General features: G+C 45.7%; 3 protein-coding genes across 10 annotated transcripts in view; 1 reads left to right on the top strand and 2 right to left on the bottom strand.

Annotated features, from left to right (window-relative positions):
* Positions 1-15,314: 15,314 nt before the first annotated feature.
* On the top strand, positions 15,315-17,533 carry Cox6a2 (cytochrome c oxidase subunit 6A2). 3 transcript variants are annotated; one of them, XM_006230218.1, is made up of 4 exons: positions 15,315-15,346; positions 16,770-16,929; positions 17,118-17,254; positions 17,339-17,533. In XM_006230218.1, the coding sequence occupies exons 2-4, from the start codon at positions 16,857-16,859 to the stop codon at positions 17,420-17,422; spliced, it is 294 nt and encodes a 97-aa protein (XP_006230280.1). In that variant the 5' UTR covers positions 15,315-15,346; positions 16,770-16,856; the 3' UTR covers positions 17,423-17,533. The 3 variants fall into 3 exon arrangements, 2 of the variants coding, with proteins under 2 accessions (XP_006230280.1, NP_036944.2); NR_037674.1 differs by lacking the exon at positions 15,315-15,346 and having other exon boundaries at positions 16,787-16,929; positions 17,161-17,254; NM_012812.3 differs by lacking the exon at positions 15,315-15,346 and having other exon boundaries at positions 16,787-16,929.
* Positions 17,534-17,638: 105 nt separating this feature from the next.
* Itgad (integrin subunit alpha D) lies at positions 17,639-46,299 on the bottom strand. 3 transcript variants are annotated; one of them, NM_031691.2, is made up of 30 exons: positions 46,240-46,299; positions 44,467-44,572; positions 42,203-42,306; positions 42,004-42,074; positions 41,756-41,870; positions 38,606-38,736; positions 36,713-36,858; positions 34,058-34,211; positions 33,810-33,960; positions 33,585-33,658; positions 32,313-32,442; positions 32,084-32,226; positions 31,781-31,921; positions 31,486-31,695; positions 30,691-30,821; positions 30,448-30,605; positions 28,919-29,073; positions 28,567-28,695; positions 27,738-27,811; positions 27,428-27,569; positions 23,926-24,039; positions 23,745-23,824; positions 23,554-23,637; positions 20,045-20,123; positions 19,814-19,921; positions 19,651-19,728; positions 19,367-19,480; positions 19,121-19,222; positions 18,522-18,632; positions 17,639-18,085 (listed from the first exon to the last, which is right to left on the bottom strand). In NM_031691.2, exons 1-30 carry the CDS (start codon positions 46,274-46,276, stop codon positions 17,972-17,974), a joined length of 3,486 nt encoding a protein of 1,161 aa, NP_113879.2. In that variant the 5' UTR covers positions 46,277-46,299; the 3' UTR covers positions 17,639-17,971. The 3 variants fall into 3 exon arrangements, with proteins under 3 accessions (NP_113879.2, XP_038945483.1, XP_038945477.1); XM_039089555.2 differs by lacking the exons at positions 41,756-41,870; positions 42,004-42,074; positions 42,203-42,306; positions 44,467-44,572; positions 46,240-46,299 and adding an exon at positions 40,543-41,253; XM_039089549.2 differs by lacking the exons at positions 41,756-41,870; positions 42,004-42,074; positions 42,203-42,306; positions 44,467-44,572; positions 46,240-46,299 and adding an exon at positions 39,823-40,441.
* A 19,052-nt stretch (positions 46,300-65,351) lies between these two features.
* The window catches only part of Itgax (integrin subunit alpha X), a 31,063-nt gene continuing 26,422 nt past the window's right edge, over positions 65,352-69,992 (bottom strand). For all 4 annotated transcript variants that reach the window (XM_039101230.2, NM_001419757.1, XM_039101231.1 and 1 more), the window contains 7 exons: positions 68,702-68,780; positions 68,509-68,613; positions 68,326-68,409; positions 68,018-68,131; positions 67,773-67,874; positions 67,412-67,522; positions 65,352-66,431 (listed from right to left, as the gene is read on the bottom strand). In XM_039101230.2, the coding sequence (XP_038957158.1) occupies positions 66,294-66,431; positions 67,412-67,522; positions 67,773-67,874; positions 68,018-68,131; positions 68,326-68,409; positions 68,509-68,613; positions 68,702-68,780 (733 nt within the window). In that variant the 3' untranslated portion in view covers positions 65,352-66,293. The remainder of the gene's footprint in view (positions 66,432-67,411; positions 67,523-67,772; positions 67,875-68,017; positions 68,132-68,325; positions 68,410-68,508; positions 68,614-68,701; positions 68,781-69,992) is intronic.

Below are 69,992 nucleotides of genomic sequence, written 5' to 3'. Positions count from 1 at the left end.
GACAAAATTCACCACAATTAAAACATTGGGGGGTTGGGGATTTAGCTCAGCGGTAGAGCGCTTGCCTAGCAAGCGCAAGGCCCTGGGTTCGGTCCCCAGCTCCGAAAAAAAGAAAAAAGAAAAAAGAAAAAAAAAACATTGGGCATTTTGATTTCTGATATTTCTAGCTATGATTTATCCTATGATGTTGGCATTATGCTCCTGAGAACCAATATTAGTTGTCTTCCTTATCCATTTGTCTATTGGGGTTCCTCATGCTTTCAATATTCTGATTGCTCTCATACATTAGGTATTTGCATTTTCAAATGCCAATATTTTTATCAATGACTGCCTGGTTTCAGGGTCTAATATGGCTCTACTCACAGCTGAACACAACCTCTGTAAGAATTTTGTGAAGGCTTCTCCAGAACTCTGTATTGACTTAGTAAATGAGGTGGATTCCTGCCCACCTACCCCCAAGCTCCTTAATCATATCCCAAGCTCTTAAAGCTGCAACACAGCATTGTTCAATTACACCATCATCAGTTCTTGTAAGTCAACATACCGCCCTTCACTAACCAGCTGGTCTTTAGTAACACTTATCCCCCTTGCTACATTTTGTTGATCTATTTTTGTAGCTTCCTACCTCTACCCCAACAACCATTGTAATTGCTGTCCAGCTTCTAGTACAGCAGACACCAATCCCTTCCAATCTTGTGGGATAACTCTATGCTGTGTAGTCCAGTTGTTTAGCATTTAACAAAAGGAGAATGTAATCCATACAGTATAATAGCCTTTTTCTTTTCTTTTCTTTTCTTTTTTTTTTCGGAGCTGGGGACTGAACCCAGGGCCTTGCGCTTGCTAATAATAGCCTTTTTAAAATGCTTTATATCTAGCATAGCTATCAGATGCCAGGTCAATTCCTTATAGGCAGGAATACCATTATTAGCAGGCTTATGCTGCACAAAGACTGGGAAGGCTGAAGGTGCTTGTGTAGGCCCAAGCAAATCTGATGGTCCACTTAGCTGAACACTATCCTGATGTACTTGTCCCATTTCTTGCTTCTTCCAGTCCCAAGTTTCACAGAGGTGCTCTGGGTACCTGACAGTGAAAGCTTGTGGATCAGGGTAGGGTGGCAATTTACCTTCCAGCCTAGTTTGCTTCCTGCTGTCATCATGAGGTGAATTTCTGGTCTCAGACACCAAGCATGAAGCCTGTTGTTCTCCTCCCACTGGCCCTTTTTGTTTCCCAAGCACTTCTACCTCTATCTATAAACTCTCTAAGTGCATAGTCAACTCTTCAATCTTCTCTATAGAAGAAAATTGTTGGGTTCCCCATTAAACTTTTTCAAAATAGTATACACAAAAACTGTGAAGCAAAACCAAACCCCCCCAAAATAAAATAAACCCCTTTGAGGGCAAGGCAGGAGACTACCCAGTGGCAATAGCTGCCATTTTGCCAATCTCCTTAAGCAACATTGCTAACCCCCTCATAATCTGCTGTTTCCTCTATGTTAGAGGCAGTTACCCATTATTTCTAAGCCATGTTGGGCGTAACCTGTAGGCTTTTATTTTTCAGAACCTACTTTTAATAAGGGTTCTTAAATGCTTTAACCTTCCTTCTAGCCCACCACCCACCAGAGGTAGTGGGAAAGAAAGGTTATTAGGATACCAGGGAATTGTACCTGTTTAAAAATAGTTCTTTGGAGCAAATCCAATCTGTGTTGTCAGAATACTGGGGCCCATCCTAGTCCTAGTCCTACACAAGGTTTCTTCAGTTTATGGTAAGTTCAACTGCTACTAAAGATCACATAGACTTGACTGCAAGTCTGAGTGGCAAGGGTAACCAGTGATATGAATAGGACTTTGACAAACAAAAAGGATCGAATGCCCCGGGGATTCGGGCAAGCTCCTCAGAGAAGGTGAGCTTCACCAGAAACACTCGATATCCTCCCTCTGCCCTTTTCTATTTAATAAAAAAGTAAGTATCCTAAATAATTGCAATACTAATATTGCAACAATAATATTTAGTAAACAACAATAATGTCTAAGAAAGCAAATTTCTAAGCAACACACAGCTCCACATGGTCTGCCAGAAGCCTGGGTCTGGGTAGCATTATTTAAGGATAGCCTTGTTTAGCACCTTCTGTTCATCTACCTTCCCTTGGGTGGCAATGAGCAAGTTTGGAAGGGAGAGAAGGGCCAATATAATAGTGTGTGACACTCTTCCTAGGGAGACGTGCACAGATGTCTACTCGCCCTAGATAGGAAACCAACAACAGACCAAAGTAACTATAATGACATCTGATTTGAACCAGTGAGTTTATTGGAGTTGCAGGAGGAGTATGAATAAAGAATTATGTACAGGGTCACCAAAAGCTCATTCCAGCATTGGTGACAAATCATGAAAGGTGGAACCTTAGAGCTCTCTGCACAAGTGGCATGCAGCTCAAAGGCTGGTGGGGCTCATCAGAAGACTTCAATACTTACATAACCTTAGGGAGAGAAGAGCTTGTGCATCTGGTAAGTATCAGTTTGCTTCCTGAGTCTTAAGGAGCCTCCCTGCAGGGCAAAAGCTCTTAGTTCAGAGGAAATTGCTGTCCAACAAATTGGCAAGATAATCTTTTTGGTAAGGGGGTGCTGGGGAATTCTTTCATGAGCTCTAGAATGTGGAACTTAGAAAGGAGCTATTTTCATGCTGTTGACCAGGAAGTAGAAGAGACTGAGAATTTCCTGTAGTAGTTTACAGTTACCACACTCTAGTTGCCAAGTTTGTTAAGGGACAATATTAAGAGGTTTCCTGATCTCTGGATTGTAGCATCACTCTGCCAGCATGAGAGGCAGCCTCCACCCATACTGGACCATAGCATGTGTGCTGTACTCCAAGATTTCACTTCAAGGATGCAGCTTCCTTCTTAATCGCAACTCATTGTTCAGCCTCAGCTGATGAGTATTGATCATCCCAGTAAGACAAAGATTTCACTTTAGTAGTTCTTAATTGAAAATACTATAAAATTGCCCTTATAGAGGGTTGTGGGACTCTCAAGCTTCCCTCTGGAAGATTGCACATATACGTGCACACACATATATCAATCACTCTTTTATTCTCTCTCTCTCAACAGGGCTTCTCTGTGTCCTGGAAGGCTAGTGTGGAATTTACAGAAAGTGATCCTCCCAAGTGCTGGGATTAAAGGTGTGAGCCACCACTGCCCGGCCTTATTCTCACTCTTACTGAAGCTCCTCTCCAGACATTAAAGGGGAGTCTTCCTTTCCCTCTAAGGCCCCATCATATCCCAAGCACCATAATTGTATTGATTTGTCTAATGTTTTCATCCACCTTGAGGCTCTTTTACTGTAATAGATATCATTTCTGAAGGGAGTTACGTGTCTGCCTCTGTTATGAACTAATGGCTGCTGTTTTCTTCTTGTTATATCTAGCAATGGTCACTCATTCTGGCCCAAGAGAAAATTTTCTTATTATCTTTAAGATAAGACTTGAGTTTTGTACAGACAGTTCCTTATTAATTGATTTACCAGGTATCTCAGTTACTTTTCTGTTTTGATAAAGCACCATGACAAAAGCAATTTGAGGGAGAAAGGGCTTACTGTGGTCTGCAGCTCCACAGAGCAGTGCATCATAGGAGAGATGTCACAGTGGCAGCAGCCTGAGGGAAATGGTCACGTGACTACAGTCAGAGGTAGAAGAAGCACACATACATATTCAGTCTGCTCTCTCCATTTAATACAGCCCGGGTCTCCTTCCCAAGAAATGATCCCACCCATGATTAAGCTAAGTCTTCCCATATTACTATATCAAAACAATCTCCTAAGAGCCAGAGGGGTGGAGGACACCGAGGAAACATGCCTTCCAGACACAATATTTCTCCTTGTTCTTGGGAAGGATGGTAACTATCCAAAGTTACTTGAAGCTCTGGCAAAGCTCAAAATTTAATTGGAGTTATTTCTGGAGGTAGCAACAGAGCAGACAGAGTCCTAGAGTGAAGGGGACTTGGAAGAGTAAGAAAAGAGGCAGCAGTTTCCAGCTCAAAACTTAAGGGGATCCCAAGGCACTCTGCAGTCAAGGAAAGTAATATTTATCTATTGCGTTTTTGGAGTATTTGTTTACTATTTTATTGGGTTCTTATATCTACCACCCTTCCAACCCTTATCCCACCTCAATTCCCTCCTATCCCTGAAACACTGGGTGGAAAAGAAAAAAGTTAGAGGGGCAAGGGGTGTACACCTTTGCAGGCTACTTCCTGCTGATTAAGGGTGCTGGGCTCCTTGGGGCAAGTCCAGTCTTTGGTGTCAGGATATCTAATCTCTTCTTCTCATCCTTTTGCTCACGACCACTTAACAAACCACAACAACATGAACCAGAGGGGGGAGCAGCTGCCACAGGACTCCTGGGGCTCTCCCTTTATACCCTCTCCAGAGTTCCCAGAGCTAAACTATCTGTAGCTGGCAAAAATCACACCCCTGCTAGTGCACGAGGACAGTCATAATCACAGACAGCAGCCTCTTGTCCCACACCTGGGATTAAAACAAAGACATATTCACATAAAACAAGACATAGTCACATAACCTAACCTTTTTTTTTTTTAAGAATCCAAAACTCTCACTACGATTTATTTCTATTTTTAATTTCTTTAAATTTTTCCAAGATCCTGACAAGTGTAGCAAGCAAGCACAACTCTCTCACAGGAGCCCACACCCGGACTCTCAGGTATGTTTCTCTGACGCTTAAAATACATATCGGATTCTCCTTTAATGAACCACAACGCAGCTTCATACCATACCGGATCATCCCGAAATTCTTCTCTTTACTGAAGACAAGAGTTCCCTCAGGGCAGCTTCTGTGATGATGGCCTCTTCAGTGCCAACAGCCCCTCCCCAGTTAGGGCTGGGCCCCTCGTGGAGACTGGAAGGACTCCTCTGCTAGGATGCGCCTTTGGGAGCCTGACTTGTCACATGGTGCCACATGAAGGAAGGGATGTTTGTGGACATCTTACCCCAGAATGTTTAGTGAGACACTGCATTGTCTCCACATACACACTGGGAGGGGTAGAGCGAGCGACCGCACCACACCCCGTTTAGCTTTCCCTGGTCTATTTATTTCCTATCCTATTGGCTAGCTCCTCCCTTACAATCTCAACTCCTTCCTACAAGGATCTTAAGTCTTCCATCAGACCAAGGCCTTCGCCACCCCACAGCTGTCACCACACACACTGGCATAACCACCACCTCCAGGGCCAGCTCTTTGTCAGACCTTTCTACCACACCATCTTGACAGTGATCCTAGCGGAGGCACTCATGGAAGCTCTGATAATTTTAATGATGCATTTATCATCTGCCCACGTGCTGACAGCCATGAACACCTTAGTGTAGGGACTTGACCTTTGTTTGTTAGTTTAATCAACATTCTGGGACCCCTTTCTCAGAAAGGAGCTTCAGTAAAAGGAGCCTTGTGGGGCCAGAGAGCCACGTGACTGGGGGAGTTAGTCCAGAGCAAGAGTGAGGCCACCGTGTTCAAAACCCAAAAATCTTGTTCTGAGACCAGCAGGAGAAGAACTGTTTTCCTCCTTGCTCTGGGCCTGCATGTCCCAGCTTACTTGGGCCTTGGGACCCCCCACCTCTGCCACCTTGAGGTAATCATGTACCTGGTGGCCAGGTTACAGGTTAAACTTCCTCTCTCCCTACAAGGACATGCCCAGCAAGCCCCTGGAATTCCTCTTCATGAAAATGAAGCATTCCCAGCACCCTAGGCTCTGCCAATGAGGTACACTCACCCAAAACCCCTACCCACTCCTCAAAGTTTACACAGCCCTTATTTGCCTCCAATAAAAGAGAATTGTTTCACCAAAAACCATCTCGAGACGGCTGGGTCTCCCTGGCATTCACTGCTGACCGACATTCTGAAGAACCCACCTGGCCCAGATAAGCTTCATTCCTTTGAGTCTGCCCAGTGTGTAGCGGTGCTGGACACCACAAAGGCAGACTCGGACTCAGGCTGGTAGAACCTAGGAGATTTTTGAGGGCAAACTGAGTCCTTTACCTTGGCGTTTCCTTAACACTGGCTAATTACTGTTGCTACAGCCAAAACAAAACAATTCTGCAAACATCCTGGTAATTCTGTTATACAGCTAGGGTAGAGGACAACTACAGTGATCCCTAGAGCAGGCAGATGGGGCCCTGGTGGGCGGGGTAAAGCCGGGCTGGAGGATGAGCACCTTACTCTTTCTTTATCCCAGAGGCTGCTCAAGTTGTAGCATTTTTCTTGCTATCCAGAGCCACAGAACAGGAAGCTCTGTCCTACTATGACCAACATGCTTTGCAACCTGTGTGAAGTAATTGGAAGATGAAGAAAATAAACCCCATTCCATCCCATTCCTCCATATCTCCACCCCAACCCCAATAGAAGCCATGTAGAAACAGACTGTAATCTAGGGGTAAGAAAAAGAAAGCCTGGCTGGAAGAATGGCAGAGTTTATAGGAAGGGATGGCTAGGGCGGCACAGGAAGAATGGAATGTGTGGTAAAGCGTTACCATTAACCAAACATGACTAACAAGCTGACTAAGGAAATGCGAGGTTGCATCAGAGTAAGAAAACAGCAGGTCAGGTCTCTGATTGGGGACAACAGAGCTGAAACTGAGTGATGCTTTCTTAAACCTGCTGTGTGTTCCTTCTTTTTCTGGAGGAAAAAAAAAAAAGAGCACAGACAGCAAGTTCTGTTTGCTAAATATAAAACTGCCTTAACTAGAAACCTGCACTCTTCAGCTTCTGTAAAACTCGCTTAGCTCAAGGAAAAAAAAAATCTCCCTTGGGTGGAATAAAAGATTCCCTTAGGATGGCCGATGGCCACATGGACGGGATTATTATGGCAATGCCTAATTCTATATAAACTATGAAATTATTTCTGATTGGGCTGGGCCTAATTAAACAATAGGGAGAGGCCACAGCTGTGTGCTAATTCTGGAGCTGGGTTGCCTCTGAGCCCTGAGAATTCCTTACTAAGAAAGGGTGAGTATCCATCCTCCTTTAACAAACGAGGCACCGGTAAGATTTCCTCCTTGCCAGCCTTTGGGCTACTGCTCAACCCAGTCTTGGAAAATGAAATGAGAGCTCCCTGACAGCATTTTGGGGCCTTCCTCTGAATGGCTCTCTGACTCCCTGAACAGTGGGCTTCCACCAACGTTCTTTGGGAGATAAAGAAAACTCGCCAGGGGACCTGCAGGGTAAGGTAAGGTGCTACAGGCAGAGAGAGAACTAAGTTAGAGCCACTGGCTTTGAAACCTCAAAGCACACCTGCACTGGTGCAACTCCTCCAACTAAGCTCCGCCTCTTTCTTTTTCCCAAATACCTCCACCAACTGAGCCCAAGGATTCAAATATACGAGTCTATGGGGCCATTCTCATCAAACCACAACTCCCAAGTTGACCATGGTGAACCAGTGAGTTTCACAGGAATATGGGTGAAGGGTTAGTTATAGGAACAAAAATTATTCAAAGACAGCTGCATCGCCAAAGGCCACCTCAGCATGGGTAACAATTCACAAAAGCTGAAACTTTGTAGCACTGTGCATAGTAAGTTGCAGTGTTCTTTCCAAGTGGTTTAGTTAATCTGAACCTCCTCCAGGCAGCACAGTAGGGCTCTGCTGCCTCCAGGCAGCTCCAAAAGCCTCCGCTCCTTCCAGGTAGCTGGTCTTCTCTGAGAGTGACTCTTAGCAACCTTTACTGTTTACTGGGGGTGGGGCGGGGGGGGGGAATAGTGAAACAAATCTAATCTGTTTCAGGAACTTCCTGAAGCTATTTTGAATTCTTTTACTTCCTGTTTTAAAGAGCTTCCTTGCAACATCTCATCTCCCCTTAAAACATCCTGTAGTTTCACCTTCCAGAAAGCATCCTGTCTTAAGAATTCTTTTCCCTCACATATGAAAAGATTTAATTTCAGAAAAAAGTGATACTATAGTCAGGAACCTCCCAAGCCCAGTGCCTCTTCCCATCTGAGGGACCTCATAAATCCTGCCTGGAACAAGATGGTTCTGGTCCATATAGATGTTGATCCCACATGCACCACAATAGAATTCTATCTGATCTGTGGCACCATGCAGGGGTTCTATGGTTTGCAGAAGACTAGAGATGTAATCTATGCTGGGCTTGCAATGTATGCTCTTTCTACTGGATACTTATTCTCTTCTTGAAGCCCCTTTGCTCCATGCATGCTGCCTTTGTTTCTGCCCCACCAAGCCCAAATACTCTTGCTGTTTCTGTAACAATCTGATACCATCATTTTCTGAGTTCTTTTACATATTTGTTTTTTTATGTTTCTGTGTTTGATGTCCTCCAGTTACAGGTACTTAGGAGTTTTTTTTAAAAGAAGGCAACGGGGACATTCAAAGGAAAAATACTTGAGTTTTTCAGGTTGATTGCAGGCACTCACAATTGGTTATGGGTATAGGCTTTCAAGTAGTTCCAGCCAGAGAATGTCTAGACATCAATAAAAAAATAGGCTTAGATTCTTTTCGAAACTTACTTTATTTAGGGTTCTCTTCTAATGCAATGACCAGAGTTAGGAGCAAAAGGAGGCTAATAAGAAAAGGGTTTTGTGGACCTGTTTAGACATAGTTCCTTGGGGTGATTCCACTCTATGTTGTCAGGACTGCTGGTAAGCAGTTCAGTTCAATAGCAAACACCAAACATGAACCAGCAGGGGTAGCACGATCCAGAAGAAACAACAAGGCTCCAGTCAGTGGAAGCAGCCAGAGTCAGCTGGAATACCACAAGAAGCTCTTTGGCACCTTTTTTTCTCTACAAAGTGAAGACCCACAAACACCAGTGAAGACCAGCAAAGACCAGCAAAGTGTGGCAGAGTGTAGCAATGTAAGAGCGCCCTCACCTTGTCCGTGGGGTTTATATTCTAAGTATCACACACCCTCTCAGTTGTCTGCTTTCAGCAGAGCACCACATGCCTTCTCACAAGCCAGCTTCCAGAAAAACATCACGTGACACAACGGAGTTTACAGAGAAACCAGAAATTTCCACTTCAGATATTTCTGTCAGCTGATCCTGCTTGATCTTGAGTGCGAACTGCCATGCATCAGCGATATCTGTAAATTACCATTTAAATATCAAATGTTTTGTTTCTTACAATTTTCTCAAGAACGATGCTATCTGTCTCTTGTGAGTCCCCATCAGACCTGGAAGATAAGACATATTTGGATGACTCTCCACAGAATAAAAGCAGGGCAGATGTTTCGGGTCCACATAATTGTCACCGGACTCAGCAATGAGTTTGTTATCCAATATAAAGCACCAGGTTCGATTTTATTTTTGAAATGCCTTTGGGTGTAGATAACACTGGTAAATCCCATATGCTCTTTAAGATTGCTGGATGTGGAGATTAGATTCAACCCACCCACTCTAGACCCAAACAGTTTGGGCTCACTTTCTTCACAGGTGATATTAATTTATTAGATCGTCCTATGTGATTTAAATTCAGTTTTCTTTTATGAAGAGGATGTTATAAGTATCTCTAAGATAAACAACTGACTTCTTATATCTTCACTTCTTTCTGCATAAGATGATCTTGGCTGGGCTTGTTAAATCTTCATATTCCTTCACAGAAGGAAAAGATGGACAGGATCATTGAGTGTCCACCTGAGTGTCAGTCCTGCTGCTCAGACAGTTCTATGAATTGGGACCTAACTGCATACAAGCTCAAGGTGTTTAGGGACAAACTAGGGCATATAGGCAGAAAGACTAAGAAATGGGGGTTCCCATCTATGCAGCTACAGGGGAACATACATACATACATACATACATACATACATACATGCATAGATGGAGTCTCCAGTAGAAATACATATTTCATAAGCCACCCTCTTAGGAAATCTCACAACACATGGTAAGTTTATTTGTTAATTACATCTCATGGTATAAAAAACTTGTTTTTCAGAAAAGGACTTATATATCAAAGTTAAGGTGGCTGGATGTTTCCAGAACTCAGACAGAAAATAAGAGGTAACACTTTACCTGATGTTTAATGAGGAAAAGAAATAATATATATGACTTGTCGTCTAAAGATAGAATGACGAGGTTCACACGTGTGATGCTACTCTTGGTTGTCAACTTGACTACATCTGGAATGGACTAAAACCCACGCGGCTGGAACAGGGAGGGACTTTTCTTAATTAAATCTTAAATTAAATTTGGGAAACCCCACCTTAAATCCAGGTCTTCTGAGGTAGGAACATTCACCCTAAAGCTGAAGCAGATACAGTGAAAGGGTGTTTTGCTAAAGCAAGCACATGAAAGAACATGTGATGAAGGACTCTTTGACTGACAAACACATATTGTCCACCTTACATTGTGCTGTTGAGCTCCATTGGCTGTGACTGCACAGAGAGAAATGCACCAATGCCCTGGCGCCCTGGCGCTTCTTGCCGCTCCCACGGCCTTGGGCCAATTGGCAGAGTGATGTCAGCTGATACAGACTCACATGGAGTTTTGCTAAGACAGACTCACACGCTGAAGCGAGACCCATGGAGGGACTCATGATGTTTGAAGGGAGTATAAATAGGTCTCAGCAGACTGTGAGAGGGGCTTGCTTACTATAGCTATCTTTGCAAAGCTTCTTGGTCTCACTCCTTCCCTGATCTTTGCAAAGAGCTTCTCCTGGTGTCCCTGGTGGTCCTGGTCGCTCTGCTGACCTGTGACAATTCGGCTGAGGTCTGGCTGCTTCTACTAGATAGATCATGCCGTCACTGCTGGTTCATGTTTGCTAGCCCCACGCTACTGATCCTGAATGCTGGGCTATTCTTGAAGTATTTGCAAGTGGATCGAGCCGCCGCTGCTGATTACGTGAACTGAACTGTTGACAACACAGATGGGATTTGCTCCAAAGAACATTTTCTTAACAGGTCCGCTTCCCCCGTACCCTAACAACCTTTCTTTCCAATACCTCTGGTGGGTGGTGGACTACAAGAGAGGGTAAAGCATTTAAGAACCATTATTAAAAGTAGGCTTTGAAAAAAAACTAAGGGCTTTTCTGCATCTATCATGATGACTATATTTATCTTTCATTGTCTTGATTAGTCACATCACATTTAATGATTTGTGTATTAAGTGTATCTTGACCAATCCTTGTATCCCAGGCATGGATCCTACTTTATCAATTGGAATATATTTTTCAGTTTTTCTTGGGGGGTTGTTTGGTTTTTGTTGACACTTATCACATACACTGGACTATAAGCTTACCTTTGTTCTGTACCTATCACAGGTTAATGTCAAGGTTATGGAAGAATTGTTACTTATCTTAGCAAATAAGGAAAAAAAATAGAGAATTTTACTAGTGACTTCCCTTGAAATGTTAAATAGATTTCAATACTCAAAATATTCACCTTTTTGGCTTTCTTTGGTAGAAATTATTTTAATTTAGTCATGTATATCCAATTTCATATTATTTATTTTGTCCAAAATATGCATTTATGGATACTAATGCAGTGTTATAGGATAACTTTGTCAAAGGCTTTGACTACACTTGTAGATGTTGCTAAATATTTCCTCCTTAATAAATGGATTTATTTAAAAAAAAAGAAAAAAACTAAGAACAATATGATAATGGAAAAAACAATAAAAATGTAAAGTCGGGGTTGGAGATTTAGCTCAGTGGTAGAGTGCTTGCCTAGGAATTGCAAGGTCCTGGGTTCGGTCCCCAGCTCTGAAAAAAAGAACCAAAAAAAAAAAAATGTAAAGTCATGGCACAGAAGGTCTGAAAAGTAATATAAGGTTTATGAGGAATGGGACTCAGTGATATATTTATTGATAAGAGTTTATTAATGTTCCCAAGGCTATAACGATGTGGTCATGATAGGAAACACTTAAAGTGTGTGTCTAATCACTTATGTCTTTGCTAGTTTGTTAAACCTCGCCACTTGGGAAAGCTGAGTCCCAGCTATCGGGACAGTAATGACTCATTGTACACAGTTTTGTTCCTGCGAATGTTTACTGATGAAATCGGTCTGACCCGCTCTCCTGAATTATGTCCTTTATGAAGAAGATAATATCAGATGCTGACATTCCAGGAAGTCTCACTTTAGAAATGAGGATTCCAAAGAAAATATCCATTTGGGGGAAAAAATAAATGTTAAGAATGGATAAAGCCACCTTTCAGTTTGATAATATAATAAAAATTAAAATAACTTCCAACTTTAAGAGTTTCTGAAATGTCGGTCCCCAGCTCCGGAAAAAAAAAAAAAAAGAAAACGAAAAGAAAAGAAAAAAAAAGAGTTTCTGAAATGGTTTCTTACTGTGGAAACTGATGACATAAAATGTATATAACTGAAGGAAAACACATATTTAATGTATGATCTAGTAAACTGTTTATACAGGTACGCTATAAAAGAATTGTTAAAATGAGGTTCCAAGTTTCCCTGTAGCTTATATTTATGGTTTTTTGGTTTATTTAGGTACTAAAAAGAGATTCAATTCAAAATTTGTTACTTATGAAGGCTCAAAATCTCGACAAAGATAAATCACCCCAATTTATAAAATAGTAATCTTATGGGAGCATCTAGCTTATTATTAATTCTTAAAACAAAGATAATTAAAATATGAATTAAAGATCAATCACCTCACAAGTTGTTAAATGTTTTTAATAGACCTAGAGCTGTGTTTGATATAAATGTAATTTATTTACAGAGAAAAGATAGGCCGCAAAGCCAATTTATATCTCCCATGAAACAGTCATCTGCAAATGTCACAAAGCTGTCAAAGGAAAGCCTGAAGCTGGCAAGGCAGAGGAAGTTTGAAAGTAAACAGAAGTTTACCAATCTGAAACATATTTAAAATTGAATATTTTAAGCAATAAAAAGTATAAAAAAGGGGTTGGGGATTTAGCTCAGTGGTAGAGCACTTGCCTAGCAAGCGCAAGGCCCTGGGTTCGGTCTCCAGCTCCGAAAAAAAGAAAAAAGAAAAAGAAGAAAAAAAAAGTATAAAAAAATAAGACCTGGTTATGGAGAATTCAATGCTTGAATAAAACGGGTTCAATTTACAATATGTGTGCTATGTAAGAGTAATTGGCTGTTATCCTTTCATAGCAGGACATCCCCAAGTTCAAGTTACAGCCTTTCTTTTGCATGGGATGCAGACTCCATCAGAGTTGCATGCTAGCCTCAATGCAAGACACAGAAGCACCGGGAAATAAGACTTGCTGAGTCTATGGCTCCTGTCCTGGTCCTGAGAAATCTCCTCTTATCTGTAGGGAACATGGATTCATTACTCCCCATGCCTCACATGATGGGGGTGGGGTGGGTGGTGGATTCTCTTGCACAGTAGAGGATCTTGGGGTCTCAACCAGAATCCTAAAGATCTCAAGCAAGGAAGGCTCAAATAGCAGTTTGGTTTTTGAACTGTCACACGATGATGCTGTAAACAGAGGCTTGTGGTACGTAATGGGACCTGTGTGTAGTTCAATTGCTATGTCCTCCAGTATGCATCCAATTCCCCTCCTTCTTAGCAAAGGTTATCCCAGGGCTGAGAGCCCAATGCCTGATTTTATAAGGAGTCCCAGGGCAGTTCCAGATAAGTATAGCATAGATGCTCTGCACAGGACCACAGCACAACAGGTTGAACTCTGGACACTCATTTAAACACTAAGTTACAGGGTCATCATGTGGGCCCACCATGCCTGGGTAAAGACAGCAACCCCAACTAAGGAAGGAGAGACCTGGACTGCAAAAGTCCACCCAGTCCAGCCTCTCCAGGTCACCATCCAGAGAAGAAGGCAGACTCATCAACCCTGCTCCCACTTCACCCAGAAGCCGGTGCTCACCACATGGCAGAAGTTTGAAGAACTGTACAGCCCTGCTCCTGTTGCAAACCAGCGAGCTGATGGGTCTCTGCACAGAAGGATCGTGAGGAATTCAGCAGGGGACAGTTGGAGATGGTAATCACTGTGCCTTCTTCTTCCCTTTGGACTTTAATGTTATCTATAGGCCTAGTTACCATAGCTCCAGGGTGTGAAGCCTGGCTAAAAGAATTATATTAGCTTTGCTGTATCTGTGAATGACAGACACTCTGGGAAAATTATTTTCTTTCATTAATGATTTATGCCTGGCTATATATTCAAATAACAGCCTGTCACTGAAGATGAATGTTCTCTAAAAATGATATGGGACAGGTTATTTCTGTGTCACATCTACCTTTTGTTCTGAGTCTGATTTCCCCTCTAGCATGTGGTGACTTTGGCAGGAACCCATAAAATTTCTGCTAACAATTCTATGTAGTGCATAAGAAAGATTGGCATAGGCCATCCCTCCATGCCCTGTGTCACCACCACTTGGTAAATGACTAATAAAAGGCTTGGGTGTTGCACAGCGGGGCTTAGCAGTTGGTGAATGTGGTGACATTTTTAAGAATTCTGAAATTTTGGATTCTTTTTGACAACACAGAAATATTATATGAATGTTCTTCCAAAAGTCCACTCCACACTAGCTGGCTATGATTTGCCTCGTGCTCTAACAAAGGCCTGGTTTTGCCAGCTGCAGATAGTTTCTGCTGCTGCATGACCTTTCGGAATCCTGGGAACTTTCCAGAAGATACATAAATGTAAAGGCCCTGAGAGGCAGGCTGATCATTTAAGGGGTTGGTTGTGGTTTGTTAGTAGCCATGGTCAAAGAAGAAACAAAAGGAAAGAAATTCGGAGATTTTCCCCCAAGTCCTCTCTCCCCTCTATCCTGGTTTCTCTCATATCTAGGGTTAGGGGATAAAACCAGGGGAATAAAGGGTGGGGAAAAGAAGAATCCACAAAGTATCAAAGACCATCTACAGGTGAATTTGGTTTTTTCTCTGTCTGAAGCAAAGAACAAACTTCCAGGCCTGGGAATGTAACTCGTGCATGGTGCAAGGGAGCTGCAGTTGCTACAGATGTTACAGGTGCAGATGCTAGCTTTCTCACACAGAAACAGTTAAGGCAAAACCCAGTTGGATGTGGTGGCATGCACCTGGAAAAACAGCACCAAGGAGGACTTAGGATCCAAGCCAGGCAGGGGTACTCAGTAAAAACCAAACAAAAGAAAAAAGAAAGAAAAAATGGCCAGGAGTGTGAGTTTGTCTGGTGTACCTCGCCTCTAGGTTCAGCCCCCAGCGGCACAGGAATCAAAAACATAACACAAGAACTACCATCTGGAGAAAATCTTAAGGAAAGATCTCCAGGTATGTTTGCAAGAGCACCACACGATGGCGGTAGAGGACAGGAGTGACCTTTGTAGCACTCACCAAGTGGTTGCAAGGAGCAGAGAAGGCAGGGAGGGAATTCTCAGCAAGCCTCTGAGAGGCTACTTTGGAGGAAAGGGGGACCTAAACTCTCTGTAAGTAAAAATCTCCCTCTTTCCGTTTTCTTCAATAGCTACAATGGAACCTAATAGGAGGAGATTAGAGGGAACTGTGTATGGGGGCTGGGGAGGTTGAATGACAGGAAAATTTAAAGTCCCATTTCCACAGCAGTCCTAAAAACCCAACGGGGCAAAAGTGAAATTCTTCCCAAAATGGGAAGAATTCATTACGGAAAGAGGAACCTGGGTAGGTGAAACTATTCTCTTTCTATTGCATTTAATTATATGTTTATGGGAGGGGGCGCTGGGAGCATGACGATCTCTTACCTTCTGTGTCTTAGGGATCAAACACAGAATGCCAGGCTTACCAGCAAGCACCCTTACCGCTGAGCCATCTCACTAGCCCAAGATTAAAGTAAATAAGGAGTATAGGTGTAGAAGAGTCCTTTCTTGAAAGTGTACCGATTAGAAACATCAAACTTTGCTCAGAGCTGGAAGCATCCTGTTAGACTATAAATCTGAGCACGGTACAGTTCACACCTGAAATGGCAGCACTGATGAAACTAAAGCAGGAGAGTCATGAGTTCGATTCCAGCCTAGACTGCATAGTGAACTCCAATCATAGAGAGGAAGAACAGAAAGCCCGATGGCTGAGAATATAGCTCGGGCTACAGAGCTCCGGCTCTTAAGTCTTTCCCCACTCTGCCTTCAAGCTTCTTGGGCTGGCTAGATGAATCAGTGGGCAAAGGTGCTCACTATACAAGCATGGTGACCTGCTCTTGGCTCCCAGAAGGAGAGAACAAACCATAAAGTTGTTCTCTGAGCTCACATGTCTGAGCACACACACCAATACTAAATAAAATACAGCAATCACCAAGACTAAGCTCAGTGGAGGAACATTTAATTAGCGTGCACGCAGCCCAGGGATTCAATTCCCAGCACTGATAAATAATTTTTAAAATGGGCACTTAATGAATTTTAGGTATATTACATGTCTACCCTGTGCTAGCCATTGAGAACAGAATATTAAATGAAGTCATTAAAGATAAGTGCCACCACACTGGGCTTGTGTAGCAGTAGGGAAAGAACTCAGGGCATTATGGGTACTAAGTAGGCAGACACTCCAGGCATTTTACCAACCGAACTACACTCCCACCCCGACCCCCACCCCATTTTAAAATTTTGTTTTAAAGATGGGATCTTAGGTTGTTCAAGCTGCGCTCAACTTCACTAACTTGACCACAGTGGCCTTGAACTCTGATCTTCCTGCCTACCTGTTTCAAGTGCCGGGCCGACAGGCTTGTATGGCCAAGCCAGGGGCGTATTTCACTTTAAATGTTCCCTTGCCAAAATAAAAGGCACATTGCATCAGCTGCCAGAAGAGGATCTCCTTCCAGTCAAGACCCACTTTAGTCAGAGAAAGTCCCTAAAAATAGCCATCCATGTGCCGGCTCAACAGGTGATTGGCTGCGAGTGGGGAGGAGATCCCCTAGACTGAGTGAAGGAGACAGAGAAGGACAGTGCCATTCCTAGCCTCCCTTCAACAATGGCTCTGCCTCTTAAGGTCCTCAGTCGGAGCATGGCCAGCGCATCCAAAGGAGACCACGGAGGCGCAGGAGGTAAGTGGGGCCAGGCCTGAGGGAGATTTAGTAGCCTAGCCCATTTGTTTTCTTGGCCCCTGCCTTCCCCTCCCTCCCTTTCCTGGCTCCCCTCTCCTGATCTACCAGGCACCGATCTTTCAGACCTCTAGGCCCAGTGATAACTTTTACCTGTGAATCTGCTCTCACTCCCACCTTTGCTCTCCCAGCCAACACTTGGCGCCTCCTGACCTTTGTGCTGGCTCTCCCCAGCGTAGCTCTCTGCTCGCTTAACTGCTGGATGCACGCTGGCCACCATGAGCGCCCAGAATTCATCCCCTATCACCACCTCCGCATCCGAACCAAGGTATGCCAGAGGGTGAATGAGTGAGAGCATGCAGGGGAATTCCAGGGGAGGGACCACAGTGACCAGTCTGCCTTCTCTCCACAGCCCTTCTCCTGGGGGGATGGGAACCACACGCTTTTCCACAATCCCCACGTCAATCCTTTGCCCACCGGCTACGAGCAGCCTTGAAGACTCAGCAGACGTACTCTGCCACAGTCTCCAAACTGACCTCCATACCGGCTCTAAGGGCCCCTGAGGTTCCAGTGGACAGTTCCAAGCGCAATAAAGGTGTGAAACTTTGGTGTCCTCTGATTCTTTGGGAACGGCATGGCAGAGAGGCTGGGCAGGCCATAGGGTAGGTCATATCTCAGTTCAAGTTATTTTTAATATAAAGAAAATGTGGTGTTTCCCCCTGCATTTTCATATTTATTTTTTAAAAAATACATACAAGCAACACATTGGATACTGAGCATACTCCTGTCAGTCTATATTGGGTGCTAAATCTTCTCCATATGTAAATTTATGCTGACCCCATCCCTGCTCTTGCAAAAAAAAGTGGATCAGCACTGAAGTCTGACACTTCGGCAAAAGCATAAAAATCTCCCATCTCAGGAGGTATGACATCACGCCTGGGACGTTCCCCAGGCTAGTCCAGAGCTGTAGGGAACTCGTTCCCATGCCAGTAGACTCATAGGCAGGACCAATCTTCATTGCAGAGATAGGCAGGAGAGTGGATTCCTAGCTCACGAGATATGGAGGAGTCTCACAGCCGAAATCTGCCTGGCCGGCTGTGACAGGATCTGCAGCCTTGCCGTCCAGCATTTCTTTGTACTGACGTTTGAAGAAGCCAAGCTATAAAATAATAAAGTCAGAAAAACTGGGTAAGAAGGAAAGGGAGAAAGTAGAGGAGTTGAAGATAAGAAAGAAACTAAAATAACTTCCAGCTGTGTGCCAAGCAGTTGTGTGCACAGCGTCATGTATGGAGACAACCGTGTGCCGAGCAGTCGTTACACCCTTAACTGGGCGAGAAAGGCATAGGCTCATGGTCAGGCACATTTACACATGGAGTGTCTATGTCACTTCAGCCGTTCTGTGACCTGAGTCTTAATTGTTATTTCAAAAAGGAGAACTGGAAAAAGACCAAGCAAATCTAAGTGATGGGGACAGAACATGTGGCCAAGCTGCCCCATGACCACGATCTGAGTTATCACTGTCCTATCTTGTACATGGCAGAGCTGCTGGCAGACACTAGTTGTGTTAGGAAAATGACTTGAAAACAACAGTTCACCTTGTACAGTACCACTGTGATGAGAGCCAGTAACAGCAGACCTCCCACCGAGCTGCCCGCCACGAGGAAGATGGGCTCATAGACCACGTATTCTTCTAACGTTGTCTCCACCTGATTTGAAAATCAGTGAGTGCTTATTCTTACATACACACACAGAGAGACACACACACAAACACTCATATACACGCACACACACATACACACACTCATACACACACACACATACACACACTCATACACACACACTCATACACACACACTCATACACACACACTCATACACACACACTCATACACACACTCATACACACACTCATACACACACACTCATACACACACACTCATACACACTCATACACACACACACTCATACACACACACTCATACACACACACACACATGCACAAACACACACTTACCCCCACTCACTGGCCAAGACCCATGAATGCTTCCAACCATTGAGCTACAGAAACCTTCATGGATTCTGTGCATCTAGGAACCTTCATCTTCTGTCCAATCTGGCAAATCCCACAGCTAACACTACAGACTGAACATCGGAGCCCTCTCACCAGCCTGGCTCCCGCCTGCCACAGTCACTACCTGGGCTCTCAGAAATGCCTCCTGTCCTGGCAGCTGGGAGTACACAGATGTGTCGAAAGTGATTTCAGCCTCACTCACAAGCAACACCTTTTCCTGCAATGTCTGCCAAAGAGAGGGTGGGGCAGAGCTGGGAATTAGACCTGGGGGCAGGCAGCTCAGCGTTCAAGAACAGCCCTGACCCAAGGATGCCCCAGACCCATCAGGCACACACGGGCCAGGGGAGCAGCTCTGCCATTGGCTACACACCTGACTGACCCAGCCGAAGCTGAGGTTGCCCCTCAGAATGAAGTCAAGTTCATCCTGGATGCCCAAGGAGGGGATGTCACAGCGGAAGTGCAGGCAGTCAGCAATGGAGCAGTCCTGGGGACAGGAAGGGAACAGAGCTGAGGAGAGGGGGCCTTTCCTTAGAGAGAGACAAAAAGATAAAATAAAGGCTAACACTGAGTAGAGAGTGTAACATCTCAGGCTGACGACACCACTCCAATTCACCAGTACATTCCTGTGTCCCTCAGTCCGTGGGCTTTGCTCACCAGCACAGAACGTCTCTGAATCTGGGTCAGAAAGTCGGGATTCTGAGGAGGTTTCATCTGGGACACGCAGGAGACACCCTAGGAGCAGAGGCAATCCTCCTGGTAAGAGCATGGCATTATTACAGAGAGGGACTGTGGAGAGAGAAATGCTACAGGCTGGTACCTGTGCTGGGCTGCTCAGAGTCACGTCCCACACAGCCACACCGTTCAGAAGGACAGGGACCCAGAAGTTAACTCTGACGGCCAGCTTCAGTGGACTCAGGTTATTCACCTGCAGGAACGGAGACCAGATAGTGGCATGGTCCCCAGAGCACCCCTCCTTGTTCCTTACCCCGGTTCTCCAGTCTTCCCCATCCTGAGCCGAGACCGACACGCGTACTCCCTAGCTTCTCACACGATAGCGATGTGCGGCTTCTTGCCTTCTCCCCCCGTGGGAAGATGAAAAGTTGACATGGTTGGTGGAATCTTCTTGCCTGGAGAAAACGGCATGTGAGTGAGAAACAGCTCTGACGCCATCTCCGTTTGAACCATCACTTGTTGCTGAGCACTAGGCCCAGCAGATACTCAGGAAGACAACCATGGTCTCCGAATGTATCTGCAGCCTCGGTGCCAGCTTCCACTCCTCTCCCCACAGTGCCTTTGCTAGGCACTGGGGTTACCAGCTCTCCCCTTGGTGCACTGACTTCTTTATACCCCTGAAGCTCTGTCCCGGCTCTTTCTTTGGCAGGAAAAAGTTGTCAATCAAGTTCTAGCGATTTTCACTTAGGGACCCAACGTCTGCATGTTTCTTGTACTGATCAACATTTCCCAGTGGCGAGAAAGCGTTTATACGCCTCCTCTAGCAGATAGGAAGTGGTCTCAGGAACTCCTACAAAGTCTTCTGCCAGAATAAATCAGCCCAGGGTGGCCCTCCGACGTGAAGGCTAGGTTACTTGGGACAAGTGGAGTGCGGCCTCTGTCTGGTGGCAGGCACGGAAGCAGATATAGTTGTGTTGGGGCAGGTGAGCACGTGCGAAAGGAGACGGCCCGGGGATCTCAAGCCAAGGGGCACCCTAAATGCTGACAGGTTTCTATCTACCAGTTCCTCATTTTTCTTTCTTTTTATAATTGTGAGATAGGCTCAAAGCATAGCCCAGATCAGCCTTAAATTCACAGCAATCTCCCTACCCCTGTCTTCCAAATGCTAGAATTATAACAATGGCTCTCAGTAGACATTTACTATGTTACAAAAGAGGGTAGGGAGGGGCACAGGAGGAGTAGGAGGGGAGAGGAAAAGAGGGAGTGGGTTGTGTAAATACATTACTCGTGTATGAAATTATCAAAAATTTGAATTAAATAACAAAGAACATAGTTACTTTTGAAAATGTCTTATTGAATACCACTGCCTGTATGAATAAAAAGTTTCACACTCAAAAGTCTTTTCGAGAGGTGTTTGGATAGTTCTGAGGATTTCAACAGTTAGGTCATGGTCCCTGCCTTCTCCATGCTTGATGTCTCAGATCTCAATAGAATTAAGCAGGAAGGGCATGGTGGTGGCCATCTATAATCCCAGCCCTTGGGAGGCAGAGGCAGGCGGGCGGGCCCTTCTCTGTGAGTTTGAGGCCAGCTGGTCTACATAGCGAGTTTTAGGATACCCAGGGCCACTTAGTGAGTTCCAGGATGAGCCAGGGCCACAGAGCTAGAAGAAGGGCCAGCATACTTCATCAGCACCCAGAAGCCAGAGCCTCTACCCAGAACTTCTGCAGAGCCCAATAGTTTCACGCTATCAACTGGACATTTTAGAACAGGAGACTGAGGATGCGGCTGTCGGACTTGCTTAGCAAACGCTAGGCCCCAGGTTCAGTCCTCAGAGCCAAGGCACTGCTGAAGAAGTGCCCAAGTTCACAGCTCACACCCTCCACTTCCTGCTCAACAAAGTAACCTGAAACATAGTCGTTTAGCCTGGTTAGCGTCCTGCAGGACTGCTGTAGCAGCATCCAGCACCCTGTCCCCAGCTTTCTGTAACCTCTGGGAGTTTTCTCTCAGCATGGATTCCTCTGTGTCTCCCAAATGTCATCTATCTCTGCTTCCCCTTTCTTGCCTTAAAACCTCCAGCTCTAAACATTCCAGAAACAGTTGCTTTACATCTGTTTATCTGGAGGAGGGCGTGTGCCACCGTGCACATTTAATGTTCTCTGCCTCTACCATGAGAGCCCAGGCATCGGGTTTGGCAGTGTCTTCACCCTCTGAGCCATTTCCCCAGATTTAAACTTTTTTTTTTCCGGAGCTGGGGACCAAACCCAGGGCCTTGCTCTTGCTAGGCAAGCGCTCTACCACTGAGCTAAATCCCCAACCCCCAGACTTAAAGTTCTTTTCGAAGCTGAGTAGAGCCCTCCGCCTTTCCTCAGTCTTGCGAGGTATGTGACACATATGCATGGGCACAAACCCTCTCTGGAGGAAGGCTCTCTGGGCCTGGGCTTGCCTGCTTGCTTTGGACCACATAAGCAACCCTGTTACCCAGGGTGGCCTTGTAGGAGACATTCAATGTGGCTAATCTGGTGAATGCAGGTGCAGGTTATTAATTCTTAATTTTTATTGGTAAAAATAGAGATAACAATATGGTTATCCAGAGTATTAAGTGAAATTAGTAGTAGTAGTAGTAGTAGTAATGATAATAATAATAAACAACTCTTTCAAAACCCCACTATAACAAAAAAATGCTTGAAATATCCCTAGTATATTTAACTGTAAGCTGTGTTTTCCTAGGGAGAAAAGAGAAAATTCATAAATGTCATCCATGGGTCATGTCACTGAAAATGACACATTTGGTCCTGACCCCTCCAGTTCTTCTGTGCACTCAGCAACCACTGAGCGAACCCCACTCATGGGACTGACTCTCTCAGCCCTCCCAACAGTTCTCACTCCATGGAGTAACAGTCCACTCTGGAAAGTCACTTGCGTGCTTCTAGCTTACCCTGCCCCTGCGTTCACCTTCAAATCCCATAGCAGCAGCTTTGCACGTGACTCTCCTACCAGCTCTACCCTCCTCTGACCTTGCCTGGCTTCTGTGTGGTGACAGACCTATCCTGTTAGGTCAAGCTCCCAGAATGCAATGCCCAGAAAAGTCTCGCCCTCAATCTCATAGTTTCACTCAGCGTCTAGCACCGAGGAAAGTTTTGTGAGAAGGGAGGAGTAAGTACTGGAGAGAGAAGAGGAATTAAACAATGGATATATATATATATATATATACATATATATATGGATATATATATATGTGTGTGTATAGGTATAGGTATATGTATATGTGTGTGTGTATAGGTATAGGTATATGTGTGTGGTGTATAGGCATAGGTATATGTATATGTGTGTGTGTGTGTGTGAGAGAGAGAGAGAGAGAGAGAGAGAGAGAGAGAGGGAGGGAGGGAGAGAGAGAGAGAGAGAGAGAGAGAGAGAGAGAGAGAGATGGCTGGAAACCCACTCAAGAATTTCTGCAGGAGGGAGCTTAGAGGCTGCTCCAGGCTGGACAGTTTGAGTGTGTTCTCTGAGGGTTCGTGTGCTGGGAGCTTGGCCCTTGGTACAATGTTGGGAAGGGGTGAGACCTTCATGAGGGGAAAACCTAGGGACAAGTTGCCCAACTGGCACCTCCTCCTTTGCTTTGCCTCCCTATCTTAGCTGTGTGATCGTCTTCTAGCTCACTGTTCTGTCATTGGCACGCCTTCTGCCTTCTGTGGCCCAGGGGACTCTCGTCAAATCTGGCACTGTGCTGCTTAGACTGTCACCCTCCAGACTGTGAGCTAAAGAAACCTCTTCTTTACAAGGATCCTGCCCCAGTCACCATCATGAAGCAGGCTGATTCAGAAGCCTACTTCACAAAGAGGCTTGGAGGAAGGTTGAAGGAGCAAGGCAAGAGTTAAGGATTCCTACCTACTGATCAGGGTATAGACGGTGTACTTCACTGGGAGCTCCAGCTGGAAGGCAGTCTTGTTGGTATCAGGCTTATTATTCTCACTGGAGAGAAAGAGTGGAAGACAACTGTGAAGGGATCAGGAAACGGATACCCAGCTGGGACATAAAACTGGGGTAGGAAGGGCATACCATAGCTCTCCTGGGCTCACCTGCTGGCTTTGGCCCTCAGAAGCAACCTGTCTCCTAGGAAGGCCTTGTAGGAGACATCGAATGTGATCATGAAGGTGGTCTGAAGGAAAAGAAAAGAAAACGTGGGAATGGAGAGGCTCGTGGGGAAGCAAGGGAGGCCAGTGCTGAGGATGGGGGTGGGGCGGGACTGATAGCACCGACCTTTGCACCTTCTCGGAAGATGGGGTGATTAATGCTACAGCTGCTGCTCCTCAGGTCCTCCTGGGCAGCGGGCTCAGCCTCACAGGCCAAGCGTAGTGGGTACTGATGAGGTTGCTTATAGGAGAGGAGATGGACTCGAGTTACTGCGTTAGTTGTTCTCCTGTTGCTATGCTAAAAGAGAAACTATGGCCAGGGCAACTTAAATATAGAAGACTTTACTTGGGTTTACAGTTCCAGAGAGAAACAAGTCCACCATGGCGGGGAGGTGCGACAGAAAATAGCAGGCATGGCAGCCTGAGCACACAGCGAGGACTTACACCCTAAACCACAGTGTAAACTGCAACCACAGCTTCAAGCAGCCGAAAGCTTTTGCCCTTGACCCCGACCCAGCAGTGGTGCATGGCATCCAGCAAAGCTGGCGCCCCCTAAACTCCCACACAGTTCCACCAACAGAGGACCAAGTATTAAAACTCTAAGACTATGGGGGGTCGGGATTGTTCATTCAAACCAGCACGGTTGCCGGTTACCATATATGTATGTATAGGACTGGCATATGACAGCAGTGGCACTGCAGAGCAGTTGGGGGAGGGGGGGTGACAGATTTCTCAATAAATGATACCAAGAAAAACCACTCCATATTGAAAAATAAAAGTACAGAAAGAAAAGTGAAATTGGATCCCTACCTTATTTTATTCATTAAAATAAACTCTAGTACTTTAAAAGATTTATCTGTACAAAAGTAAAATTCTAAAGATTTTTAAAGGGAATATAGTTTGTTATAACCTCACTCATACATGTCAGGGGCATTCTCTACCACGAAACTACATCCCTTCCCTAGGAAACATTTGTTTTAAATTTAAATAATCTTTTTTACACGTATATCCCACGTGTGTGTGTGTGTGTGTGTGTGTGTGTGTGTGTGTGTGTGTGACTCAGAAGTCTTATGGATTGAGCTCAGGTCATCAATTTTGGTGTCAAGTGCCCTTAACCACCGTTTGTGGGCTGGGGATGTTATATCATCGTTTCACTGTTGATTCCTAGAACCTCATAAATGGGCGTGATGGCACAGGCCTGTAACCCTCAACTTCAGAAGTTCAAGGTCAGCCTGAGACCGTGGCACCTTGTTGTCACTGAGTTCCTGATCCAGGTCAGATCTTTCTGGAGTTGGCAGGAACAAGGAGACAGTGTGGCTGTAGGAGGGGAGGCAGTGGCCCTTGGATTACAGGTCTGGGAGAAAGTATGGACTTGGGGAGGGGCAAAGAGCAGAGGCCTGAGGTCTATGGGCATGTGGGAAGACACACACTGGGGCGTTGGAATATGACAATATTTCTCAAACAAGATTCATATACAAAGATACTAAGAAGGAAGGAAAAGCTTGATAAACTCAATTCTAGGTGGATTAAGGCATCCTTTATAGTGTGAAGACACAATGCAGAGACTGAAACACTGTCGTTAGCACATCACTAGACTGGGACCATTACATTATGTCAAGGCCCCTGGCAAATCAGTGTCTGAGACTGGGTCTCCCTAGGTAGTCTGGAATGGCCTAGAACTCACGATGTAGACCAGGCTAGCCTCAAACTCACAGGGATCCTTTTGCCTCTGCCACCCAAGAGTTCACCCAAGGCGATTGTCACTACACCCAGAGGTGGGGTTTTATTTGTCATTTTTAATAGGCAGGATCTCATTATGTAGCTCTGATTGGCCTGGAACTCATTCTGTAGACTAGACTGACTTCGGACTCACAGAGATCTGCCCGTCTCTGCCTCATAAGTACTGGAATTAAAGGCACGTGCTACAGGGCTGGCTGATTTTTTTAAATACAGGAAAGAACAGAAAAAAAAATGTAGGTAGATAGATCCCCAAAGAAAAGACCCAGAGGACCATAAAATATATGTGAAGCTGCACAACCTCTCTAGAATATTCCAAACAACGGCTGCAAGGAAATACCAAGATCACACCGACAGTTAAAAGGTCTGATAGGCAGACAGGCACAGGCACTGTCACGTGCTGCTCAGTGTAAATAGGTTAAAAAAAACTTCTGAAAATGTTAAAGTTATAGAATCCATGTGTGACAGAAACCTTCCAAAACACCATGCGTCGTACACCAGGATACTAGTTCAAGAACAGTCATGGCTCAAATCAGAAAAGCAACTCTCAGTTGTAGAAGGGTTGAAGTCTGGGTGTAGCCATACAGAGGTCTTGTACAACAGTAGAATGAAACTGTTCTGCTGTTGCATGAGGGTTTGGATGGCATCTGTGTGTATACTTTGTCCTCAGTGATGGTGCTGTGTTTTGGGGGACTGTAGAACGCTGGGGACTTACAACCTAGCTGGATGATACAGGTTATTCTGAAAGAGTCTTGAGGCATATAGCATCCTGCTTGAGTTCTGCTTCTTCTTTGCTGCTGAGGCATAACTGGCTCCCTTGCACCACAGAGGCCATGCTGTAGCTACTGTGCCCCCCCTACCATGAGCAGACCTCACCTTCTGTGATGGGTGCTAATCTTGGTTGTCAACGTGATTACATCTGGAATCAATTAAATCCCAAATTGGTGGACACATCTGTGATGGGATTTTCTTAATATGATTGAGGTAGGAAGTCTCACCCTGAATCTGGGACACACCTCTAGTGGCAGTTGACAGAAAAAGGACATCGAAGAAGGAAACTTCGCTCTTTGTCTGCTTGCCCTCACTCCAGTGTAAGGCCCCGAGACCCTAGCACAACTGACATCATGTTAGAGTCAACATTCTGACCTTAAAACCCAGCACATAGGCCCCAACACCTGCCAAAACCAGAAGAAAGGACTAATTCATCAAAGACCTAGTCCATAGTGTCAGGATCCAGAAAGGTCTCCTCCTGTAGTTTGCTTCTTTGCTAACTGTTCTTGCTAAACAGAGTGTATTAGCCAGGATGTGGGTTTTGTTCACAGAAGAACAAAAACCAGTAACCCTCGGTGCTGCATGGTTTTGGGAAGTTCCCTGCGCAGCCACCAGTCAACAGTACAGACTTTCTATTCAGCATCAAGAGTGTCAGTGTGCTCTCTGGTGGGATTACCTCACAGCACGAGCTAGCAGTTCGTCTATCCTGTTGCTGTGCTTAGTACTAAACCCATCTTCTTTGGGATTCCAACACAGCCTAGAGACCAGCAGCTCCCCCACAGACACCAGCCCCAGACTGAGACTGCTGAGATATCCCCTTAACCAGACTGGGAAGTGATTAAAATTGGACAAGATCATTAATGTGGGACCCCATGATAGAAGAGGAAAGAAAACACACACGTCTTTGCCATATCCTTCCTTGAACTGCTTTGAGACTCTGCCTGGAGACCACCGCCAGATCATCTCTTAGGTTTGCCCTTGCAGAATCATAAGCCGAAATGATTAGCTCTTAATATTTCTTTTCAAAAATAATTCTTTATAACTTATTCAGCCTAAGGTATTTTGGTATCAGGAACAGAAAAGGCCCTAACCGTCTAGCAGAGTCCAAGGGACCGGCTTACCTGAGTCCCTGTTACCCGTCGGTAAGATAGCCCTGCTGGGTAGTAGAACTTGACTAAAGTTCCATAGCTGTCCTCACCCTCATTCCACACAGTGACTGTCACAGTGAGCTCTGGGGAGCCTCCCACCACCAAGACCTGCAGGCTGAGGAGAAAAGGTCAAGCCTGAAGGCAAGTTGGAAATTGGATCAGGGGCAGAGGCAAGATGGCGGTAACTCTTGAACCATGCACTGATAGTATTCCAATACAATTCATTTTCTTAGGAAGCCGGGGCTCGCAAGCACTTCATCACATGGATGGAGACCATACTCACCCTGAGAAGTTAAAGCTGATGCCCAGGTCCCCCTCACACAGGAGTTCTTGCTTACAGTTCTTCTCAAACGGCAGCTGAAACAAAATGGTTTGCTCTTTTTCCATCTAAGTCTAGATGAGTCTCTGAGCACCGCATGGCGGACTATTAGCATGTCTCTCCTCCCATGCTCCTCATAGACACTAGCAAGGAGTGGGCATAGACTGAAGGCTAGAATGTGAAGGATTGACTACACAAGATCTTGACGTCACCACAGCAAGGTTTGGTTGGATCAAGTCCAATATGGCTCACAGTGGCTACTCAGCAGACATTTCTAAATGACAGTAATAGACAGGAGTTTTCCACTGGGTGGAAGTTTGGAGAAGTGAAAACTTCAGGTGACTTAGATATGGCTGTGATGCTCAAGAAATGTGGGGCTCCACGACAGTCACCAACACAGATGCAGATCGTCGTGTCAGTCCCTAGTGACATCGCTTTGAAATGAGATCGTCATAGCAGACTCAGGGGCAGGAGAAAAAGTGGGACACCAAGTGTGACCAGGAGCTGAGGTTGGCACTTAACAGGGAGAAGGAAAGAAGGAGAATTATAGCAGGCCAAAGCTCCAAGGTAAGTATGAGAGAGAAGAGGCGGTGTGGAGAATGTGTTTATGTCGGGACACATGGGACTAGCTGGGTGGGTGTAAGGGTACAAGCTGCACGGGGCCTGAGAAGCTGAGGGGCCATTTTGGATTTGTTGCCAGCAGTGGACCATGAGGACCTATTATGGGTTATTAAAGCATGTGGAGATACAATGTAGCCATCCTGTCCCTGGGACTCCATTGGAAACTACTCACAGAAGCAGTTATGTGGTCTTGTGAGCCCACAGCCAGCACAGGATGCAGGTTCCTGGGTGAAGCAGAGTCTCTCACCAGGGAAAAGTTGAGGCGCAGGATGATAGGGCTCACTGCATCTTCCACACAGTCCTGAGAAAGAAGGAACTTGAAGAACCACAATCGGTCTTCCCCTTCATTGTGGAATCCCCCTGCTCTGCCTCCAGACAGCACCACATCCAGGCTGAGGAACCAGGCTGTCTTCCCAGCTCTGCTTCCTCTGGCTTCACTATCCTCACTCTTCCCATGGAGCTTCCCAACAAGTTAGTCTTGGTTCCTCCCCCAGCAGTCCTTGACCCCAAACCCAAATCCTCACCGGCAAAAGCAGCTTCACTGTTTCGCAGTGATCACCAAGCCCCAGAGTCTTCCTTCCCGTCAAAGTGCAGTTCTTAGTCTCATCAAAAATGGCACGAGAAATCAGGCGGCCCGGATCTAACGCCAGATCATACCTGACAGAGCCTTGGACATTACCTGAAATAAAGGAAAAATGCAAAAAACAACTAGAACCACAGCATCCTGTTTACATTTATCTGTTTATACTTGCTGAGCAAAACTTTCTATGACTGCATCGTTTTGGAAAAACACATGGAGATGATGATAGATAGATGAAAGATAGATAGATAAATAGATAGATGATAGATACATAGATGATAAATAGATGATAGATAGATGATAGATAGATACATAGATAGATACATAGATAGATACATAGATACATTGATAGATACATAGATGATAAATAGATAGATGATAGAAAGATAGATAGATGATAGATACATAGATGATAAATAGATGATAGAAAGATAGATAGATGATAGATAGATACATAGATGATAAATAGATAGATGATAGAAAGATAGATGATAGATACATAGATGATAAATAGATAGATGATAGAAAGATAGATAGATAGATAGATAGATAGATAGATAGATAGATAGATAGATGATAGAAAGTTGATAGACAGATGGACAGATAGACAGGCTGATTATCTCTTCGCTCATGAATCTCGGTGTAATAAAGGAGCTAATCCCATGGTCCATGAATGAAGTGTGGGAAAAAGAATGTCCCCAAAGTTTGGTATGCCTAAGACTCTCGGGGAAGGTTATGCTGGCACATTCACAAAAGCGCATGGAGGAAGAGAGTAGACTGAGTAGAAGATTCAAGGAGGGATCAAAGCTGGGACGAACTCCAGGAAAGAATTTGGGTTTCTATAACTTAAGACAAAGCAGTTTAAGGGATTGGGGTGAGAAGCCTAGTTTCACATTTTGAGATCAAGTCTAGTTTCTCATTGGACAGTGGGGAAGACGTTATAAAAATAGGTGTAAGGGGGCTGGCGAGATGGCTCAGTGGTTAAGAGCACTGACTGCTCTTCCAGAGGATCTGAGTTCAATTCCCAGCAACCACATGGTGGCTCACAACCATCTGTAAAGAAATCTGGTGCCCTCTTCTGGTGTCTGAAGACAGAGACAGTGTACTCACATACATTAAAAATAAATAAATAAATAAATAAATAAATAAATAAATAAATAAATAAATAAATCTTAAGAATAGGTGTAAGGACCACTGAGACAGTCTCTGCCTTGGTGGACCTAACCAGAGAGATGGTAGCTTAAGGGACAGAGGCTGAGGCAGGGAGGAGGGGAAACAGGCTGCAGGTCTTCCTGCAAGACAGGAGTCCAGAGAACAGGATTCATGAAGAAGGCGAAGAAAAGACCTCAGGCCTAATTCAGGCAAGAGAGAAAGGGTTGAGAGATTTGTGCTCCTGGGCTTGCTCTGTCCTGAACATAGCCTTAGAGACTTCTAACAGGGTGATGCTGGACCCAGTTTTAGGGAAACACTCACCTAACAGGTCAGGTGAGCCTTTGTGGACAGTGAGACAGACAGTGGCCTCTCCAGCTTCGAGGACAGTGGGAGTCCTTTCCCAGCACTGGTACACAGCCTTTGCCACCTCCATGGGGGCGAATCTTATGGAGAGCTCCACTTTCAGCAGAGGCAGACTCCTGGAGGTATACATGATAGTCAAGACAGGGTGCTGAGAAAGGACCAGCACACCGGACACAGAGGGTAAGGGTGGCGACTTCTCACCTGAGCAGCAGTACGTGCCCCTGGGCTCCCACGGCCAGGTCCACCAGGCCATCCTGTGTAAGGTCCTGACCCCCACTCAATGACTGCCCAAAATACTGCAGTCTCAGGGAGAGCTGGGAGCCAGTGACCCGCTGATCAAGAAGGAAAAGGAAAACTAAGTGATGGTATGCAGGGATTGGGAAAATAAAAGAAGAGTCTGGAGTTAAAGCGAGCCGTGGTGGTGGTGGGGTCCTGGGAGACACCCAGAAAGAGAGAAGGGCACCCTCTCACAGGTCCAGCTTGTCCTGAGGGTGTAACCAGTAGTGGTGTAGAAGGGTAGCAGCAGGATTGACACAGATTTACTTGTTCATCGCTTGGGTCGTCCAGGAACTATCTGGTACATGGAGGGCTCAGCTCAGTCACTGCATTATCTTTACAGGAAGGAGTTGGCTTTCCCAGTTTCACAGGAAAACAAAACAAAACAAAACAAAAACAAAACAACAATAACAAAAAAAACAGAAGGGCAAAAAAACGCTAAAGGTCGCAGAATGTAGGGCAGTCGTTTAGACAAAGAACACACAGCAAATGAAGGCTGCTATTGCTGGGCACCTGACTCAAGACTTTGACGCCCAAACTGAGTCTCTGACCCAGAAGGCTGTCCATGACAGAGTGGAGGTTGCGCCCATGCAAGGATGCTTTGTTCAGGGAAACAGAGAAAAGCAACCACACTCTTGCCAGAGTCCAGAGGCTGAATTTAGCCAACCCGAGACATGGCGAGAGAGAAGGAGCTAGAGCATGCTGACAACGATGCCTCACCTGGCTGGGTGAGGGCATGATCTCCAGTCTCGAGGCTCCATGAAATATGTAGACAGCACCTCTGCTCTCCTCCTCTCCAGGGGCACCAATAGCCACGTCTGCCAGATTGTCCCCGTTTACGTCCCCCAGCACTGTCAGAGCCACCCCAAAGCGGCCCCAAGGATGGCCCTGCTCCCCGTGGAGGGTGGCCTCACACTGCCACCTGCCCCTCTGCAGAGCAAAGGCAGTGTCAGGCCCAACCTGGGCAGACCACACCCACACCCACACCCATCAGCCAGGACCCTTGGCCACTTACCACACCGGGCACGGGGCACACTGAGACCTGCCCCCCTCGGGTCTGCTCATAGTAATGGGGGGCTCCGATCAGGACCAGGTCAGTGCTGCCATCTCTATCCACGTCCACAGAACAGAGAGAGGCCCCGAAGTAGGAGCCGATCTGGGGGGCCGAGCCTGAAGTCATCTAAAGATGCCCCCTCTCGGCCAGGTCCCGCCTCTCTCCCAGCACCGCGACCTCCTCATAGGCACCAAAGCCCTGTCATCCCCTCCCCCACCCTGGCCACGCTGCCCACTCTCACGCTCTGGCTCCTTCCATACCAACCTGTGTCCCTCTGACTTCAGACTTGGGCCTCCAATGCCTGGCTTCCTGGGTAAAGATGACAACCTTCCCCGTGTGCTGGTGACGCGGGGCCCCCAGGATCAGGCTGTGAACCCCCTTCCAAAAGGCCACTGCGGTGGAGTAACCTGAGGGGTCCCAGACCTCAGCACCAAGGCTTCTCCTGCCTTCAGGCAGCTCAATCCGCCCTTCCCCTCCCACAGCCGCCTCTTACCCAGGTAGGAGTCTCTCATGTCCACATTCTCCTGAGACATGTTGATAAAGGTGGGTCTCGTATTTGGGGGATATAAGAAGGCACCTCCGGACCAGCTGAAGCTTCCCACGGCCCCCAGAACGGGTCCATCCTGGGAGGAAAGGATATTAGGGCTGAGCAGGCTGGGACAGGCTGGAACAGGATGCTTCTCTAATCCAGAGAAGCCTGGCCCAAACACCTCTCATCTTTTCCTTCCTTGGTTTTCACCGGCAGCGTCTGAGGTTTAACGCCTGTCTCGTGTCAGCCTGTTTCCTTTCTGCCTCTCCTGCCTCCTCAGTTCCTGGCGTGTGTCCTACCTTCTCCCATCCCAGCACTAGGCCTGCTCAAACCCAGTACGAGGTACCATTCTGCTGGGGAACCAACACCACTCCCCTTAGAACGTCACCTGAGTCCTTTCCCAGTTGAACCCAAGCAGAGAAAGCGTCCCCAAACAGCTGTTCCCAAACATAGGGAACAGCTTCATCCTCACCACCCCTCGTCCTCTCTCAGCTCCTCGATGACAAAGTCACCCCCATCTTCAGTGCCCTTGGATAGCAATACTTCTTGCTCCCCAAGACCCCTTATTTACACCTTTAAACATGAGGTTATAGAGAACTTAGAAACATAAAAACACTGAAAGAAGTGTGTAATGGCCTTCCAAACACCTCTGACATAGTTCCCACGACCAGTTCAAAACCCACGTGGTTTCATTTCTGCCACACTCTGCTCAGTCCGAAATTAATAGAGGAGAATCTCTTTAGATGCTCTGGGTGTTCGTCCCCTTTCAAACAAGTCTTGCTGCTCTGTCTGGTCCATGTGGCCCCGGCCCTCCTACCTCTCCAGCTGCTCCCTGCCCTGTGCTCGCTCTTCTCCTGCTGTATCCATGCCATCTCTTTTCTCTTTGTGTAGCACAACAGTTTGACTTCTGCCCCAGAACCTCCTTTTCAGTTGCTTTTCCCTCTTAACGGCAGAAAGTGTTTCCAAGAGTTTCCCGGGGGCTGTCCCTGTCTCACTTCTCAGTGTCATCTGACCATCTTTATTTTTCTATCCCAGTACTCAGGACAGTCTGCTAATTCCCTCTGTGTGGTCTCTACCCACTAGAATGTGTGCTCTGTGAAAGAGCTTTAGCTGTCTCCTGCTTTTCCCCAGATTGTGGGTAGCAATGATCGATCAGAGAACTTAAGGACAAATCTACCTCTGGGCCTCATCCCGCCCAGAATTGATGCCGATTTATCAGGGACACATTCCACCCACCGATGTGAGAGCTGAACTGAAACCTTCTTGTGACATCTCGTGCTGAAAGGAACTACTTGACCTTGATTGAGTTCCTGTGGGTAAACACGTCACTTAGATGCTTCAAATCTATGAAAGCATGAGGAGTCAGAACAGAAGGAAGATGGGTTTGGGGCCCCAGCCCTATAGAGCAAATATGGGGTCACAATCCCTTCATCTCCGAGGCTGGAGCTTGTTCCCGCTTACCCTCAATGGCGAAGATTTTCTCCTGAAGTTGCCTCTGGATGCTGCGAAGTGCTGCAAAGTTGCCTACCTTGAACACGTGGTCCTGTGGGGGAGCTGAGCCAATGGTGTTCAGCTCCTTCAGGGCAGTGGGCTCCTGGAAGGCATCTCCCACCTGCAACAGAGTGGCCTCTAAATGGTGGAAGCCTCCTGGACCTTTACTGGGTAAGGAGAAGGCAGGGTCTGTGAACCCAAGGAGGAAGAGACTGTACCCCAATAGCATAACGAATGATGCCAGCTTTGTCTGCGGCGGGAATGACATCACTATACTCCAGGGGGTCTCTGTATTTCTGCCCATCTGTGATGACAAGGAGGATCTTCTTGGCACTTTTACGGGACCCATTCTTGCTATGAAATAGCTCTTCCCTGTCAGAGAATAAAGGGAAATGATTATCGAGACACAATTGATTCTGGAAAGACAATTTGCAAAGGCTTTAGCTCTTCTAAATATTTTAGGAAGCCCAGGGCATGCCAGGCATTTTGTAAAAATTATTCAGAGTTGTCAATGGTGGCACAGGTGTACCATCTAAGCCTTTGGAGACTGAGGCAAGAGGAGAATGAGTTCCAGGCCAGGTTAGGCTACATAGTGAGATATGGGACAGACAGACACACAGACAGACAGACAGACAGACAGACAGACACACACACACACACACACACACACACACACACACACACACACACTGACTCTACTACCTATCCCCTTCACTCTTTTTTTTTTTTCGGAGCTGGGGACCGAACCCAGGGCCTTGCGCTTGCTAGGCAAGCGCTCTACCACTGAGCTAAATCCCCAACCCCATATCCCCTTCACTCTTACCAACTCCATTAACCCCACTCCCCAAAAAGGGGGAGAAGGAAGGAAAACAGAAAGGATTCCCTTTTGGAATGCTATACCAGAAACAAAGACTAATAATAAAGAGTCCACACCTATGAGCTTCTTTCCTAGGAGGCAATATGGTTTGCAGCAGAAGCTTTGGAGTTGGACACCCTTTGTCTGTGCCACTTAACCTCTCTGAGCCTTTGATTCTCTCCAAGCAAACTAACAGTAAATGTGCCATAATTGTTCTCTAAAAATGGTTCCAAATAGTTCTTCTCCCACAGAGAACCCGCCTTGCCCTGTGATTCATGTTCATCCTTCACAGTATAGGGCTTGTTTTGTATCTACAATAGTAGATTTGGATTCATAGGCATAGTTTGAACCAGAGCAAGAGAAGACGGCTACTCTGCTTGAGATACGAGGAACAGCCCATGCAGAGAGAGCACATGTAGACATAGGTCCAACTATTCCACAGGAGTCCTCTCCTCCCAGTCCTTCATGAACACCAGGTATATGAAGGAGCTCTCAGTTCTGCAGATGAGAGAACATCTGCAGAAACAGCTGGTCCTGCCAGCCTCACCTGGATTAGGAAAGAGTATTTGTATTGTTGAAGCTGCCAGATTTGGTGACTGAAACAAAGTGTCTGGTCGTTGGGAAGATTACATGACAGTGAATGTGGAAGAGCATCTAACAGTTGATAGCTCTCAGAGATGCTTAAAATATCATAGTGAAGCCCCACACTGGAAGCCAGAACACACAGAGAACACTTGACCAAAACAAGTGCCCAACATTAGGGAGGGGATTCAGCAGATCCTAACTCCGCTTCTTTAGCTCTCTTTGTTGAAAAGTAGAGGTCAAAACTATAGCATGATGTGGAGCAGTTTACACATTAGAGGAAATCTATTTTTGCCCTTCTGTGATTACATACCATCCATGTGCATAAAAGCAGATGATCAAATTTGGGCTGTGCCAGGCAGGTGAGATTTATTGATTCATTTGAATGTACCACTTTCTGTTTCTAATCCACTATATGAAAGAGTGTCCAGATGGACTATGGGTAACCTTAAGTTCCTGTAATGCTATTGCTGGTGTCTTGGGGGTTGCATGCTGTTTGACATGCTGTCTTATGTTGGGCTGAGTTGGATCTCAACATCGGCCTAGGATGACCTTGATCTTTTGGTCCTCCTGTGTCCACCTTCAGGTGAGAAGATGAGGGACGCACCATTACCTACCAAACACCCCACCGACTAAGCCTTGTCACTGGACTTACCATTCCGTCCTATGGGAAAGAATGAATGAGAGGAGGAAGAGGAGGAGGGGGAGGAAGGGAGGAAGGAGAGAAGAAATTTAACTCAGCACTGGACAGAACCAAACAGTAGCCAAGTTTAAGGGTAGGATGAGACTAACTCTGGGATCCCGGCTGCTGGAGAGATACAGTGCGTCCTGGTGTACAGGAAGCCTCTCTGGAGTTGTGAACCACTGTCTCTTTGCCTCATATGATTCTCAGGTCCTATCAGTGGGAAAGCACTGTGTGCTTTAAGAAGGACCCCAGGAGGGGTGCTACGGTGTGGCTTTAAACCTCTTGCATTTTCCATTGTGTTCAAGGTGCAAGAGTCACCACAAAGGAGAGAGTGCATTTAGCCAGTGTCTTTTGTTTGGCATGATCCTTATCGTACCACCCAGGGGTGTGCAGGAAACCAGGGATCCTGGACACGCAGACTCACTGCCTTACAGGAGAACCGTGCCCTCTGCCAGACCCCATGTGGGTTTGTAGTGACGACCTGGCTCCAGTGCTGGCCAGACACAGAGAGGAAGGAGCGTGTTGAGGTCTCTAGAACCAAGCGAAGGTAAAGTAACTGCGAAGGAGTCGGTCTCACATCTGGGAACTAGGCTCTGCACAGAATTCTGCCTACACCGACTTCTCTCCCCAGCAGTCCTCCAGAGCGTCCTGCGGCCTCCTCCGGAGAAGAACTAAGAGCTATGTTGACTCAGTATTAAGAAGTGATTTGGAGACCACATCTGAGGTGGCAGCAGGCAGGAGGGGACTCACACCACTGTCCGGATGCCTGTGGCTGTGTAGGTCAGGCCTTGCAGCTGGACAATGGGATCCACCAGGCTCTGAGGGTCCAGGATGTTCTTGAATTCAGTGAAGGTAAAATGGGTCTTCAGGATGTTCGAGTATTGCATCAGGGAGAACTGCAAAAGCCAGCAGAAGCCCCAGGTTCAGGACTCTCCACAGTTCCTTCCCTCCTTTATCCCTGCATTTGCCCTCCCCTCCCTTCTCCTTTGTTCTCACTCCTTCTGTAAGGCGTGCGTGTGTCTGTGTGTGTTTGTTTGTGTGTGTGCGTGTTATGTGTGCTCTGTGTGTGTATGGGGTGTGTATAGGGTGTGTGTGTGATGTATGTGATATGTGTCCTATGTGTGGTGGGTGTGTGTAATGTATGTGGTATGTGTGCTGTGTGTGGTTTGTGTGTGTGTGTGTGTTTATGTGTGTGTTATGTATGCTTTGTGTGTGTATGGGGTGTGTATAGGGTGTGTGTATGGTGTCTGTAGTGTATGTGGTATGTGTGGCATGTGTGGTTTGTGTGTGTATAGTATATATGTGTGATGTGTGGTATGAGTGGTGTGTATGTGTGTGTGACATGTGTTGTGTGTGTGTATGGTGTGTGTGATGTGCAGTGTGTATGGTGTATATGTGTGTGTGACATGTGTTGTGTGTGTGTATATGGTGTGTGTGTGTGATGTGCAGTGTGTGTGGTGTATATGTGTGGTGACATGTGTTGTGTGTGGGTGTATGGTGTGTGTATGATGTGTGTAGTATATGTGGTATGTGTGGCATGTGTGGTTTGTGTGTGTATGTGACATGTGGTGTGTGTGTGTATGTGGGTGTATGGTATGTGTGTGTACGTGGGGGCACGGTGTGTGTGTGATGTGTAGTGTGTGTGTGTCCTGAGTGGGGAATGTCTTGATGGAGATCAAAGGAAAACACTCGGGAGTTAACTGAGTTCTCCCACCACAGCTTCCAGGGCTAGAATTCAGGTGCCCAGCCTTGTGCAGCAAGCGCCTTACAGCGTGTACTTTAAGATAACGATATCATTGGTTACACAGAAAACACAGAGAGGAAAGCTTGTGTGTTTATTTGTAAATTGGCTGCTCTCTCTCTGTCTCTCTCTCTGTGTGTCTCTCTCTCTGTGTCTCTGTGTGTGTGTGTGTGTGTTTGTGTTATGTGTGTGTGTGTTATGTGTGCTCTGTATGTGTATAGGGTGTGTGTGTATGTGTGTGATGTTTGTGTGTGTGTGTTATATGTGTGGTGTGTGTGTGATGTATGTAATGTGTGTTGTATGTGGGGTGTGTGTGTGATGTATGCGATGTTGTGTGATGTATGTGATGTGTGGTATGTGTGTGTGATGTTTGTGTGTGTGTGAGAGATGTATGCGATGTTGTGTGATGTATGTGATGTGTGGTATGTGTGTGTGATGTTTGTGTGTGTGTGTGATGTATGTGATGTGTGGTGTGTGTGTGTGATGTTTGTGTGTGTGTGTTGTATGTGTGGTGTGTGTGTGATGTTTGTGTGTATGTTGTATGTGTGGTGTGTGTGTGTGTGTGCGTGTGTTTGTGTGTTTTCTGGGAAAGGCCATGTTATATTGTCCAATAGGACCTGAACTCACATGACCCTGCTGCCTCAATCTGCCAAGTGCTGAGATTACAGGCCTGCAGGATCATGCTTAGCTCTTTGAATGTTTTTAAAAAGCATGGAACATTTAGATACACATTAAATACCACAGGAGAAACTCTTGGGTTAGAGCTTAAATGAATCCTGAACTGGCACACTGCCCTGGGCTTAGCCCCGCATGATCCCTTCCACAGGACCCCCCCCCCAGCTGTGCTGGGCCTTCTTCCTGCATGTGTCACCCTTCCAAAGGCCACAGTGTTCAGGATTCACCAAGGTGCTGGTGCTCGCAAACTCTCCCATCAAAGCTTTGACAAAGTCCTTCATCTGGGCAAAGTCCCTTTGGTTAATGCTGCCAGAACCATCAATCAGGAAAGCAATGTCCATCTCTTGTCTTGGACACTCTGCAGTGAAGAAGAGAGGAATCAGGGGCATGTATGGGCCTCAGCTATTTCCTGGGGCCCCAAATACCTTCTTACTCAACAGAGGAAGGGGCCCTGAGTCTGCAATCATTTACTCAAATTTTCATTAAACACGTGTTCTCTTGGGTGTTAGAAAGTGCAGGAGGGAAGGGTTCAGGGTTATGTTTTGGCACTGAGGTGCCTGTCCCTGAACCCCAGCTCTGCCACTTCCAAACTGACGAATACAGGCAGGTTGCTTAAGTTCTCTGGACTCCAGCTTCTCTGTCTCTAAGCTGAGGATGACAATAGTTAGTACGCATCAGATTACTGCAACAGCAAACATCTACCTTACCACAGGGGGTGGCTAACATCTACATTAGTACAGGGACACCCTCTGGAAGGTTTTTGTCCCTACAATCGCATGTGCCAGGAACCCTCGAGGCTTACAGAACACACCAGCAGAGAATAATGAGTAAGTCTCCAGGTCCATCCCCTTCCAGTACTAAGGCATTCATTTCCAGCTACATGGAGCTGGCCAGCAACAGCTCTGTGTCCCAAGAATCCCCTGCACAGGTGTGTTGCTGGGGTCAGTTACTGTCCAGGCTGGAAACATCTGTAAGAACCACATCACTGTTTACCTTGCTGCTGCGTGACTGACTTTTCCAGATGTCACACAGAGTTAACCTCAGAAAGGGAACTGACAACCAAAGCAATAACAACTCTAGTCTAGAGTTAGTAACGCTGAGTCCCTGACGGGAGCAGGGGGGACTCAAAAGCCACCGTATCACCAGAAAACCCACCCAAGCACAGGCCCCAGGCAGCACATGAAAGCCACAGGCTTAGAGCTCTGTGCACACCATGGAGGCAGCTTATGAGCCTCTCACCCCTTCCTGTAAAGAGAGGAAGGGAAGTACTAACCAGTCTTCGCCTTCCACCCAGACTGCTGCCCTCCTGCTCACCAGCACTGGTCTCAAGAACGATCTCAAACCTCAGTATCTGCTTCTGGGCCGATTTGGCTGCACAGGCCTAACTTTTTAAAGATACTACCTCTGGCCTCACGGAGTTCATACTGTAAGGGAAAAGACGTACCACATGCATGTCCATAGTAGGGCCTTTCAGATTGTCCCCTCACTCACACTGAGGTCACGGGCTATGGGCAGGACCCTGTTGTCGCCTCCACTAACTCCCACATCCTGTGTTATGCACGGAGTGGCTGGTGAGCTAGCTGACCAGCACAACCCTGAGGTGTCACACCCAGGCCTCAAAGCTACAACTTGCCTCCCACATGCCATCAAAGAAAGCAGGCATTTCCCTCTCTCTGTTCCCCATCCCTCACTTTATCTGCTGCTCTCACCAGAGCCTCCAGGGTGCTGGGAGAAGTGGAGGATCACCACTTCCCTTTCTGCTTCTGCAGTGACCACGGTCTCGGGTATCCCCTCTTCTGTGGGCCTAGAGATGTCTGGCGCGTGTGATGATGGGACCCTGTTCTCATCACCTCATATACATATCAATTAATTTTATTGCTGCAGTACCCTCATGCTCTAGACACTGCTGCGTTACCCCGCACACACCTGAGTCACCGCTGTCCTGTATTTCTGCCCATGCTGTCAGCCCTATAATAAAATAACCATCCTTGTTTTCTCTCAGGTTTACGCAAACTCTGTCAAATGTCTCCTCCGCTTCTGTACCCTCCGCCCCTTTTCATTATTTATTTATTCACTTTATATCATGATGGAAGCCCTCACCTCCCTCCTCTCCTCCCGGTCCCACCATCACAAATCGCTCCCCCTGTGACCCCTTCCCCATCACCTCAGAGAAGGGGGTACCACCCAGCTCCACGATGGACTAGCGCATCCTCTCCAACAGCAAAAGTCTGAATAGAGCTGATCATCTCACAAAGTAATAAACCAACCATGTGAAGGTTGGCTGAGCTCTGAGGCCTCTTTCTATCATTGGGGCCTTTCTGATGGTGGTTTTCTCACCAGTCAAACCTACCCACCAGTCATCGGCCTTCTAGAGAGGCAACTAGAAGATGACCCCCACTCCCACTGCCAGGACCCAGTGCTTCCTGGTCCCAGGTGGCAGACAATAGACCCTGACTCTTTCTAACGCTACCAAACCTGCCTCTCTTGTACCTACTTTATGCTTCTATGTTCTTGGCAGCCAACCTTGTGACATCCAGGGACATCTGTGAATAGACAATGACCTCTGGGGGCTGGTGTCATTGCTGCCACTGCTCTAAAATAGACTAAATGTTCACTGTTGGTGGCATCATGACCTCTGCAGTCTAAAGCATTGCTCTCAGGGAGCATCCTGTACAGACCCTGGTTTCCGTTCATAGGTTAGAGATGAGGCAGTTTATCTGTACCTCCCCCCAACACAGAGATAGTTGTTTGACAGAATAGGACTAGTAAGGGTTTTCACATGCTGTCTGCCAGGCAGGGATCTAATCAATCATTTTGTGTACCTTAAATCCTTTCATCTTGATAACTACGTGAACACTAACACCATTTTATCAATGAGTAAGTTAAGGTCCAGAGAAAGGTGCCATTACCTGGATACATGAAAAAGCTAGAACCTAGATAAGCCACCATTACACAGACTGGTGCTCAATGAGACAACACCAAGGCTCTGTCATCCCCACCCCCATCCCACTTAGAAAGTTTGGAGAGTCCTGGTGACTTAGTCAGGAGCCACCCACACTGTCTTCCTCCTGGATTTCTCTTCCTCAAGACATGTTTTTGCTAAAACAGGAAAACCAAGGAGTGTCTGGACACCTATAGCAGCTATGAGGCCTTCACGTGCTGCTTGGCCAGCACACAAGTTCTCCTCCGATCCAGTCACAACCAACTGGGGGTGCCCGTCCTCTTTGCCAGCCAGAATGTGCTCCCATCCACCTCTTGGGCTTGCTGGGGCTCCTCCTAAGCCACACGCAGCCCTCCAGAAGGGAGCAGGAGAAGGCCTTACTCTCTAACTGTATGATACCAGCTCTGCTCCCCAGAAGCCTCTTCAACAAACCCACCTGGCATGGAGGCAGGGACTGCCTGGATGAACTGCAAGCTGGAGCCGAGAAGGAGGCAGGAACCTTTCGCATACATGTTCTTCACACAAGCTCTCTGTGCAGTTGGACCACAAGCCTGGAAGCAGAGGTCACCTCTGGGAGCATTGCTTCCAGGTCATATCCTTCCTTCCCAACTCCCATCCCTACCCCCACCCTCCTCCAGTCCCTGCCATGCTTCTCATGACCTTTCTATGACCCAGAGAACTCACCAGCAACTGGGCGTTATTGGTGGCAGTCACCAGAGACAGGCCCAGGGACATGTTCACTGCCTCTAGGGGACCTGAGAAGGCAGATATGCACAGTCACACTCAACCACGTAACTTCACTGAGGGGACAGTCTTAGCTGGAATCTGCTAAGAGGAACACACTAGAGAGCTGGGGACCCTGATACCTGGGATAATTACTCACTGCGCAGTACGATGGGCTGGCACATGCCAGTGGCAGGTGCACAGTCATACAACCGTCCTGTTTGGTTGACTGCCACCGCCTCCAGAGGGGCTCCCACCACGAGTCTAGAGGAACAATCACAATTCACAGTCAGAGTAGGAACACTGAGTACAAGGAACGGACTTGCCATGAGGAAGTAAGACTTGGTGGGGAAGGCCTGGGCTTCTTGGGAGGCCATTTAGAAACCAGTCCTGTGTTTTATCCACATGTGTGTGAGGGGTGCCTCCTGGCTTGTTTTTTATATGCATGTATATTCTTTCATAGACATGGATGTGTAGGTATGTGTATATCTGAGTGAATAGTCTGGATTTTTTACCACAAAAAATTTTTGCACCAAAGTGTTATTTTCCATTTCTTTATGAATCTGCCATTCTGAGCCACCTGTGAAATAGTCACCTTGAGTTAAATAGAACCATTTCCTGAGGTCCTAAGCTTTGCAAGAAAACTGATTATAGCCCATTGGGAAAAAGTATAAATATGTTAGCAATTTAAATTGGACAATTTAACACGATCGTATCAGAATCTGTATCTGATTCTTGTCATAGAAATGTAAATAGTTTACTTGTAAAACACCCCCAAGGGATTTTTTTTAAATTGGTAACATTTATCACTACCAACAGTCTCCCCACCCAGACAAGAAAAATAGTCAAATATTGGTGTTTTTTCAATGGCCAAGCAGGCCTTAAGTCAATGGGCTTCAACAGGACCAACTCTCAAAAGTGGTTCTTTATAGTGGTTCTATATACATTTCTGTGTGCCACCCATGATTCAGGAGTGTTCAAGAGGAAAACCTATGGTCACTCCAGGCAACACAGATGAAGAGCAGACCTGACTCTTCTTTGCTGAACTCGTGCTTTCTATGGAAACTCAGCCTTTTTAGTGTTTCCATTGGGTTGGGTTTTTTTTTTTTTTAAGTCGGGACAAACACAGCTCTGTAGCAATCAGAATATTACCAATTGAGCCTAAAAATAACTTCTAGTGATTGATGGGAAGACAAAATGGCTACCTTTGGGTGTTGGTGTCTAGCAGGAGTAGGATGGGGCTGCTGGGACAGGACTGCAGGCAGGACAGGACTGCATGCTGATCTAAACAACTATGCCGGCAAGCACACGTGTAAAAGCATCATTTAATTGGACCCTTTAGATTCGTGCACCAGTGTTAGATTTTTAAACAAAGAGAAAAAAAAATCCAAGCCAGAATCTAGAGTCTGTGCCCGAAGCTTTTTCTCATCTCCCCAGGTTGTCAGCTGCCTGAAGAGGCAGTTATGTGTTTAGAAATCAGGGATCTCTGTCTCCCCGTTGTCTCACTGCCAGCACCTCTGTGGCAGGGCCTGGAATTCCCTGCCTGGTTTTGCTCCCTTCCTCCCTGGCTTCCCACACTTTGATTATACCCATGTCACATGTGACTTGAAATCCTTTGGTCCTCATTTCTGGGACAAGAGAACAGCACCCCACCCCCACCCCCCCACAGGTGGGTGAGGCAAGCTATGTAATTCATGGCTGTCAATGAAAAATAAAACATGTGTGGCTTCCTGGGGTTGGAGATATTTTTTCCCCTGTCTCTTAGTCTCTTCGCTTTTTTTTTTTTTTTTTGAGCTGGGGACCGAACCCAGGGCCTTGCGCTTCCTAGGTAAGCGCTCTACCACTGAGCTAAATCCCCAGCCCCTCTTAGTCTCTTGATATTTTCTAAGCATCTCTCCCCCAAATCCCTCAAGCTCTGAGTACTTTTGGGGTAACATCATCAACCTTAACCAGGCCCAGCTCATGCCAGGAAAGGACAGCCCGGTGGCCACCAGGCAGAAATGGAGTATCTATGTAGAGAGATGCTGAGAACTAAGTGGGCTTTGCAGGCTAAGACCTCCAACTCCCAGCACCCCATGCTTTCTTTACAAAACACAAATGCAGAGGGGAACCCATTAGCAATGCTAGGCACCTGAGACTGGAATGCTAATGTGCAAGCATATTGAATTTGGGTACGGTGTGTTCACACTGGCCACACACAGAGATGCCCCTGTGAAAAGGCAGGTTCAAAGGCTCCTGTCCAAGGCCAGGTATTCCCTACACTTTTATGGCCCTTTCTGGGCCCATTAGAATTAAATGAAGGTGTCAGGAGCCCCAGAAGAAACATAGAAGGACTTCTCTCTCACCCAAGATGCATTTCTCCCAGTTACCAGCCTACGTGGCCTGAAAGGAGTTGGCATAAGAGAACAGGCAGGGCCTTCCTACCGAGATCCACCAAACTGCACCACAGTCTGTCCAAAGCTGGCTGCATCCTCTCTGAACACGATGGGTTCCTCCACATCCAGGTTAGACCCATGACAGGAAGCCAGGACTGGGGAGTACATTAGGAAGGTTGGAAGTCATCAACGTAGCCAAATCCCCCAGTGGCCTCCTGGCCTCCTGGTATTCCACCCCACTCCAGTTTTAGATGTCACCTACACAAAAGAACCATATCATCTCCTCCCACTGTGCATCCACTGTGGTTCCAGGCTAGCCATTTGGGTGGTCCTCATCCTTCTCCCTCCCTCAAAAATAACCAAACCCCGGCCAATGAGATGGCTCATCTGCCACCAAGCCTGATGACCTGAATTCAATCCCTGGGATTGCCCCCACAGTGGAAGGAGTAAACCAACTCATGTAAGTTGTCCCTCACCTATACCCACACTCCTGAGCTCCCCCAGCACACACATGCACACAAAATAAAGAAAGATGCAACACTTAAAAGAGAAAATCAGTAACAAACCCCAGCAGATATGGTAGCTCATGCCTCTAACCTCAGCACTTGGGAGGCAGAAGCATGAAGATACGATGAATTTCATGCTGGCCTGATGGACATAGTGAGTTTCAGGCCAGCCAGAGAGACATGCAAGACCCTGTCTCAAAGAGTCAAAACAATGAACAAACCCGATGCCAGTGGCAAGAGTTAGGGAAATGTCCCTTCCAAGCTATTTCAAAGGACATCAGGAGCTGGAATTAGGCCATCTACTGTGTTAGCTCTGGAATGCCGTAGGGCTGGAGATTGAATTAGATCTTCCGATGCTAGGCCATACCCATAGCTCCCCCCAGCACCACAGCCACTTGCTAGTGCGTGCAGGGTCTCATCATGCTCTCCTGATCCTTAAGTCACGCTCCCCTTTCTCATGACTAAGCCCAAAGCCTCGTTGGGTCTCTCCCTTTCAAAACGCCTTTCTGCCCCTTCACATCCCCAAGCAACCATCTTTCTTCCCCGCCCCACACTCCTTTCTGCCTCAAGTGACTCCCTTTTTAGCCAGACTGAAACCCTCGTGGGAAGATGAAGACAGCGGGCACCATGAAACAGAGAACCCACAGAGCTATTTCTAAGGGTGCATCCACGAGCAGGCCCTGTACCTAGACCTGATAACTCTAAAGATGGGCTGCAAATCTGAGTTTCTGAATGAATCGGATTCTTTTTTTTTTTTTTTTTACTTTTAAAGATTTATTTATTTATATGAGTACATTGTCGCTATCTTCAGACACACCAGAAGAGGGCATCAGATCTCATTACAGAGTTGTGAGCTGGGATTTGAACTCAGGACCTCTCGAAGAGCATTCAGTGCTCTTAGCCACTGAGCCATCTCTCCAGCCCTGAATGGCATTCATAAATGATACATGAATGTGGTCCCAATATAGACTTCAAATTGCGGACTATTCTCTCGATAGCAGTGGTACCTGCCTACTGGAAGTCAAGACTTGGAGAACACCCAGGTCAGGAGGCAGGATCTAACCTTGTCTCCTACCCGGTGGCTTCTGCATCCCTTCCTATATAGCTCTGTATATGAGCCTCAGTCTATGAGTCTATGAGTATATGAGCTCTGCACACAGGCTCTGCTCACAAAGGCAAGTATCTATCTTCCTTTTGATTCAGGCCCCTGCCCTGTCCTTGACTCTTCCAAGAGCTGTTGGAGGTGACTAACAATGCTCAATTAACCCGCCAGGCAGAGACGACCCACAGCCCCTCTTCCCCACTGTAAAGCTTACCCCAGCCACACAGGAGGATCACAACTCCACCGGCCATCACTGAGCAGTGCACTGAGAAGTAGAGAGCTGTAAAGCTTCCAGGGTGCTAAATCTCTTTGGGGGTAAGTAAAATACTGACTCAGGACCTCAAGGGGTGGGAGGAGGGGACTCAGTAGGGGAAAGGGCTTTGGTTAATAGAACAGATATGCAGGGCAGAGGCAAAAGACACCACAAGAAGAAATGACCAACACTTTCCCACGCATTACCTATTGGAAGCTTGTCTCTTTCTCCTGGAGACAAGCTGTAGTTAGTCAGGTGGTAGTGGGATTTGGTTCTAGGGGGGTGTTGGTTTCTGGGGCCTCAGGATTTTCTAAGGCTGCCAAGAGTAGAAAGGGAAGAAACTGGATAGCCAGCCACAGAGACCGTACAGCACATGAATGGGAACAGGAAGATCTTGAGTACTACCCCAGAGAGTCAAATGGCAAGGACTGGGGACGGGGTGGGGGTCTGCCCTGGGTCTGGTGTTGGCTAAAGAAGTCCTCTGCATACAGGTTATGGTTGTGTAGCTTGTGTTCTTGTGAGACCCCTAACAATGGGAGTCGGAGTGTGTCTCTGACTCTCCCCGCCCCGTTCTTTTCCTCCTACTGGGTTGCATCATTCAGCCTCGGTATAGGGTCTGTGCCTGGTCCTATTGTAACTTGTTATGCCACATTTGGTTGATATCTCTGGAATGCCCGCTCTTTTCCGAAGAGCAGGAGTGGATCTGAGGGAAAGGGGATGTATGGGAGGGACTGGGAAGAGTGAAGAGAGGGGAAACTGTCGTCGAGATGTAATATATACGAGAAGAATAAATAAATTAAGGAAACTACCACAGAGTCTTTTGCTGGGTGGTAGCCCAGCTTGTGATCCCAGCACTTGGGAAACTGTGGGAAGAAATCACTATTTAGAGCTCAACCTGGCTACATAGCAGAGCCCAGGCTAACCTGGACCACACAAGAGTCTGACCCAAAAAAAGTAAATAGATATGTGAGCACCAAGGAGGGAAGATGATGGGAGCACTAGCGGATGGGCATGGCCTGCAGCTATAGGGGTCAGGTGGACGGACCCAGTGTTAGCTGCAGAGATAAACAGCAGGAAAACCTAACCACTGCATCTGAGAGCTGTCGCCTCTGGTGACACGAGGAGGGATGTGCTTTACCTTTCTAGCTCAGCATTTGTTTGTTTTTTTCTTTTTTTTCTCTATTAGATATATTTCTTTATTTACATTTCAAATGTTATTCCCTTTCTTGGTTTCCTATCCATAAGCCCCTTATCCCCTCCCCCTCCCCCATACGGGTGTTCTCCCCATCCAATTCCCCTTACCACCACCACCACCCCCTTGGCATTCCCCTGCACTGGGGGTCCAACCTTGGCAGGACCAAGGGCTTCCCCTTCCACTGGTGCCCCAACAAGGCTATTCTCTGCTGCATATGCAGTTGGAGACCTGGGTCAGTCCATGTCTTTGGGTAGTGGCTTAGTCCCTGGAAGCTCTGGTTGGGTGGCATTGTTGTTCTTATGGGGTCTCAAGCCCCTTCAGCTCTTTCAGTCCTTTTTCTAATTCCTTCAACAGGGGTCTCATTCTCAGTTCAGTGGTTTGCTGCTAGCATTGACCTCTGTATTGGACATGCTCTGGCTGTGTTTCTCAGGAGAGCTCTATATCCAGTCCCTTTCAGCATGCGTTTTTTAGCTCCATCAATCTTATCTAGTTTTGGTGTCTGTTTAGTAATCAACAATAATGTTTCGACATTTATAAATAGGGGAGGAGCCTGCCAGGTAGAGAGACACACGCCAGAATATTGACTATTTAACTCTATTCTCTTTGATTTTCTGCATGCTCAAGCTGCTCTGTAAGCAAGCATCAATGATCATTTTACAAAAACATGGGGGAATGGCATCTACAGATCAGGTTGGGACCAGGCTTGGAGAGTAAAAGCACATGACGAGGCTTCTGCCTGTAGTAAACCTTATATTTTGCGTGCATTGTTGACAGTTATTTAAGTATCAGATATAAACAGTATAAAATTATTTTCCTTTGGATGGTTTTTTGTTTGGTTTTTCTCTGCTGGAGATTGACCCCAGGCCCTCATGAGTCTGAGACAAATATGCTCTAACAGAGTACACACCCAGCCCCTAAGACCACTTCCCTTTTTAAAACTTAAATTTATCTATCATCATTATGTGTGATGGAGGCGTGAGCTTGCTGCTGCACACGTGTGGAGGTCAGAGGATAACTGTGGCGTCGGTTCTTTCCATCCACCCTTACGTGGGTCCTAGGGATTGAACCAGGTCATTGGTTTTGCACAGCAAGCCCCGATGAGCCATCTCGCTGGCCTCCTAAAATCATTTCCTGGGGCTGGGGATTTAGCTCAGTGGTAGAGCGCTTACCTAGGAAGCGCAAGGCCCTGGGTTCGGTCCCCAGCTCCGAAAAAAAAAGAACCAAAAAAAAAATCATTTCCTAAACAAAAAACGCTACCTTAACTCATATTTAACAGCCAGAATATGAACTATTTAATTGTGTGGATGATTTCCTTGCAGGGGTCCAGGCCAAGAACTGTGACTGATGACTGAGGCTCCTTCTGGTCGAAGACTTAAGCATCCCTCCCCGTGTTAAGTCTTTACTACAACAGTCGCAGAACTGTTCTGTGAGTCGCTGAACTTCTGGGCTTGGAACTATGAAATATTTTTTATTATCGACCCCTTCCCCTTTTCTTGAGACTAGGTCTCAGTATGTAACCCTGACCGGCCTGGAATGTCCTATGTAGACTAGGCTGGCCTCAAACTCACAGAGATCCACTTGCCTCTGCCTTGCAAGTAATGGGGCTAAAGGTGTGAACCACCACGCCTGGTCAATATTGTCTTTAATGTGAAGATGTGAAAGCCCTTAATCTCCTCCTCTGTCGTCAAAAGTCTGGAATGGTGCTCACTTCACACATAATAATCATTTATTCTGAACTTCCTTCTAAAACTGTGTTTGAGGCCAACATTTTGCTGATTTCACCAACGGTACAAATGTCCAACTTTGCCTTGGTTGTCTCATCACCTGCGTCAGCAAAAGTGTTTTGTTTACTCTCATTTTTAAAGAACACAGCGTCCTAGGGTTGCTATGGCTGTGCTAAGACAACATCACCAACAGCAGCTGAGGGAGGAGAGGGTTTGTCCACATCTCATTACATCCTCGAAGGAGTCAGAGCCGGAATTGTGGGCAGGAACCTGGAAGCCAAGGCCATGCAGGGGCGCTGCTTACTGGTGTGCTCCTTATGGTTTGCTCAGCCTGCTTTCTCCTACAACCCAGGGCCATCTCCCCAGGAGCGACACCACCCACATCAATCAGTAATCATAGAAATTCACCACAGACCTGACCATAGGCCAGTCTGGTAAGGACATTTTCTCAATTGAGGTTCCCTCTTCCAGGTGAGCCTAAGTTGTGTCAAGCTGACCAAAACAACTAAGAGTGGGATGTAATATTCACCTCCTCTCAGGTACCACATACCCTGGTGAAAATATCTCCCTCCAGAACCAGGAGTCTGACTCCCAAGACAGTTCCAGTGTTATTCCTCAGACTCAGCGTCCTTAGGGGACTTCAGGGGGCACCATAACTATGAGAGCCACAAACCCTAGCAAGGTAAGTAGCATATCCCTGTAATCCCAGCCCTCAGGAAGCTGAGGCAGGAAGACGGAATACACAAGGTCTGAGTTACACAGAAGATTGTCACAGAGAAAGCGAGTGCTGGATGTTATCTCTGGGTGCAGCACTTGCCTGGCATGTGTGAAGACCTGAGTTCAATCTCAGATGCACGGGAATTGTTTTGTCTTTTCTCTTCTCTTCTTTTCTTTTTTGAGACACAGTTTCTCTGTGTAGCCCTGGCTGTTCTAGAACTTACTCTGTAGACTAAGCTGGTCTCCTGACTGCTGGAATAATGGCATGCACCATCACAGCCCGGCCACAGAAGTAGCTTTAATAACACACACCATATTTAATAACCTTTGAGAGTATTTTTTTTTTGCAACCTTTCACCAGTGCGAGCCATGCCTGCTTGAGCAATGGGAAGTCTGACTCATAAGTTTCCCACAGTTTAAATGCCACGCTCAATGCTTTGTTCTCCTCTTACTTGCTTGTTGTCTGACACATAGTATTCACACAGTCATCCAACTGTGCACACAACATATAACCATCAAGTTAGGGCAATCATCCACTGGCACAGGAAAGCTAAGCTTTCATGGAGTGGTTCAGGTCTCCTGTCATCATGGCTGATTTTTCAGCCCCAGCTAACCAGAAACCACAGACCCGTAATTCAAATATATCACACAAAAGAAAAACCAAAAAGGGCAAATGACATGTGATCCCACTGGCTTTAAATAGTAAAGATTTGGTGTAGTTTCAGCAGACAGATGCCCTGAGACAGAGTTCAGGCATTCAGTCCTTTAAAGACACCGGCCACTTGCAGCAAGAGAGGCTGGCACGTGGAAGCCAGCAGCAGCAAGAACTCAGAACACAGGGCCCTCATGCACTTCAGAAAGCAAAGGACCTGTGAGCTCAGCAGATCAGGGAAGGACTTAAATAAAACAGGCAGGACTTCAGAGATTTCATCTTGCTATTGCACCCTACCTGGAGGTTGATATATGCTGGGAGCTGAGAGAAGGTGCTAGACAAGGCATGGCTGATCGCTGCCCTGGAACAGCCTTTGTGATCTAAAACTACTAAAACAATTTCTAAAAAATGAAAATTAATAGGGGATGGTGGTTCCTCAACCCGGGGTCATAACCCTTCTAGGGGTCACACATCAGATATCCTGCATATCAGATATTTACATTACGAGTCATAACAGTAGCAACATTACAGTTATGAGTAGCAATGAAATAATTTTATGGTTGGGGTCAACACAACATGAGGAACTGTACTAAAGGGGGGTCTTAGCATTAGAACAGTTGACAGTCACTGATATAGAGCAATAGAAGACACGTTAGTTGCCTGGATATGCAGAATTAGAAACAAGAGATTAAAGGACTGGAATCCATATAAAATATTAGAGTTGGATCCTTACCTTACACATTACAGAAAAATTGTTTCAAGGCAGATCAAAGATTTAAACATCACAAACCAAGCTTTTAAAAAGCTCAGAAGTTCCTAAGAATGTCAGATGACTTCATGACTAATCAAAGAAAAATATGACAAAAAAGAAATAAAAAACTAGATAAATTAGAGCAAACCAAAACTAAAACTCTATGCTTTACAAGAATCAATAGAAGGGAATGCTTGCAAACTTTTATATGTGATAAAGTTTTCATATGCAGAATATTTAAAGAAGCCATAATAACTCAATGATTTAACAAAAATGGTCTGATTCAAAAACAGACAAGTGACCAGACAGTGGTGACACACTTTTAACTCCAGCACTCAGGAGGCAGAGGCAGGCAGATCTCTGAATCTGAGGCTAGTCTGGACTACAGAGTGAGTTCCAGGATAGCAGGAAACCCTTGTACACAAAGAAATCCTATCTCAAAAACAAAAACAAACAAAAAAGCCTTAATATGAGGGGATGTGCCTACTTTTACTGCAACTTGATGTGCCATGTTTGGTTGATATCCCTGGGAAGCCTGACCTTTTCTCAAGGGAAATGAAGGAGGACTGGATCAGAGAGAGAAGAGGTGGGGGAGAAGGGCTGGGAGGGGAGGAGAGAGGAGAAAATACAGTCAGAATGTAATATATGAAAGAAGAATAAACAAGTTTTTAAATGGACAAATGACACTTAAACATTTCTCTGAAGAAAATACACAAGTAGCCAACAATTATGCAGAAAGATACTCAAGATATTCAACCTGATGAATCATTAGAGAAACACAGGTCAAAACCATAGTGTTATGTATTCTGCTTGCTAGGAGACAGTAATCGAAGCAGAAGAAACGGAGGCAGCAAGTAAGTGTCCTGAGCAGGTAGAGACACGAAAGCACTGTGAGAGAGAATGAGAAGTTGTGTGGCCTTTATGGGAAGTAGCATGGTGGTTCCTCCTGTCAATGTTCAAAACAGGTTTAACACAGAACTCATAATTCTACTTCTTGATATATTTATATATTCCATACCCATAACAGCACCAGCAGCATACAATAGGTGAACCATTACATGTTCCGGTTTCACCACATCTGAGCAGGTATTCAGGTCAGCATACCACAAAGACACCTCACATTCATGTTACCTGTGTCTCTCTGCACAGTAGCCAAGACACAGAACTGTTGGCGGGCATTGTGTGAAGGTGTCTCTCTGTCTATTCAGTTGATAATTCTGCACCCCGTGGGATCTTGGTACTGTGATTTCTATGGCCTATCGCTGGTCTCTGATTTTATATATTTGTTCTTTCCTCACCTGCCTAAGGCAACCTAGAATTGTCTCTGATTGGTTTCAGTAAAGAAGCAGGGCAGAAAGTGGAAGGTGGATCTTCCAGACAGAGACAGGGAGAAGGAATCAGAGGCAGGAGGTGGACAGATGGACCACAGTGGGGCAGAAAGATAGACCTGGCCACGTGGCAGGACACAGGCCAGAATCAGAGTGCTTGGAAGACCACCCAGCCAAGGCGTAAGCTTTGAAACACTGCTAAGCTCCTGTGTCCTTATATGTCGCTGGTGGATCTGAGAAAGAACCACTCTACCCAACCAAGTAAGATGTCCGCCAGAAGATGAATGGACAAAGACTATGTGGTATACACACAGTGCAATCTTATTCTGCCTTAAAGTAGAACAAAAATATGTCATTTGCTGGAAAGGAGTGGAACTGGAAACTATCAGTTAAGCAACATAAGCCAGACTCAGAAAGATAAATGTTCGTGTTTTTCTCTCCTATGCGGAACCTCGTGAAACCCAGGATGGCCTCAAACTCGCTATTTTGGTAAGGTTGGCCTTGAACTCCTGATCTCTTGTCTCTCTCTATATATAATATATATAATGAAAAAGGAAGAGGAACTTCAATAGTTAGGGAAGGAAAGGGACTTCTGGGGAAAGAAGAGAGAAACAAGAGCTAGTAAAAGGAGGAAGGAAAGCAGCCTATGTGGTTCTTTCACATGTGGTGTGTGGATGTTAAATATTTGCATATATGAGTCATAAAATCAGAGGTGAGGAAGGTGGCCAGTGGAAGGAAGCGAGAGGTGGGTGAGAGGGTAGTAGGGGTGAGTGTGGGCAAAGTGTAGTTCTCTACATTTGTGATAATATCATCATGAAACTACTGTTTTCTATACTACCTAAAAAATTAATAAAATAAGACATAAAGCCAAACTGACAAAGTCCCCCACATTGCAATCCCAAGTGGCCATCTTTTCTTTGACATTAATGTCAAAAACAATCTGCTACTTGTTTATTTTTCCACGAAAACACTGAAAATGTGACCACCGGACAGCCACCATTGACTGTTGGTCAATGTCTTTGTTAGTCAAGCAGCCATTGCTAGTTTGCCCCGGGTCAGCCGCGGCGTGGGTGGGGGGGTCGTCTTTCTTGTCAGTTCTCCCTGAGGCAGCGGAGGGGGAGGAGCGTCGGCGAAGGTAAGACTTGGTCTTACTTTGTCTTATGAGATATTTTGGGTATAATAAAAAGTTTACTTATCTAAGTCTAAGTTACTATGCTACTGTGGCTGACCTGCCTTCTGTGTTCCTCTGAGGCCAGAAACTGCAGTCTCTGGGACTTAGCACCTCTTCCTCAAGCAGCAAAGGATGAAGTACGGCAGCCTTTGTTCTATCTCAGCAGGAACTGCCAGGCTCTAACTTTCAGCCTGCTAGTCAGTAGTCGTCGGAGGAAGAAAAAGAGACTCTTAAAAAAGTGATTATAGTGTTTCTTACTAAGTTATAAAGTTTCCTATGAAAGCTATCTAAGGGGGAAAGCAGAAAGATCCTAAGGGGAGAAAGGGAAAATTTCTTCTCTAAGCGGGCAAAGGCAAAAAATTCTAGTAAGGGGAAACATCTTTCAGAATACATGATTACATGTTCCAAAGTTCACCACAAGTTCACGCAAAAAAATCAAATCAACTGAAATAGAAGTTTACAACAGAGAACGTTTACATGCATATCCATCAGGAGTAATAATATGACTAAATATTCATCACCTGTCTCAGCTCCACAGGTCCACTGAAGGTTTAAAACCATAACTAAGTTATTAGTCGAGTTTTGAATAGATAAACCCAGTCAATATTTTATCTTCTGTCCTAGCACCTATAATAAATCGTTAGTTCCCTTTTTATGGCCTTTGGTTAATTGTCTTACAACCTCTTGGAATGTGCTCTGAGTAGGAGAAAGTCTGGTTACCATCTAAGAGCAATTAACTGGTGACCCTTGGGTGACTGGCAGAGTTCTCATTGCCGGTTTGACTATCAGAAAGAGACCTAATAGCAGCCCCACTATAAAAGAGCTTAATAATCACTGATATAATTTTAGGAATTCTTATGGGATCACCATTAAGACTTAAGAAGTCATCTGTTTGTTTATATGGCATCACTACATGACAGTACATCTCCGTAGATCTGCAGCGATCTGCTCCAAAGGGGTGGGCTATTACTTAGTGGTTGCTAGGGTTTGTGGACGATGACAGGGATCAAACTCTGAGGCATCTTCCCGGGTCCCTATAGTTATTAGACTACAAACATCAGATGAGTACCTTCTCAGAATGCCACATAATAAGAGGACAAAATTAATACTGGCCAAAAGAATGTGAGAATATATGCAAATAAATTACCTCTGATGAAGAGGGGTAGGAGGAGAAAATGCTCTTCTTGCCTACGCTCCACTTTTTGAGACTAATTGCCTGGATCTATGGTGACTTTTGTGTAACCATAGGGACTGGTGAGGACAGAAGCTCACAAAAAAAGGTGGTTAAAAAGTTGGGAATAGGACTAGAGAGGTTGCTCAGTGGTTAAGACCACTGGTTGCTCTTCCAGGGGACACAGGTTCAATTTCCCAGCACCCACAGGGCAGCTCCCAATCACCTGTAATACCAGTTCCAGGGGATCGGACACCCTTTTCTGGCTTCTGTGAGCAATGCATACTTGTGCAAGCCATACAGGCAGGCAAAAGATGCAAACACAGAACATAATAAAAAAATTTTAAAGTATTTTTAAAGTTGAAATAGTGTGAGGTTTTGGGGGGTGAGGGGGGTGATAGGGTTTCCAGTGTTGCCCAACCTGGCTCACACATCGGGAACTCAAGCAACCTTTCTGCCTCAGTCTCCCACGTCTGGAACCACGGGCATCTGGGCAGTTTGCCTCTTAATGTTTCTCCTGAGCCAGTGCCTTGGCAGGAGTCCGTATAAAGCAGTTACCTTCTTCTACACTTTTCTGTCTGCCACTTGCAACTACAATCTTCCTAAGCCTGGGATGCGCCACTCTTCCTATTTTCCCTAGAGAAACATCCCCACTCCTGGCTGCTGCAGCTTTGCCGTCCTCTCCATGCTTGGTGCTAACGAGCTTGGTGGCTAAGTTTTGTGTTACTCTGTTTCAACACATTTCTGAGCCTTTCCTGAGAGGTCATTTCTCTTATTTTGAAATGATTCAGAAGTTTTACAGCTTTGTGCTACAGTTTCAGAATGGGCAAAAGTGTCACAATATACATACAGGCCTAAAATGAAAGCTTAAAGCAGTTTTACTTTGTATTTCCCTGGTGACTAAGGATGTTGAGCATTTCTTTAAGTGTTTCTCAGCCATTTGAGTTTCAACTTTTGAAAATTCTCTGCTTAGTTCTGCACCCTTGTTGTTGTCGTTATTGTTGTTTTCACTTCTTCATATATTGTAATGCTAACCCTCTTGCAGACATGTAACTGGTAAAGAACTGTTCCCATTCTGTGGGCTGCCACTTTGTCCATATGATGGTGTTCTTTCATATAGAGCTTCAGTTTCATGAGATCCCATTTAGTGATGGTTGGTCTTGGTGCCTCTGCTCTGGGTAGCTATTCACAAAGTCTTTTCCTGTGTCAGTGAACTCAAGCCTGTTCCCCCACTTTTTGTTCTAACAGATTCAGAATGTGTGGTTTTACGTTCAAGTCTATTTTGGAGTTGAGCCTTGGGCAGGGAATAAATAGAAGTTTATTTGCATTCTTCTATGTGCAGACATCCATTTTGAACAGCACAATGTGTTGAAGATACTGCCTTTTCTCCCGCGTATTTTTTGGTGTCCATATATATATATGGACTTATGTCAGGTCTTCAATCCAATTTCACTGACTGACATCTCTTTCTCATGCCAACACCAAGCTGATTTTATTACTATAGCTCTGTAGTGCAACTTGAAAATAGAGTTAGTGGTATTTCCGCAGTTCTTTTATTATTTCAGATTGTTTTAGCTATCCTGGTTTGTGTGTATGTGTTTCCATATGAAGCTGAAGGCTGATTTTTCAATTTCTGTGAAGAATTGTGTAATAATCTCAGTAGGGATTTTATTGAATCTGTAGATTGCTTTCAGTAGGATGGCCATTTTCACTGTATTAATCCTACAGGTCCATGAACATGAGTGATTCATCTTCTGATATTTTCTTCAATTTTTTTTAATTTAACTTTTTATTGCTTCTTTGTCCATCATGACCCTAAGGCCAGTTCTCCCACCCACCATAGGTAGTAAGGGGTGATGGGAAGGGAGGAGGGCTTCTCTCCCTTGCCCATGCTATCATAAGGCAGAGAAGTTTCAGGGCCAGCCCAGGTGAAGTGTAGGGCCCACTCTCCTGAGTATTGCAGCAGGTGAGGGGCAGGGCCAGCTCTCCTGTTTGCCATAAGTGGGAAGGGGCAGAGGGTGACAGAGGAAGACTTCATTTTCTTCAGTGTCTTAAAGTTATATTTATACAAGTCTTCCACTTGCTTGATTAGAGGTGGTGATGGTTTATTGTTTGGCTTGGTTTGGGGATTTTTTAGGTGTTTTTGTTTTATTGTTTGTTTGTGTTTTAGGTTATATATGTTTTTAGGTGGTTGTGAAAAGTACTATTTCTCTGGTTTCTTTTTCAGTCTGTTTGTCATTTGTGTATAGGAAGGCTACTGACTTCGGTGTGTTAATTTCGTATCCTCCTACTTTGTCGAAAGCGGTTAATAGTTGTAGAAGATTCCTGTTGGAGTTTTTATGGTCTATAAGTATAAAACCATATCATCTGCAAGTAAAAGATACTTTAATGTCTCCCTTTTCTGTTTGTATCCCCTTGGTTGCATTCTGTTGTCTTACTATCATAGTTAAAACTATAGTTTTTACTTATGGAATAAGTATGGGGAGAGTGAACGTCCTTGTCTCGTTCCTGATTTTAGTAAAGACGCTTTGAGATGTTTAGGCCGATATTGGCTGTGTGGTCTCACTGGAAACTGCCCTTATTATGCTGAGGTATGCCCCTTGTATCCCTGGTCTCTCCAGGACTTTTCTCATGAAGGGATGTTGAATTTGTGTCAAAGGCCTTTAAGGAATCTAATGAGATGATCATGTTTTATCTTGTACTTGTTTGTGTTATCGATTACATTTATTTATTTATGTATGGTGAAACAGGTCTGCGTCTCTGGGATGACGCCAACTTGTTGTGGTGGATAATCTTTTTGATATGTTCTTGGATTCAGTTTGCAAGTAAATATTTTATTAAGAGTATTTGTATCTATATTTATGGGGATATTGTTCTATAAATTTCTCTTTTGTCCGGTCTTTGTGTGGTTTTGGTATCAGAGCAAGAATGACTTTGTAAAAAAGAATTAAGCAATGTCCAGTTTCTATTTTATAAGATAATTTGAGGAATATTGGTATTAATTCTTCCTTGAAAGTCTACCAGAATTCTGTGTTGAATCTGCCTGGTCTTGAACATTTATTTTTAATTGCTGCTTTTATTTCACTAGAGGTTATGTATGGGTCTGTTTAAGTCTGCTTATCTGATCTTGATGTAATTTTGATAGTTTATATACATCCAAAAAACTTACTCAATTTTTCCCATGTTTTCCAACAGCATTTTGATGTATGTCTTTATGAGTCTCTGGATTTCCTTGGTATCTGATATGTCCCCCTGTTTATCTCATTATTAATTTGAAGCATTTCTCTTTGTCTTTTATCTAATTTGGCTAAGAATTTGTCAATCTTATTGTTTTTCTCAAAGAACCAACTTGTTTCCTTGATTCTTTTATTTTTCTTTTCTATTTCACTTATTTCAGCCAAGGGTTTGATTATTTCTTTCTGTCTAATCTTCTTAATTTTATTTCTACTTGTTGTCTAGAGCTTGTTGTCTAAATTCTCCAAATTTTTGAGGCAGGTACTCAGTGCTATGAACTTGCCTCTTAGAGTAACCTTCATTGTATCCCATGAATTTGGTATGTCGTATTTTCATTTTCTTTTAATTCTTAAAGGGTTTTACTTTCCTTTTTGATTGCTGTTTTATCCATTTTTTTATTCAGTAGTGAGCTGTTCAGTTTCTGTGAGTTTGTATTCTCTGCATTGTTTCTGCTGTTGATGTCCAGCTTTAATCTATGGTGGTCAGACATGATGTAGGTATTATTTCAATTTTCTTTTATCTATTGAGACTTGCTTTGTGTCCAAGTGTGTGGTCAATCTTGGAGAAAGTCCCATGAGCTGCTGAGAAGAAAATGTATTCCCGTGTTTAAGTGAGATGTTCTGCAGACATCTGCTTTGATTTATGATGACATCGAACTTCAGCATTTCTGTTTAGTTTTTGCCTGGATGACCTGTTTATTAGGGGGTGTGAGGCATTGAGTAGGTCACTCTGACTCTGTGAGCATCAATATGTGATGTTAGCTGTACTACTGTTCTTTCCGTGAACTTGGGTCCTCTTGTGAATAATGTTTAGAACTGCAATATCCTTTCTGCGAATTTTTCCTTTAACTACAATGTCCTTCCTCATCTCTTCAGACTATCTTTGGCTGGAAGTCCAGTTTGACGGATATTAGAATAATGATACCTGCTTGCTGACTATTTGCTTGAAATATCCTGAAGTAACGTCTACCCTTGACGATGAAGTCTGTTTCTCAGATATGGCAGAAAGATGGATTCTGTTTTCTGATGCAATCTGTTAGTCTGGGTCTTTTTATTGAGTTATCAATAAGAAGTTGTCTTAGTCAAGGTTTCTATTCCTGCACAAACACCATGACCAAGAAGCAAGTTGAGGAGGAAAGGGTTTGTTCAGCTTGCACTTCCACACCGCTCTTCATCACCAAAGGAAGTCAGGACTGGAACTCAAGCAGGTCAGGAAGCAGGAGCTGATGCAGAGGCCATGGAGGGATGTTACTCACTGGCTTGCTTCCCCTGGCTCGCTCAGCTTGCTCTCTTATAGAACCCAGGACCACCAGCTCAGGGACAGCACCACCCACAATGGGTCTTCCCCACTTGATCACTAATGGAGAAAATGCCTTACAGCTGGATCTCATGAAGGCATTTCCTCAAGGGAGGCTCCTTTCTCTGTGACAACTCCAGCTTGCATCAAGTTGACACAGAAAACCAGCCGGTACAGAAGTGTTTCTTGATTCCTGTTGTTTTGTTGTTATAAATGTCCCCTCTTTAATGCATTGCTCTGGGATTATTCATTCCTTCTGTCTTCTTGGGTGCAGTTAACCTCTTTAGACTGAAGTTTTCCTTCTAATGTCTTCGATAGGGTTGTGTTCGTAGATAGATAGTACTTTTATTCGTTTTAATTGTGGAATGTTTTTTTTCTGTATCAATTGGGGTTGATAATTTCCTGAGTATTATAGAGTGAGCTGGTATCTGTGGTATCTCAGAGTTTTTAGACCACCTTTCCAGGCCCTTCTGGACTTTAAAATCTCCATCGAGAAGTCAGGTGTGATTCTAATAGGTCTGCCTTTATATGTGACTTGATTCCCGCCCCCCGCGTGTTTTAACACCATTTCCTTGTTCTGTGCATTCAGTACCTTAGGTGTATGATGGGGAGTTTCAGTCCTGTCTGTTTGGTATTCCGTATCCTTCTTGTACCTTGATAGGCATCTTCTTCTTTAGGTTGGAAATTTTTTTGTCTATGATTTTGGTAAAAGTATTTTCTGTATCTTTGACCTGGGTTTGTTCTTTTTTCTCTGTCCCCCTTATCTATAGATTGGGCCTTTTCAGAGTGCCCCAGGTTTCCTAGTTATTTTATGCCTGAATTTTTTTTTATAAAGATTCATTTTTTTATGTGAGTACACTGTCGCTGTCTCAGACACTAGAAGAGGGCATCAGATCTCATGACAGATGGTTGTGGGCCACCATGTGGTTGCTCGGAATTGAACTCAGGACCTCTGGAAGAGCAGTCAGTGCTCTTAACCACTGAGACATCTCTCCAGCCCCCCTGAATTTTTTTTAATTTAACGCTTCCTTTGGATGATCTATCTGTTTCTTCTATCTTGTCTTCAAGACCTGAAATTCTGTCAGGAGCCATCTAAGAGAGGCTAAGGCTAGCAGGTGACTTTCCTGGAGGTGACACACCATTTTTGCATGGCTTACAATGGGTGGGTTCTGAGAAGCAAGGTCCCAAGAGACTTCATCTCAAGATTGCTTCTTGCAGCTGATCTGCTTTTTCTTATCGCCATTACACAGTCTAATGATTCCTGGGCATTAACCTACCCTATTGGGCAGTTTTCCTGCAGATCAATATGAAGATGAACTTTCCTGAATTAATACTGTTTAGAGATTTAATGATTATATAGAATTTCTGATTTGATTCAAATAATTTTAAGAAGAAAGTTTTAAGAGATGGTTTTGGTTGTTTTGCCAGAAAGATATAATAAAGTTAGATTCAAGAATAGGAAGTGCCCACTCCTCATTGAATAGTTAAGTAAAGGCTGCATGATGAGGAATCCAATGAGCTTTCACAAGTACATCAAGAAGAGAAACAGGCTTGGGACACATTTGTGATCAAGGAAAAACATTCATTCTAGGTCAGATCCAAGGACGAAGCCACAGGCATGCGATATGATAAAGCGAGGCCACAGTGCTTTGAACTTACAATGAGCTTATAGAATGAAATATTACTTTGAACTTACGATCAACATCTTTCTATAACTCCCCTGTTGTGTAACATTTTATCTATGAGGCAATTCTCTAAAGAACGTTTGTCTAAGAAGATATAAGAAGACCAGAGAAAAAGAATAAGGTGGTGGCATCTGAGGCTCTGCCCCACCCACTAAATGTATGTGTGTGACTCTGTCCCATCCACCAAATGTACATACATCAATGTATGTCTGTCTATACATACACATGTAGTATTTGTATATGTATGTAAGTATGCACGAACAGTTGCAGAGCCGATAAGAGGTAGTTGGGCTTGACCTGTGTGTGTGTGTGTGTGTGTGTGTATGTGTGTGTGTGTGTGTGTGTGTGTGTGTGAGAGAGAGAGAGAGAAAGAGAGAGAGAGAATGTGTATGTGTCTGTGTATATTACCTTTGTAAAAGATTTTAATTGTTTTTCTTTTCTCTCTGGTTCAAAGGATTAATGGATTCTAAGCCTCTCACCTGGCCAACAAGAAGTCCTTGGGCTAGAGAAAAGTGAAACCAGTGGCTTATTAAAAGCACAGACAGTAAGAGAGCTACCGAGTACTAAACCAGCGCTCAGCACAGTACAGTAAGAAAGAGTTAAGTTTCCAGAGGCCATGAGCTTCTGAACAGTAAGAGAGAGTTACAAAGCCATGGATCATCAGTCTTGGGCCTTCATCCAACTCTGTGTCCCATCTCAGTACCTCTGATGCCTGGAAGGTCCAGGCAAGATTCTCTCTCCCAAGTCTTGTGATCTAATGATGAGGCTTACCACTGAGGTTTTTGTTTGACATCCACAGTCTTCATTTCCAGTTTTATTGCAGTTTGGGTTTTCTTTAATGACTTTCTCTTTGTTGAATTCTACTTTCAAGCCTGGCCATGTTTTTATCATTTCATTCAACCAAATGTGTTTTTACAGTCTTCGTTGAGAGATTTATTCATGGCCTCTATGAGGTCCTTTAATATATTCAAATTGATATTTTGAAGTCATTGTCTTGTGCTTCAGCTATATTACATTTCTCAAGGCCTACTGAAATGGGGTTACTGGATTCTGGTGGAGGCATATTGTCCTAGCTGTTCATATAAGGGTGTTGTTGTTGTTGTTGTTGTTATTGGTGTGTGTGTGTGTGTGTGTGTGTGTGTTACTAGTGTGAGGGTCTCTGTGACCACCGAGGCCAGCAGAGTAATGATCCTTGTGAGACAAGAAGGAAATACAGTTCAACACGACTCAGTAACCCGTGTTGCCTCAACCTTCTTTAGTCTGACACCTGTTAGTTTATTTTAGGCTTACATACGTGAGCACAGCACACTTTGGAAAAATGTTTCCTGGTGTAACACAGTCTCATGTACACAGTGAGGCATAATTATATCTAAACTTTTCTCAAAGTTTACATGTCACTTCCTCCACAAAGAAAGATTCTGTAGATGGCTACTTGTGTTATCTTTAGGGTCTCAGAGAGGATCTGGTGTGGTCTCCATAATACAGATAACACAAAGGTCACTGAGGTCTATGAAACACCTTCAGGACCACCTGTGGGAACTTGAGGGATCTAAACGTGACCTGGTCGTGCAAGTAAAGCAGAGGTCAACAGGCTATTGGCCACTGACCAGAAGAAAACAGGTTATACATCTCTTCCTTTTAAGAGACAACCCTGTGTGTTTACCATTCCTGGGTTCCCTAGGCTTCTCTGTGTGTGAGCACAAGGACCTTTATAGTCTCAACAGTCTAGGTGTCTGGAATTATGATATTTGAAGTGTTTCTTGGTGTTGATGTCTTGTCTTTGCTGGACCTGTGTTCTGTCCCTTGGTTAGTGTTAACCAGTCAGGATTCTTAGCAAGTGTGGTGGCCGTGGTGTCCCTGGTAGAGAGTGCCTCTGTAGGTTGGTGAGTGGACTAAGAGGAAAGAGAGGATCTGGCAGAGAGCTGGGAGACAGGTCCATCACGAGAGGCGATTTCTAGGTAGAGGAGGTGTGGTGGGAGGTGGGGCTCTTGTAAGCAGGCTCTGAAAGCACCAGAAGGACCCTGGGTCTGCACAAAGGGAAGAACTCCCCAGTGAATGGACTTGGGGTAGGAGGAGGGGTTCCTGCAGGCAGGCTGTTACAGAAGGAAGAGTAAGTTTGAACTAAAACTAATGAAGAACAGGAAAGATAGTGAGGCCCTCCTACCTGATGCCCAGTCTGGTGAGACCACAGAGAGTCCCTGGTAGAAAGTGTCTCTGGGAATCAGCAGCTGACACACAGGAATGGAGATGGGCTGGAAGGGAAGGCTGGGGTGTCGTGGGAAAGAACTGTTCCATGACTGCGCCAAGAGGCAGAGTGACGAGGGAACCTTCCAATCACTTATTAGTTCCTGAATTTGGGTTTGCTTTGGTTTCATTTTCCAATTTTTTTTCCCTTAAGATTTGTTTATTTCATTTTCTATAGATGAGTGTTTCACTTGCTTGAATGTCGGGGCACTGCATGCATGCCTAGAGCTTGCAGAGGCCAGAAAAGATCATCTGGTCCCTGGAAATTGAGCTACAGACAATTGTCGAGTGTCATGTGGGTACTGAGAACGAAACCCCGGCCGTCTGAGAGAGCAGCAAGTGCTCTTAACCACTGAGCCATCTCTCTGCCCTGTTTTTTACAAATCCATGAGTGTATCAAGCCATTTACTCGTGCTCTTTCTGATTTTTTTAACGTACGAGTCTAACATTATAAACTTCCCTCCGCGAAATGCTCTTCCTGGGTCTCGGCGATGCTGTCGCCCGACGCTCGCACTTCCATTCCAGGATTTGAAAAGAAAAACGTCTTTCCTAGAGGGATGTCTCAGCAGCTAAGAGTACTTGCTGCTCTTCCAGATGATCCAAGATCAGTTCCTAGCACCATATCAGGTGGCCCATAGCCACCTGTCACCACCGTTCCCAGGGATCCAATGACATCTTCTGGCACCCACACGTATGGTACACACAGGCATATATACATAAGTAAAAATACATTCAAAAATAGGAATCTTTCCAGATGTCTTCTTTGGCTCGTTCACCGTTCGGGAATGTGTTGTTTAATCTCCATACACTTGGGTAAGTTTTCACTCTTGATTTTAACTTTTATTGCATTGTGGTCCAATAGAACACACAAAGTTGTTTCAGTGTTTTGTGCCTTCTTTAAACCCCTTGAAATTATCTGTTGTTGTTCTTGATTGTTCTTTTAAGCTCTGGTCCTAGAGTTTATCTGGGTACTTCTCATTGGAGAACATTTTCATAACACTAGCGGGTTTGGGTGGGGATCAGCCTGTATTATCCTTTCTTACCATTTCTGTCGTTGCAATGAATGGTGGCCAGTGAATGTCTTTCTTGGATTGGGTGTCTGGTGTGAGGTTCTAGCCTGCCTTGGGTTGGGCTGGTGCAGAAGCCAAGAGACTAGATCTGTCTGGGACAGCAACAGCATGAGCTGCTTGATGGGCATTAGGCTTGCAAGTGTAGAGAGAACACAAGAGCAGGGCAGGTTGGGGAATTCCACAGGCAAAGTTGGCATGCAGGCTGCATGAGCAAGGCCTTCCGGCGTGGAGAAGGTGTGGGTTATTCCTGGGGCCACCACATTACACCTCAATTCTACTCATCCCTTCATCCTCTTATTCACCCAACCAACCCACTAATCCCAGAAGTCCCATCCTACTGTTGTTGTGTGGTTTTGTTTTGTCTTTTGGTCTTGCTTTGTGACCCACTTGGTTTAACAAGGCAAGTGCACGGCTGTGGGTGTGGAGCAATCCACTGAAGCACAGAGACACCCTGGAAGACTTCTCTTCCAGCAACCTTGGAATGCCATTAGCTCCCCTAGGGAGGGCAGGGCACCTTCTCTGTGACTTTTTACTCATTCAGTTTTGTTCACGAACATCGTGAGACAGCCTTTTACAACCCTCCTCTCTCCTGTTCAGCTCCTACATCCTTTCCATTCCTGGGATTCCCCTGAGCCTTGGAAAGGGTGATGTAAGTGTCCTGTTTAATGCTGAGCACTCTACAGTCTTAGCAGCAAAAACAGCCATGAGTCTACACTATCCACATCCACTGCAAAGACAGGCTCGGGACAGGGAGGGAAACCGCTTCCTTATATAATGCTAATCTTCAGATGCCCCTAGACTGAGGTCAGCATTTGAAAGAACAGTGAAACAGCAGTTAAAGAGTTTGAATGAAGACACACTACATTTATTGGAAAAGACACTCCAGGGATCCGTAAAATGGTTTACTTCCTTATGAGTTACTAGTCAAGGAGCTCCCTGCTGCCCCAAAGGCATAAAATCTATTTCTACTGCCTTAGTTGCATGTTAGAGCTGAATGGGAAGTTTCTACTGCTGAAGATACCACACGAAGGCTGTAAAACATGGGGAACCAAGCTGGAACTGAGCTGCAAGCTCCCTCATTTGCTTTCTAGATAAGCCTTGGGTGGAATAGTTTCTTTGGTCTATCATGGGCAAACAGATGTTTGTTTACGTCTTCCCAAAAAGGGTCATGGGGCAAAGTGGCATAGGCCTTCTCTGACCTAGAACTGTTCTAGAGCAGTGTCCCTCCTACGACAACAGGATGGTTCTTCCCAGCTAGCAACACTGTGGCTAAAATCCAATCCCATCAACTACATTGCCCAGATGTTTCCTTGCTAATTCAGTTTGAGGGAGCTGGGATTAGGTGTTTCCAAGAAAAGCTACAACCTGGTGTTAACACTTCACTAGAAACGAGGATAACATAGACTCACAGGGCATCCCAGGGTGCCTGCGCTCGCCTCCTTGAGATAGAACTCAGTTCTGACATCCTGAAAGCAGACGGGAGGCACTGGAAATAGACAACAATGATGGCTACTTCCATCCCAGAAAGCTCATTAGTGGCCAGCAAGGCAAGGGGCCACTGAGCTGCCTATGTATCCCGAGGTAGAAATTCCTACAGAAGTTCTTTGGCCATAGCAGAGACTCTGTGCTCTGAGTTTCCAGGTAAAGTTTTGACCAGACAGTGACCCTTCCCAGGTAAGACACAAAGAGCAAAGTCGGCCCGGTCCCAGCATTCCTGCTGCAACGCTTCTTTGCTGTTAGGGCTGACTTAGAGAAAGTACAAGTCCTGGGACACCTCTCAGGAGGGCAGGTTCAAAGAAGATGGAGAGGGAAGTTCTTGCTGGGTAACCTGGGGGTTTGGGTTCCCGTTTCCAGAGGCAAACTGGCCATTTGCTTCCGCCAACATTTCTTTGTACTGACGTTTGAAGAAACCAGCCTGTGGGAAGGAAGAAGAAAATCAGCATGAAGTGAGTGGAAGAAGGAAGAGAGGAGCTAGAGTCCGCAGTGAGGTAACGCACTCGCTGACAAGGGTGAGACCTGGAGGTCAGTTCTCCAGAACCCACATAAGGGCTGATGAGCATGAAAGCCCAGAACCCAGGAGGTGGAGAGAGGGGATCCCTGGAGCAAAGTGGCTAACTAGAATAGTCAAATTAATGATCTCTGAGTTCAAGTGAGAGGCTCTGCCCTAATATAGAAGGTAGAAAGCTCTGGAAACAACACTTTCAGACACCAACACTTTCAGATAGCCTTCACATGTACACATGTACATGTGCATGTGTTCCCATAAACTCATGTGTGCCCACACACTCATGTATGCATACACACATTATTCATGGACATACAATACACACATGCAAATAAAGAGAGAGAAAGAAACTGAGAGAGAGAGAGAGAGAGAGAGAGAGAGAGAGAGAACTAAAGGAAAGAAAGAGTAAGCATTTCTGAAGCTCTACTACTTTCTTTTTTCTTTTTTTTTTTTTTTTTTTCGGAGCTGGGGACCAAACCCAGGCGCTCTACCACTGAGCTAAATCCCCAACCCCACTCTACTACTTTCAAATAACCTAGTACATATCGTATCATTCAGACATGGGCAAAACTTGTGGCTTGAATCACCCTCAAACTGAAAAAGACCAAGACCCAGCCCACCCCTGGGGCTTGTGTCAACATTCATCCCTGCCTGAGCTTATGCTCTGTTCTTCTGGAAAGGAACATACAGAGAAGTAGGGGGAAAGAAAAGGAGAGAGATGCGCAGGCGTCTTAGAGACAAGAGGCACAGACGAGAGAAAACTGGGTGGAGGGGGTTTACTCACACGACATGTACCGGTGACAGTGTACCTCACACTCCAGCGTGAGCTCTTGCTCCTCCTGTAGAAGGAACGGGATCAAATCCTGCCATAAGGAGGACAATTCGCTCACCTTGTAAAGTACGGCTGTGATGAGAGCTAGCAGCAGCAGACCTCCCACTGAGCTGCCCACGATGAGAGGGACGGGGTTGTGAACTTCATACATCTCCAGCGTTGTCTTTGCCTGGTGGAGATGGACCCATTAGAAAGCCCCTTGTCTCATGCTGCCTCACACTCTCCCCAGATTGCCAGCTTTTGATATTCCCTCTTCCTTGCCAATGCCTTGCCCTTAGCATTGAGCTACAGAAGCACCCATGCATTCTGAGTGACCTTCATTCATTCTCCCTCCAGGCTAGCAAATCCCACAGCTAACACTACAGACTGAACATCGGAGCCCTCTCACCAGCCTGGCTCCCGCCTGCCACAGTCACTACCTGGGCTCTCAGAAATGCCTCCTGTCCTGGCAGCTGGGAGTACACAGATGTGTCGAAAGAGATTTCAGCCTCACTCACGAGCAACACCTTTTTCTGCAATGTCTGCCAAAGAGAGGGTGGGGCAGAACTGGGAATTAGATCTGGGGCAGGCAGCCCAGGGTTCAAGAACAGCCCTGACCCAAGGATGACCCAGACCCATCAGGCACACACAGGCCAGGGTAGCAGCTCTGCCATTGGCTACACACCTGACTGATCCAGCCGAAGCTGAGGTTGCCCTTCAGAATGAAGTCAAGTTCGTCCTGGATGCCCAAGGAGGGGATGTCACAGCGGAAGTGCAGGCAGTCAGCAATGGAGCAGTCCTGGGGACAGAGAAAACATATCAGACAGAGGAAAGTAAGTCTGGGTAGGAGACAGCACTGAGCTGTGGCCCTTGAAAGAAACAAGCAGACGTAAATAGAGCTGGTTACTCAGGTGCCATTTGACATCCAGAAAGTGAGCTCTCAGCAACTCTGATGCATAGCTTAATGTGCTTAAACGTCCCAGTTTTCCTCACCAGCACGGGACTCTTCTGCATGTGAGTCAGGAGGTCAAATTGTGTTGGCTTGAGTCTATTCTGATAGCATTGGGTGGACGGGTTCTAGAAGGCAAATAGAGAACCAGACTTTAGCTGCTGCATCAGGGACTCAATAAGTAACACAGGTGATATAAGCCAAGGGCGTCAGGCAAGGAGCCATACCTGAGGGTGGGAGACCATCACTGTCCACACCGTTTCTCCCTTCAGCTCTGTGGGCACCCGAAAGTTGATGCTGACTGGCAAGTCTCTCTGCCCCAGATTATTCACCTGTACAGAAGGCACTGATGGCAAAGCCTGTGCCAGGCTCCTCTGTCCCAACTTCCCAGTCCCCTCACTCCCAAGTCCCCACACTGACCTGGAATCTATGTTCCACCACACTGACCCTCGACTTTTCTGAGGCTGAGAAGTTAAGATACTTGGTAAATTGGTCGTGGCTGGAAAGAGAAGAGTCATAAAGTTGTACCTGGCCTCCTGAGGAGGGTCTGGAACTAGCATGATGATTCAAGTAATCATTTGGATATGGGATGGCATGGAATGAGGTTGCAGGGGGTGGGAGCAGCTTCAGGGTGGGTGAAAGGAAGCATGCAGGAGCCGGCCTGCCAGAGGATATAGTTGGGGAAAGACTGGGTTGAGGTGTAGGAAAAAGACCTAAGAGCCAAGCCACTGACTCACTGGAATAGCAGGGACCACCGCCTGCCCCATTTCTTTTTTTTTTTCTTTTTTTTTTCACTATTTCTTTTTTTTTTTTATTAACTTGAGTGTTTCTTATTTACATTTCGAGTGTTATTCCCTTTCCCGGTTTCCGGGCAAACATCCCCCTAATCCCTCCCCCTCCCCTTCTTTATGGATGTTCCCCTCCCCATCCTCCCCCCATTGCCGCCCTCCCTCCGACAATCACGTTCACTGGGGGTTCAGTCTTAGCAGGACCCAGGGCTTCCCCTTCCACTGGTGCTCTTACTAGGATATTCACTGCTACCTATGAGGTCAGAGTCCAGGGTCAGTCCATGTATAGTCTTTAGGTAGTGGCTTAGTCCCTGGAAGCTCTGGTTGCTTGGCATTGTTGTATATATGGGGTCTCGAGCCCCTTCAAGCTCTTCGAGTTCTTTCTCTGATTCCTTCAACGGGGGTCCTATTCTCAGTTCAGTGGTTTGCTGCTGGCATTCGCCTCTGTGTTTGCTGTATTCTGGCCTGCCCCATTTCTACACTTCAGCTATCACTCCCATCCTTCTTGCACATGTGGGACACAGCAAGTTTTGTCGACCGCGTGTCCCATCCAAGCTTGACTCCTAGGCCCTTACACTCAGGCCCTTTCCCCAACTTTCCTTGCCTTTTATCACCCTGAAGCTTTTAAGGATCCAGTTAACTCCTCCATAGGTCTCAATGTAACAAAACGTCATGAGACATACTTGGGCCAAGCCTGGAAGTACAAGGGCACACGGTCCCTCGCCACCGGCTAATCCTACCTCTGTCCCTTGCTGCTCCATTCTGCATATACATGGCCTTTGCCTGAATACTCCAAATCCTAACCCGCAACTCCTACCCTTGAGGCAGGCTAGCGGGCCCGGGGAAAAGGAGAAAGACCTGCATGGTTAATTGATAATAGCTGCAGAGCCCACTGTAGTACAGGGCCATGCGCCTGCTCAAAC

This window comes from Rattus norvegicus, chromosome 1, assembly GCF_036323735.1.
Source record: "Rattus norvegicus strain BN/NHsdMcwi chromosome 1, GRCr8, whole genome shotgun sequence".
NCBI lineage: Eukaryota > Metazoa > Chordata > Mammalia > Rodentia > Muridae > Rattus > Rattus norvegicus.
The sequence above is the reverse complement of the archived record's forward strand: the minus strand, read 5'-3'. Positions and strand labels throughout refer to the sequence as shown.

Bases quoted from the DNA above. Each gene is read 5' to 3' on its own strand.
- Cox6a2 (XM_006230218.1), top strand. From the start codon at position 16,857: ATGGCTCTGCCTCTTAAGGTCCTCAGTCGGAGCATGGCCAGCGCATCC. The intron at 16,930-17,117 runs GTAAGTGGGGCC...TTGCTCTCCCAG, and splicing joins AGACCACGGAGGCGCAGGAG to CCAACACTTGGCGCCTCCTG. The intron at 17,255-17,338 runs GTATGCCAGAGG...TTCTCTCCACAG, and splicing joins ACCTCCGCATCCGAACCAAG to CCCTTCTCCTGGGGGGATGG.
- Itgad (NM_031691.2), bottom strand. From the start codon at position 46,276: ATGGCCGGTGGAGTTGTGATCCTCCTGTGTGGCTGGG. The intron at 34,212-36,712 runs GTGAGTCCCCTC...ATTCTCTGACAG, and splicing joins ACAGGCATCCGGACAGTGGT to GGAAGAGCTATTTCATAGCA. The intron at 23,638-23,744 runs GTGAGCCCAGGA...CTTTCTCTCCAG, and splicing joins CTGAGGGCCAAAGCCAGCAG to TGAGAATAATAAGCCTGATA.